The 72089-nt window shown below is 40.6% G+C and overlaps 1 protein-coding gene across 1 annotated transcript; it reads right to left on the reverse strand.

Moving 5' to 3' along the window:
* Nucleotides 1-4617: 4617 nt before the first annotated feature.
* On the reverse strand, nucleotides 4618-25040 carry UCH3 (ubiquitin C-terminal hydrolase 3). The gene is made up of 9 exons (XM_087393443.1): nucleotides 24703-25040; nucleotides 15824-15952; nucleotides 15623-15676; nucleotides 14563-14665; nucleotides 13957-14015; nucleotides 13734-13808; nucleotides 13412-13469; nucleotides 13155-13231; nucleotides 4618-4988 (listed from the first exon to the last, which is right to left on the reverse strand). Exons 1-9 carry the CDS (start codon nucleotides 24778-24780, stop codon nucleotides 4902-4904), a joined length of 720 nt encoding a protein of 239 aa, XP_087249569.1. The 5' UTR covers nucleotides 24781-25040; the 3' UTR covers nucleotides 4618-4901.
* Nucleotides 25041-72089: the final 47049 nt, after the last annotated feature.

A 72089-nucleotide genomic window follows, 5' to 3' on the forward strand; every position in this document is an offset into this window, starting at 1 on the left:
ATTCCAAAAATATCCACCTAAAACAACAGAAAAACAAGCCTCCACACTCTTCTGCTCCCCCTCACTATCCACAGCCCACACTTTCCCAAGATGTAGAGAAGTCTTAAGTGTTACCTAACCCTAAAATTCCAAAAATCTCCACTATAAAATACAAAAACATAGGCCTCCACACTCTTCTATAAACTTTTGAATCGTTAAATATACATCCTCTCCTTCATTCCCCAAGGTCCACCCTCTCCTCCTCTCTTTCTCCCACTCTGTCCTTCCCCTCTTACATCCATTCAAAACATGTATTGATAGCCCATTTGACATCCTCAAGCTATCGATTTCCCTATGACGTGTTCTCTGATAAGGCAATTTCGGCATCAAATTCAACCTTTTTCCCCATATTTATCAAGAGTGCAACTGACAATAGATTGCATTTTAGCCTTGGTAGATATGATTATTTATTTATTTTTTATCTTGCTATCATCAATAATATAAACTCTCTTGCTTATTCTATTTTTTGTTGCCATTCGTCTTCCTTGCAACCATTTCTTGTACTAGCCAAATGAGTGAATATCATCTTCATTGTGTGGATCTTCTTTCTCATGTCATCCGCATTAGTGGATTTTACTTGATCAAGTGATGATGTAATGTAATGTAGAGTCTAGATTTTTGACCTCTTTTCATCTTGTTGTTCTAGCCAATTCTAAAAGGTTGTGCTCAATGTTCATTCGACATCTTATGCTTCTTTGTTTTGAAATTTATTCCAAATAACCCTTCACCCTTCAAGATTATAGTCATCTGCTTACTCCAAAAGCAAATCTTGTCTCTTCAAAGATATTCATCACAACTAATGGTCTCTTATTAGTACTCATGGTAACCACCTTCTTGTAATTTGTAGACCTCCAAAGTGAGAAAATATGTTACTCTATGCTCTAATGTAACCAACACTTAGAGAATTTACAAAAAATAGTCATATGGTGAGGCTCAACCAATGAGCACACACCTATACAACTTCATACCATCACAAACCTATGGTAGCAATAGCCTTACAAAAAATGAAAACCGTATAATAGATTTATCCTACTCTCCTTGTTCTCTATATTCATGTGTCATCTTCCAAGGTGGAAGGATGCACATATTACAATATCCATATCTAGCACAAGCTTGATTCTCAATATTTTTCACCTCAAGTGGATCTTTATGTGTCCTTGTGTAGCTACAATGACCATGGTATTGGCACTTTGAAAGCATCTTCTAGGAGGACTTACCCTTCCACATTATCCTCTTCTTGCCCACCTTTGCCAGCGGGAACAAGTCGTAGAGATATGGACATTGCCAATTTCTATTATTGCCATAACTGTATCTAGCAAGATGTGGGACTTCCAGTCTTCACCACAAGAATTAGTTGCTTGGGCTTATCTCTAACAAAGCTTTAGAAATGGCACAAGCAACGCCTTGTGTTGGATGGCTATGCTAATGGCTCACTTGCACTATCATATGTACTTGTAAGCCTTTGAGGTGCCCCTACAGATGTGTAGATATTGAGAATGCACTTAGAGCACCAAGCATAGAGCTACACTCTCCATGGCCTTTCAAATGATACATTTCCCCTTCTTGGCCAAAAATCTCATCCTACAAGAGCAACTCCACTGATATATTTTCTCTCATCACAACATGCAATTGTGCTTCCAAGAATGGCATCAATGAATGATCAATTTTGGTCCACTTGTATTACTAACTTCATCATGTGATTGGTTGTGCTACATGTGTTTGTGTGTGTATAATCATATGGTAATCCAATTGTTGTTGGGTTGGAGAGACATGATAGCTAGAATAAACTACAAGATGCCATTAAAAAGATAGTAAGATCTTGAAGAAAAGAGTGGAAGTGTAGGCCTCTAGTACCAATGCTCTTCAATTAGAAGTGCAGGAGCCAAGAAGTCACTGGGTCTATTTAATGCCTTGGCATCTCTGAAGAATAAAAATTCACCACTTAAGAAAAACCTAGAGGAGATGAAAATTACCCAAGGTAAAGCACTTTCAATTGATCTAGCAATTAGATGGGAAAGAATCACCAAAAAGCTTGTTTAAACAAATTTTATGTCTCTAAATCTCTATTCAATTGCAATTACTAGATGGTAACTAAAACAATCAGCTCTTTCATAGTCTTAAACCATATCCCTACTTTACTTCTATTGGAGAGAAGATCCCCTCCTTTATGGTGCTTTCTTTCTACATTGGTTGGCTCGATCTACATTTTTTAAAGGGGCATTGTTTAACCCGATGGTCCCCACTTCCACAAAGAGAACATGAGTTGGGTAGGTTTTTACAATTAATGACGTGAAACCTTGGATACTTACTAGACTTGAAATTTTATCACAATTATTTTAGACACTACCCCTTGCATGAGCTACATAGATGTCCTCTCCTTTCTCTTAAGCTCCATAGTCCTCAAAAATCCCATAAAGGAGGTCACCATCTATCAGGTTCCAATCAAATAGAAACAAGGGGTTCACAACCTATGAACCCCCCTCACTTTCATGAGTCTCAATCAATTAGTCACCAGTAGATTTGGAAGCATCACCTATACTATTATCAATTCTTATCTCAAAACGCACTCCAATATAAACAACCTACAATTCTACTCTTCCATAAGCCTTTTCTCTTTTAGTGGATTTGTGCTTGATTCTCAATGGTTGAATCTTGCATAATAAGTAGAACTTACGTTGGCTTTTGAGGAATTTTGCATGATTTTCTATGGATAAACCTTGCATGATAGGTAGAGCTTCTATTGAGGAAATTCCTTTCTCTTTGTGAATACCTTCTCCCTCTCCACCAAAACTCAAGCCTCCTTTTTTAATTACCATTTCTTCTTGATTATTAGGACCCTCTTTTGTACCTCTTCCTCAAGGTTATCTTCAATAGCAATTTTCTTCCCTGTTCCTCAAGCTTATATTCATTAGGAGGAGTTTTTCTCTATTATAACTTTTCTTCTTTTTTAAAGAAAATAATATTTTTTCTCTAACCTTTTCCTTTTAGTAGTTTGAAAGTCCAAAAATATTTGTTTCTTAAAGATTTTTCAAGATAGTTTCTTGAAGTCTTAAGCGACAAGGAACATCACTCTTTCTTGGCATCTCAAAGCTCTTAACAAGAGCCATGAGAGCGGCAACATAGAGCCAATTGATGAAGAGCCGCCAAAAAATAGCATTTCCAAAGAGGTTCATCGAAGATAAAGAAGGATCAAGCAAAATCCATGAGGAGCCTGCTCATCAAATCAACAAAATTGGGCTCCTCATCAAATCAACAAAATGGGCAAATCACAGAGGGGCAAGCCATCTAAGAATTCAATGTCAATTCAAAAGAGCCAAAGTGGATACAAGTTGATGAGCTCATTGAGTAAGCCTACGAACTCTTCTTGCATTAGAAATATTTTTTTGCATTGGAGTACATAGATCTAAAGACCTTGATTCAACACTGAATCCATTGGATCCAAATTCAAAGCCGATTAGATAGCAAAGGTGCCAAATGAACCCCAACTATGCAAAGTTCGTTAAGGCTGATATCAATTAACTACTAAGGGTAAGCTTCATCTATGCGGTGGACCAAAGCGAATGTTTGTTCCCTACTCTTTGACCTTAGCCACATCATCCTTAGAAAACCTATTTCAAAGAACAAAGGGATTAATGTTCTTCTTGGTTGAGGGGTTAAAAAAAACAAGAATGGAAAAAAATCACACTATTCATAATACATTGTGGAAAACATCATGTGAACGACAACTACATCCATCTTCATTGTAATGATAATATTACAAGCTTGGATTTATAAGATATTTCTATACTAACACAATTGCACTCGTCTTCCATATCCTAAAGTTTGGCTTGTGCTTTCTTGTAAGCAATTCAACCAAGCATTGCTCATTGGAAGCTTTGTCCAACTCCTCACAAAGACAAATGGAAGGTGGGCATTTCTATTTTACTCACGTCTCCAATCACATATCATTGTCATATGCAAGGATGAGCATACTCAATATGTGTCGGTAGAAGGCCCTCAACCATGTATACATTGCAGCATGCTACTTTCCTTTGTAGACACTTCCACGAGGAGGGGAAAAGACCACTCATAGGACAACAGAGAATCAATAGTGCCACAATATGGAGGCACCACGCATAAGATGATTATCTATAATGCTCTACAAATGATGGCTAGGATCACAGAGGGGTGTGTGCTACCAACATGGAGGTGGCCACAATGAAGCAAAGTATACCATGGGATCCCTTGTCTTCATCTTGTAGATCAAGAGAACCATTCATTCCTATCCTTTGACTTGACATTATCCCAACATAACTCGACTACCCCCATAATCCCTTCTTCCACATGCTACGGGAGGAGCGATTTGCCAAAAAAAGAAAAAGGCATTAAAAAATGAAGATGAACTCAAGAGGCTACCAAAAGAAAGGCTCTAAAGCAAAGAAATGGTGGTATAAAGAGGGGATGGATATGAAGGAAAGGAACCAGTGCAATGGATAAAGAGGGTCCCAACAAAAAACAAGGAATTTCACCCAACAACAAAACTTACTCCAACATGGATTCTTGATGCATAAAAGAAAGATTACATGCAAAGTAATAATTCAGCTGGTAGAGGCATTCAATTTGCTCAAAATTAACCAAAAAAGGCATTTCTGCAGAGGTTGCCAGGACCTTATACATTGATTGTGATGACTAAAAGCTCTGCACGGGTTGTGTTGTTTTCTGTCACATCCGCAATGAATGGTTCAAAGCATTGAACTGCCTGACCAATTATAGCTACCGACTGTGATTCAAGTATATCCATGAAAAAAATTATAGTTAGCAACTGTGTGATAACAATCCCTTCTCCTTCATTTCAAGTATATTGATGAAGAAAACTATCGAGATCATGATAGTTTTGAGAGAGCAATGACATTGAAGTTCATTGAATTTGGATTCTTTTCAACAAATGATTTTATAACCTTGACTGTGTCCTGTACACGAAAAAACCCAAAACATCCAAATTAGTATGGATATCTAGAATATCATCAAAATTATAGAATTGGGCTGCAAGAGAAATAAAAATCCAAAAATCAACTCATTCTTGCCCTGTTTCAATAACACAATGCAAATATGTTGAGGGTGGGATGTGAATTAAAAGCCCTTTGCTCAAGAACATGTAAAGGCCTCAGGCCCTTTATCTGAACACCTTGAGTAGTTATCTGACAATTGTAGAGTTGTAGGTGTTGGACTCGCCTCCCAACCAAAGGTCATGGTACCTTGGACCAACCTTCAGCTGAAGGTCAGGACCATCACTTGAGCCTGGTCCTTAATCCAGTAAGCCCTGGCCTCCCATACCACCTGAACACACCCCGTAGGATGTCCTCCACTTAGACTAGGTCTCCAAACCTTACAAGGAAATCTTGATCCGTGCGCAAACAATGAGTGTAGGCCTGCTTATACAGCCCCAACCCCTCTGACTAACCCCTTAATCCCTTAACCAATACCATTAACCAGGTACTAGGGGAGTCATAACATTCAAAACATATTTGGTGTTGAATGTCATCATTCTATGGTACACAAACTCTGCCAAATCTAAATAATAATCCACTGCTTATGAATACCATTGGGTTATTTTTTTCTTGCTCCACTTGTTCATGTTACCACTACTACAAAACCTTCTGGTGAGCTAACCTGTCCGTCTGGCAAAGCCCTCTAAAGGGGGAGAGACATTTGATGAGATTTCCCTAAAGGAAATTTCATTTATTCCAAAATTCTACTTAGGGCATCAATGACCCTATTATACGTTCCTTTTCAGTAACAAATCTTAAAGTCAAACTCCTAAATGAGCTCAACTCAGCTGGCCTGTTAGTTGCAGATATCAAGGAGTGATATCAGTCCAAGCAAGAAATTTTGAGCCATAAAGAAAACATCTCTAAACTTTAAAAGCGAGAACTACTGCCAGGATTTTTTTCCCCTGTTGGAAAATGTGCCATATCATTGATTGAAATAAGAGACGGGTAAAAAGGCTGTATGACATGTGGACTAAAGGGGATATTAATCCCATAATCAAATGTGCAATGTGACTATCCTTGCATATATGGGCAGATTTGATGACCTCCAAAGTACCCTCACTGGATTTTTTGGGAGGCTCTACAGGTCCACAGTGTGGCTATGGGGCGGGATCGGGACCCTGCACCCGGCACTTGGTTCTGCCATGGTATCAGAGCCGACTACAATTCCGCCGGACTGTATGACGCAACTGTTTGGGGCCAGCTGCTGGCTGGTGGCTGTCTGCAGATTGGCGATTGGCTGTCTGTTTGTGGTGCGGCATGGACTTTGTTGACTGCTCGGTGCTCACTGGCAGTAATTTGTGGCTGCCACTGACGGCTGCACTTTGGGATGACTTAGATATGCCGTACCCTGTGCAATTTGTCGGCCTGGCCTTCCCACTGTCTCGTGTGACCCCATTTGTGTTGCGCTGGCCCTTTATGTGTGTCAGTTCTTGTACTTGGTGTGTAATTAAGGAGGCAGGGCAGATTGGAGGAAGGGGATAGAATTGGCAGGAGGGAGAGAGAGGAAGGGGGAGAAGGAGTGAGAAGTGAGGACAGGGGGGGTAGAGGGAGAGGAAGAGAGGGGATTGATGCTATCCCATTCTATGCTAAAGCCAAAAAGGGGGGGGGGGGGGGGAGAGGCAACAATGAACAAACGGAGAAGGGTGAGAGAGAGAGAGAGAGAGGGGCAGATTTGAAGACCTCCAAAGTATCCTTCCCGGGATTTTTTGGGAGGCTCTAGAGGTCGATAGTGTGGCTATGGAGCGTTATTGGGACCCTGCACCCGATGCTTGCGACACATGGCAGAAGCTGGCTTCCATTTCCTATATATGATATCCCATTTGATGCTCAGTAAACTTTTTCCTCTCAAAAGCCATAGGTCTTCCATCCTGATACAATGCTGCTCCAATAGCATGCCACTTGCAACTGTTTCAACCACAAAAGTTTTACTAGGTATTAGGATCAACAGATAACATGGGTGCACCAGTGAACAATTTTTTAAGGGTTTTGAATCATTGTTCCATTGAATGGTTTGCTTTTTTATTTTTGCATGCATATTATCTTCAACTTCATATTTTCCCATCTTCCTTCTTGCTCCCTTAAGAAGTTGCATCAACGGGAAAGCAACCTTGGCATAACCTTTAATTAACTTATTAAAGAATCCCATCAAGCCTAAATATCTCTTCACTTGTCGTCAAACAATGAGAGGAATTGGCTGTTCATGAACAAGACGAATCTTCTCTTCGTCAATTTGCATGCCCTCAACAGAAAGATGTGACCCAAGTAGAGAGCTTTATGCTTAAGGAAATTACACATTTGAATCCTTAGAATGAAGACAAAGGTGTTGCTCATGTTCTTCCAATGATTTACTCTAAATTAGTATATCGTCCAAGAACAAAACTACACACTTTCCCAGACATGGATCGTGCCACTGCAATAGCATTCTGACTGTCAATGAAAATGTTAGTAGATGGCTGAAATCCACCACAAAGATCTTCCAACTATCTCCTAAGCCATACAATTCTACTGCAGTAGTGAAGGCTGGCTTGTACTTAGCTTCACACAATGATGTTACCACAGTGGATTGTTTCCTCCTCAACCAAAAAATGCATGAATTGCAAATAAAGAGCAATTACTATGGGTGGAATGTCTGGTATCTTTAACAAACCTTGAAAATATTTGGACTATTTTGAGCAAAATGGTTTCATCTGATTGCATAAACTAAGAGTCCAAATAATAGTGTAACAACCCCAAGTCAAACATTTCAAATTAAGCTTTAAGATCATTCTTTAAATCTGCAGTTTTCTTGACTTGTGCCCATGATCAGTATATCATCCGCATACGAGATGACAATCAACAAATCCTTCTTGTTCTTATTCTCAATTGGACTTTTTGAAGACACTAACTGGTCAAATATGTATGAAAATTCTCATACCAACCCTGTGGAGCTTGTTTCAGCCCATAAAGTGCCTTATGCAGCTTGCATACTTTGTCTTCCTGACCAAATATCTGAAAACCAACAGGCTGACTCACATACACGTCATACCAACAGGCTGACTCACATACACGTCATCATGCAAGTCCCCATTCAGGAAGGCAATTTTGATATCCAAAACAAGTTTCTCTTGGGGCTTTTATTTGTGCAATTTATTCATGGTGCTCGAAATGTGAGTGCTCTATGCATGACTAGTGAGGCAGGAATTCCTCCTAAAATGCTTATTTTGCTAGGGAGTTCATAGGGCTGCCAAGACCCAGTCATCACCTCTAGGACCCCAGGTACGATTGAAGCTACCTATGGTGTCTACATGCATATGCAAATGAGAGCTCGTGATACAATCTAATGCTAGCTAGGGAAGATTTGGGGCTCCCAAATCTTCATTAGTGTCGAGGAGGGCTTGCATGTTGAAATAGTAGCTCTTTAATTGGATCCCATAGATTGTCGAGGTGAAGCAGAGTCCGTCGAGTGTTTCTAGCAGCACATCTCCAATCAAATTCATCTTTTCAACTCTGTATGACCCTCGACCTAGATATTTGAGCTTGTCCTTGTGGGCCTTGGCATTATATAGTAGAACTAGGTCACCTTCCTTAATCTCTTTATCCTTAAGGTACTTTCTACCCAAAATGAGTAGCCAATGACACCATGCGTTTTGATAATGGTCATTGTTATGTTCATAACAGGACTAACAAGGGCCGAGGCTTAACTAAAGACGGGTTGGTCTAACTCAGGGTTATGAAAAACCTAAGGTTGTGACTAGAGCTAGCTAGCATGGATGAGGTTTAGACTCCATAGATTGAGCTAGCCCGCTTGAGTCTTGGCTAAATAGAGCTGGCCTATGAATGCCATGGCTAACCTAGGCATGGTTGAGCTAAGCATGGCAAAGCCTTGCCCCCAAGTAAAATCAAGTCACTTTAGGGTATGCATGCTAAAGTTAAGGCTCATTGCTAAGAACATCAAGAGCCTAGCCTCTAAGTATTGGCCAGGGGTTCAGTATCACAGGTCTCGAGGAGTGCACTCATTAGGACGTAGACTTGCTGGCCTAAGAGGAACAACTAAAGCATGTGGTACGGGGGACATGCATGGACTTCGAGGATGGTTGGCTCCTACGGTGGTCTAGACCTGGTGGCTCAAAGTACTCAGCCTACGGCTCATAGGTGAGCTGCTAGCTTCAACCCTTATAGGTTGTTTGTGGGTGCATCACGCGGTTCTGTTGGACTCTGGTTCAAAGTTGTACCGTAAAAGGGTCAGTTGCTTACTAGACTTGGTTGTTGGAAATGGTTAGGTCACCTCCCCATTTGTAAGCCCCCATAAGAGGAGAGCTTTTTTTTTTTTTTTTGGGGGGGGGGGGGGGGGCAAAAGCATCATGGCTGCCATGGGGGCGAGGATCAGATAGGCGATGAGGCTGCAACAGATGGCCCCTATGTACAAGCAGATGGTGGGGCATACGAGACGTAAATCTGGCCTGGAAGAGGCAGATCTGAAGCAGTACACATGGCGCAGCATGGCGGGGGTCTATTGGCAGGTGTACGGCCTGCAACAGGGCCTAGAAGATGGTGCAACAGGACTGGGCACACCAGCAGTAGGAGTCGGCCATATGAAGGGGCTGGTTGGGCTGGATGGAGCCAGTCAACCAGGCCATATATAGGGCAGACCTACGTGCCGGGCCCCTGCCTTGGAGTGAGGGCTATTGCCCTAGTTTTGAGGGCCCAATGGGCCGGTTTTATGAAGCCCTTTGGGGCAGTTTTGCAGCAGGCTAGTCAGCCTGTTTGGGTCGGCCAGAATGAGGTTGCTGGTCGGTTTTTCAGCTGGGCCTTGAACCCTATATAAGAGGCCATTTGGGGACCCTTCACTCATCCACTTGGCACAGCAAGTAGCCAGCAGATAGGAGCAGCACAAGAGCATCCCCTTGGGCCTATTCTCAGAAGGTGAAGGGAGGACAAGGACCTGCAGACTAAGAGCTAGGAAAGCTGCCCACCTAGGCTGGTATCCAGACAGTAAGATGGAAGGGGACAAGAGAACCTTTTGGTATTGTACCTTGTCCAGTTTATGGATGGACAGAAATATAAAGTGTTGCTTCTGTATTTGTCTCTGAGCATTGTCTATTTGTTAGTCTGCACATACACTTGAATGTTGTAAAGTACCCACACTTGATGAAGCATTGATTCCATAGTGTAACACTTCCGCGTGTAATTCCGGGGCTAACTATTAGTCTTCCGCTGCGGGATACCCTCTGTGTGAGAGGTCACTTTTCTAACATTGGTAAGGGGCTGTTTCAGTCATCCTGGAAGTGTGGGCAAAGGTCTCATCATAAATATATCCCCTTTTTCTGAGAATAGCCTTTGGCAATTAACCTTGTCTTGTACCTGTCAATGGCACCATCAGATTTTCTCTTGATCTTGTACACCCACTTTGTCCCAACAGCTTTCTTCCCTATGGCCAAATCCACCAGTTCCCATGTCTTGTTTTTTCGTATAGAACCCAATTCTGACATCATGGCTCATTGTCTTGCAGCATCCTCAAAACTGTTAGGTTCATTTGTATCATATAGAATCTGTATCAGCCTAGTTTATTTCTCTTGAACCAGCCCTGGTCCTATTGGAGAGAGGCGCTGAAAGTCTGCTGCCCTGCAAATTTGTAATAGCCACCTGGGGACTATCCCCATCATGCACATCAATAGACATGTTCATTCTTGTCCATTCTTCCTACAATAACAGTCCCACTAGTTCATGGAAAGTAAGTGGAACTGTACTACCCCTCATGGACATATTTAGAAAAGTATGAAAAGACTATTAAGACACTAGCAATGAGTTCAGAGCATAGGATACAAGCTGACTGTCAGATATCACCTCATCAATATTCAGCAACTGTTCTCTACAATCCTTTATCTTAGTCAAGTGTCCTGACATCAAATCACTTTTCTGCTTCCTGACCATGTCAAGCTGTCTTTTAAAGTAAATTATAAGACTTGGCCTCATTCCTTTTTTGATACAAATTCTCTCAAGTATCCCAAAGCTTGCTTCAAAGTCCTAGAGGAACCGATATGAGGTATTATAAACCTTTTGATAGACAAGGTAATGAGACAACCCAAGCATCTCTAGCATCCCATCTCGATTAAGTAGGAGCAACAGATGCAACTGGCTGTTTCAGAGCTTGCTACCTACCACCACGTGGATTACCTCCTTGCTGAGGTGTAGCAGGAGCAATAACTGCATATGTTGGGCAGACCTTGTCACTTCTGAAAAAGCTCTTTGCAACTAACAGATTCTTCACCATAAAACTCCACACGGAATAATTGATGCCATTCATTTTATCCTCCTGGGCCAAAATCCCAAACACATCTCCTGGATTTCAATTCTGATTCTCATCCACCTCAGATGTCCTTCTCTCTCTCTCGAATAACGTCTAGGGCTGAAAAGGACGATAAATCGAAAATGTATTGGAATGAAGCTGGGTTTGAAACGTTTGGATCATCTCGTTCTGAACCTGAAGCTGCATATACATCCATTGCATCGAGGCACAGTACTCAGTAGAAAGCACCATCTTGGGAGTTTGATGATTCTTTAGTAAGATTGTCCCCATATTGAGAACGTTAATCTAGGTGATATTTGTAGAGAAAATGCAAGCAAGAAAGGGCTGCAAAGAAGAAGCACTGGACCGAGGAGAGCTGCACTGAGGTAATCTCAGTTAGCTAAGAGAAAAGCGGGCTGAGAGGAAGGACCACAAGGCTTCTTGAGGGCTATAATTCACTTAAATCAAGCTCCATCAGGCTTATTTGGGAGCCCCTAAACTTGGGCCACTTACCAAGCTACATTTGACAGATTGAGCTTTTCTTGGCTAACCCAAGCTTTTCCTCGTAAACTAAGCCTTCAATAGCAAAAAATTTCAGTGCTTTTTATATCAAAAGCTACCTACTGTAGGCCCAAGCCTACAATAGCACTCTATTGTTAGCCTAAGCCTACAATAGCATGCCCACTCCAAAATCAGCCATCGCTAGCCTAGAGTAATGATAGTTAATCCCTAATCAGCCCACCAAGCCAGCAATAGCCAGTGCCCAGCCAGCCCATATGGGCTCACTGCGCCCCAAAATTCCTCTCACCTTGCCTCAGCGAATCTTTCTCTAGCCCCCTAGAATATGTACTTCAGCCCAAACACCTTCCAAGTACCTCAATGCATTGGTCTCAGCCTAGAACGTGCTGCTGCAACCAATATGCAGCAAGCAGATTCCCATAATTCGCATGCACAAAAAGCATCAGGGTCACACAACTGTCAGCAATCAGCTTGGCAATTCCCTCTGCCCCAAACTACGATGTTCCAACACCCTGTGTACTGCCACAACTGCTTCCTAGCAAACTCGCTTGCCCAGGATGATCCCTTGCCAAGGTCGTACATCATCTCAGGCCCTTACCTTAGCCTTGCACAGGTATTCATAATCTCTAGCCAATGCCTACGACCCTACATTGCTGTATTTTCAGAGAACTACTTGAGATGTTCAGTTAAATGGACCACGGCATTTACATTGGTAGTAGAGCTAGCCTTGAGCTAGATTGTCTAACAGACTATTCAACTCCAGGTTGTTGGTTGGAAGATAATGTGAAGTGGTTCCCTGTGTGGAATATTAGTCCAATGAAGAAAGCTCAGGTGATGGTCCTGACCTTCGGCTCTGGGGTTGTTCCAGCTATCGTTACCCATGGTGGGGAGGAGAGTCCGCATCCCATACCCAGGACACACCCCAGAGGATGTCCTCAACCTAGATTAGCTCTCTAGGCCTCACAACTAATGGTGATCAATGCCCAAACAATGAGCCTGGACCTGCTTAAATAGCCACAGACCCTCTGGCTAGAATTCCCTAGCCCCAGATAAAATCCTAGCTTTCATACAACACCCACTAAACCCGTCCTTGGTACACTAGGTTTAATCCCATACCCAATACCCTAGCTTGTAGAGGAACAAAGGAGGGCATAGGATAAATTCCAGTGACTCTTGAAGTACAGCCTTCTGTTTCTGTAAAAGTCTTGAAAAGATGACAAGACAGAAACCTTTACAACCGCCCTACCCCAGCTCTAAAACGACAGATTTACAACCAAAATATATGCCAAGAACTTACTCACCCCAAGGAATGTTTCAGATGCTGAGGGTCCATGGTAGATAGGTTGGGTTCTTCTTCCATCGAGTTCATAAAGACCACCTACATCATCAACCAATTCATGTCCACATGCAATACCCAGAGGTACTGTTTTGTCCATAATCCATGTACATCTACATAAATCCAGGAACATGACTACCACCATCCTCTAAAAAGTGCAATTTTAACTCCTGCAAGAGAAGCATCCTCTCAAAAATCTAATCTTATGTGTAAGCTCCTTACCATCCACGCAAACGAAACATATGAAGTGTAGATCCACCGCCACAGAAAGATCAGGGGGCTGTAAAAAACTACATTTGTAAGTCAAACAAAATGTAGATCCACTGCCCTAGAAATATCACAGGACTGTAAATAACTACATTTACTAGTGAAGGATGACAAGAAACTCAGCAGAACAGTAATGATTGAGTGGTGCAAAATAAATACGAGAGCTAAAACACATGAATCAGGAAACGCCACCTATCCCACCTGGTAGACTAAACACAAGCACGCCTATAAAAAATGAAAGCAGTGCTATGTAGCTTCTAAATTGAATGTGCCTTACAGTGGTATCACCTGCAGTTGCAGCAATTGAATGCGCTCCCTCTATTTCATCATCCTTTTCAAGAAATTCAGCTCTCTGTACATGGAAGTCTTCAAATATGATGAGCATAATTAACTAAACATAAGAAATTCAGGCCTTGAACAAAGAGAACTCCATATATGACGAACATACTTATCAAAACCTGAGAGCATGACAAGCACAAAAACAGGGTTACATGTCTTGCCTCATTGGGTGTCAGGTGTGCAGTGGCTTGGAAAAACCTTTCAAAATAAGATCCCTGGCCTGCCAAAGCAAATGTTGAAACCAGAGGTTAAAGCAAAAGAGGTACCAATAAGAAGCATAAGAAATATAGCACAAATAAAAGCCCCAAGAGATACTTGTTTTGATCCACGCACACGGCACCATGACAAGTAAAAAGCCCTGGGAAAGACTTTGACACACCAAACAAACCACAATGCATCAGCTCTTCGGGCGAGGCAGAACCAGCAGGCTATCAAACAAATTGTGCATCTTATTCTGAGGATACATTTCTAGCTTGACAACAAATTTGGGTGAACTGCTTAGCAATATAATTGTAAACTCCAAGTTAAATGATATACCGCTGTGAAACCAAAAAAAGAGAGAGTATACAGCTGTGTTGTGCAGCAGGTACAAAGTACATGAGCAACACTCACATGGTCACCCACAGGTCAGAGAACAAACATGTATATGAATAAAAGCCCTGGGTATATGCATGCAGAAAGTAGGTGGACCAAAGCCACAGGGAAATTTGCAAAAACCATAATTAGTAGCATACCTAACGATTGGCAAGAGTTGAAGCTTTGCTTACCCACTCGGACTTGGGATAGATTATTTCCTACAGCATGGAGGAGGGCAACAGTGCCGCACGCATTCCCCACCGTCTGTTTCATAAAATAAACTTTGTCACTAACCTGCAGACACCATAAGAAGGTCAGATACGGAATGGTATACCCATGAATTCGCAAGCCTCCTCATCAGCAGAAATAGTTTATATACATTCAAAACTGCAATCATGTGCCATGGATTAATAAAGGAAAAAGATCTACGTATACTAGCAACAAGCTCAGCTGTATCCCCGAATATAGCATCATAAAATTGAACAAAATATAGCATTCTTATCCTTGTAGGGTTCAAAGCCCTGAAGTTCATCATGCACAGCACAGACCTGCAACTACAAGTCCATAACATCCCTACATATAGCAAAGTGGGTGCAGCTCATGTGTAAAATTATATGTCCACTTTATCAGAGCGGCCTAATCTTTGTAAGCTTCGAGTCATGAAGTTCATTATGCACAGCATGCACCTGCTACTGCGAGTCTATAGCATCCCTACATATATCAGAGCAGGTGCAGGTCAAGTCTAGAAGAATGTGTTCACTTTCTTAACCATTTATCCACATCCTAACATTTCACTTTCTAACACCTCTTGAGCAAAGCTTTACAATGCAGTCCATATAATCTCTAGTTCAACCAGGACAGTTTTGGGGAGAAATTTTATCTCAGCATGCCAAATTCAAAATCCAAAAAAACCACATAGGATGAGTAGCTTTTGTTTCACATTAACTGCTAAGGTAGAAAGAACTAGTATAAACCAACAGCCACAATGCCAAAAATCTCAAGGAAGATGGGTGCACCTGCTAGAAAACAGAAAGGTATATCATAGGAACTTCAGGTTCAGTACCACGCTTAGCACCACAGACTTAATACATGCTGTATTGGTACATAAAAAGTGCTGTCTTGGCTTCAAAGCCCAGTCTGGTAACAAAACTTCAAACCACACAACCTTTTCTCATATCAAGCAGGGCCATGAACGCCTCCATGCTACAAAAGCTCTAACTGAGTTTCAAGGTGAAGAAATATCTTACTCACCTTCTGCTCCTCCTTATTGAGCTTCTGCTGCTCTGCTTGAGATGCTACTTCAACCTGTTTGCTCAAGAAGATCAGGTCATAAGTTTGAATGACTAGGACAGAAGCAGTCCAAGAACAGACAGCAAGCCCTGATAAAAGGACTCCATAAAAGTGCTCCTCAATACAGCAGTCCTATTCTATGAATGCTATCATACAGCATACCTCATCATTGACTGGAAAAAGGAACAATACGGCCAATACAGGTGTTGGAACCATAGCAAGTAGTTCATTCTCAAAACCATATACGTCCACAAATTCTGCATCGGGAGGAAAACCTAGCCCCTGCACAAACTATAGTAGACAACACAACCCCTTTAATTAAAGAACATTCTAGAAACAATTGTTCAATTGAGCAGTCCTACCAAGACCATGTAATTCATAAATCAAGCAGAACTACTGCTTGAAGTGCACAAGATCATTCAATATATCAGCAAGACACAGTATTAACACAACATCAAAGCACAATGCACACACACATATATAAATGTAAACATAAATATATAAATAGACCACACACGCGCACTTTTCACACTCACTTTTTTAATTAAAAAAAAGTGAGATCCATGTAACTTTATATTACAAAAAGACTGTCCCCAAAGTGGAGATCACACACACACACACACACTTGGATATCAAGACATGGGGCAGCTCCCTGCTCACAAACTCCCCCCCTCTGCTCCTGCTGATCCTCACCCACCCTCTCCCCCTCCTTGATGCTCACCTGGTCTCTTTCCTCATTACTGCTCGTCGCTTTCTGCCCTCTCAACTTCCCCCTTTCAAAGTCTTCCTTCTGGGTGCTGGCCTGCCATTTTGAGCTCCTTCTGCCCCAGCCAGCTGCCTCTCCTTCCTTGCGCTCTGCTAATGCCCACCCATTAGGTCCACTGGCTTCAACCAGCCCATTTTTGCTGGGCTTACGACCTGCTTGGCCCAAGCCCTTCGAGAGATGAGTGCGTCTTTTCTTGAAGCCCACTCTTTAGTGAGACTGCCAGGCAGGAGCGGTAAGCCATTGCTTGCCCACCTGACTCACCCTCTTCCCCCTCCTCCCCTATGCTAATTTGCCAGCCCCTCCTCTGTTCTCACCTCTGCTTTACTTCCCCTTCCCCCCTTTCTTGCATTCCCTCACAATCAGCCCTCAAAGTCAAGTTCATCACTTGTGCAAAGACTATCTTTCATGCATGCTGTAAGAATGTCCAATGCGTTGAATTCTACTGATCATAAGCTGCGCTCTCTACATTTGTTATACATGATATGAGGTTCCACAACTTTGCCAACCAAAAATTTCACTCAGGAGTCAGCACATATGTATTATTGTTGCCATCAAAGATCATGGCCTCTGAAACTCTTAAATCCATTATTAATGCTCTTGTTCACTCTCGGTCAAGATTTGAAATCAACCAAGTTTGATTGCTCACAAAACTTGAAAACTTGAATGTAAGCTCAATGAACAAAACAACACTTCAAAATATGTCTGAAAATTGGCAATTTGGAAACTTGAGTGTCGAAATCGACCTACGTTCCATTTGAATTCCAAAAACTCTTGACCTCTTGGACAATGCTTGGCAAATCGAGCCAAAATTGATTTCAAAACTTGAGCTCTTCTTGTTTGATGGCAAGGCCAGGGTTTTGATGTCTTGTCGAAGGAGTCCTTTTGAAGTCGATCCGAATTTGATTGCAGCTCACCGAACTTTGGATTGCCTTGAAAATGCATTTCGATCTTTTGAGCCTTGATGTCTTTACGGGTGAGGCTTGGCTTTGGAAATGGACCTGAGTTTGTTTAAATGTTGATGAGCTATGGGCTAGATGAGTACCACACATGCTAAGCGCTGTTTGTTTGGAAAAGTCGGCCAGTTCTAGGGGCTGACTGCCCTCCTATATAAACCCCCTCCCTTCTCACACTTTTCCCATCACCTACACTTACAGCCTTGCACACAGGCAAATGCGCAGAGGGAGAGAAGTGGCTCAGCACTTGACAGCATCCTTTGCCTTGTTGTACATGCTCACCCGTTGAGCTTTTGTCTGCCCACGATTGTGGAAGAATATATCTGAGTTTTGGCTATCTCTTTCTCTGTCTCTGTGAGTGTTGTATGAGCTAGATCGGGAGTGGGGTGTGAGTGATTCTATCCTCTATTTCCAACAAAGGTACTTTCTACCTGTCATACTTTACCTTCTGACAAGTGATGCATGTTCGCACAAATGCCTCAACATCTTTCCTCAAAGCTGGCCAATAAAAGAAATGCTCCACTGCCTTTTTTGTGGCATCAATGCCTCTATGTCCTGCATATGGTGGGGCATGACTCTTTGTCAAAACTTTCGGCCTAAGCTGCTTTGTGACACAAAGTCTGCCATGCATGATAAAAAAAAGCATATAGTGCTTATGTCTTTGGCCTTCAACACGGTGATAAAAAATCCTTGCGAAGTCATCGTCATTTGCACATTGACCCTTCAAGGCATCAAGCTCACTGTGCAGCTGAAACTTGCGGTTTATTTGCTTCCTTGAGAGTGCATCTGCAACAACATTTTTCTTGCCAGGCACATGCACAATCTGAAAATGAAACATGGAAAGCAAGTTTGCCACCGCATGTGTTTTTCTGACAGCTTTCTCTGAGTGAGAAAGTACCTCAAGGATTGGTGATCTGTTTGGACATAAAAATCAGCACCTAAAAGGTAGTGTTTCCATGTACAAAGAGCATGTATGACAGCCGACATCTCTTTCTCATAAATCTACAAATACATTTCAGCATCACTGTGTACCCTGCTTTGATATGCAACCACTCTTCCATCCTGCATAAGCACTCCTCCTATGCTGTTCCCACATGCATCGCATTGGGCAGCAAAGGGCTTGCGTAGATCTCGCAAGATAATGAAAGATCGGAGCATAGCTTTTCCTGAAGCTCCTCAAAGGCTGCAATTTCTTTGGTACCCCATCTCAAAGGCACTCCTTTCTTCTATAGAGCATGTAGGGGTGATGCTATCTTTGCAAAATAGCGGAAGAACCGCCTGTAGTACGAGCATAAACCAAGAAAGCTATGTACTCAATGGATATTCTTCAACAGTGGCCAACCCCTATGGCTTCCACTTTGGTGGGGTCCATCCTGACTCCAGCTTTGGATATTATGTGCCCCAGTGAGTGGATCTCGTGCATGAAGAACTCACTCTTCTTGGCATTGATAAGCAACTTGTGCTTCTTAAGCTCTGCAAAGACAACTGCCAAGTGCTCTTTATGCTCAACTTCGCTCTACGAGAACACTTGATGTCGTCGAAGAATGTACCTACAAAGGCTCAGTGCTCTTTGGAAATTCTGTCCATCACTCTATTGAAGGTGGTAGGTGCATTTGTCAACCCAAATGGCATCACAACGAATTCATACAAGCCAAATGTGGTTCTTTTGAAAGCTGTCTTACGCACATCTTCAGGCCGACTCTTCAAATCTATCCGGCCGAACATACAAAGAGCATGTATGACAGCCGACATCTCTTTCTCATAAATCTACAAATACATTTCAGCATCACTGTGTACCCTGCTTTGATATGCAACCACTCTTCCATCCTGCATAAGCACTCCTCCTATGCTGTTCCCACATGCATCGCATTGGGCAGCAAAGGGCTTGCGTAGATCTCGCAAGATAATGAAAGATCGGAGCATAGCTTTTCCTGAAGCTCCTCAAAGGCTGCAATTTCTTTGGTACCCCATCTCAAAGGCACTCCTTTCTTCTATAGAGCATGTAGGGGTGATGCTATCTTTGCAAAATAGCGGAAGAACCGCCTGTAGTACGAGCATAAACCAAGAAAGCTATGTACTCAATGGATATTCTTCAACAGTGGCCAACCCCTATGGCTTCCACTTTGGTGGGGTCCATCCTGACTCCAGCTTTGGATATTATGTGCCCCAGTGAGTGGATCTCGTGCATGAAGAACTCACTCTTCTTGGCATTGATAAGCAACTTGTGCTTCTTAAGCTCTGCAAAGACAACTGCCAAGTGCTCTTTATGCTCAACTTCGCTCTACGAGAACACTTGATGTCGTCGAAGAATGTACCTACAAAGGCTCAGTGCTCTTTGGAAATTCTGTCCATCACTCTATTGAAGGTGGTAGGTGCATTTGTCAACCCAAATGGCATCACAACGAATTCATACAAGCCAAATGTGGTTCTTTTGAAAGCTGTCTTACGCACATCTTCAGGCCGACTCTTCAAATCTATCCGGCCGAACATACAGACCCCTCTAGCCTATCCGAGATATCATCAATCCTGGGTATGGAATCTATTCTTAATTGTGATCTTATTCAGAGCTCTGTAATCTATGCACACCCTCCAAGATCCATCTTTCTTTTGCACAAGCAATACGGGTGAGCAGTAGGGGGAAGAGCTTGGCTGAATCAGCCCCTTCTCTAAGAGATCTTTTACTTGGTTCATGATCTCTTTCTGTTGGGCTGAACTAACTCTGTAGGGAGGCTTGTCTGGCGGGCTGCTTCCTAGGATTACATCTATGGCATAATCCTTAGGTTGTTCTGGAGGTAATTCTTGGGGTGGAGAGCCAAAAAAGCAATCTTTAAACTGAAAAAGAAAATCTGCCCGCCCTTTTTTCAGCTTAGAAAAATTAGAGCTTTCTTCAGGTGGCTGTTTTTCCTGTGCAAAAACTAAATACGCTAAAAGAAGTTTTTTCATTACATTAGAAATGGCCAAGGCCGATACACCGGAATAGACTCCCCTTTTGCATCCAATAAATGGGTTTTTCCTCAATGAGTCAAGGTCAGCGTTTTGTTTCTGGCATTCGAAAGAGCCCCCACCCTGTAGTGCCAAGGTATACCGAACAAAACATCGCTTCCATTCAGAGGCATAAAATAAAACTCTTCAGTGTCCACATAACTCTGAACGTCCATGCGTAGCTTGCCAAGTATATGAGTGATTGCCTCACTATGCCCAGGACAAGCCATATCTGCATCACAAAGTGGCCCCATCTCTTCTGCTTTCATGCCCAATTTTCCAGCCAGCTCTGGAGAAATGGAATTGGCACAGGTCCTTGGGTCAGAGAAAAACAAGGCTGTCTAATCACGGATCTTTCCCCCGTGGCATCCAAATTCTGCTTGTCTCCAATCACATCCGGCATAAGGCCAACCGTGGGCTTTGGCCTCTTATCCTTCTGGTCATTCTTTCTGTCCTCCCTTTGTTCACCCTGCTCCCCTAAAGGGTACTTCCTCTTTCTTTTTGGGCATTCAAATGCTTTGTGGCCCTCGTCCTTGCATATGTAACACTTGTTTGCATCATAAAATGCTTTCTTTTCCTCTCGTGTCATTGTACTCGCCTCTGTCCTGCAACAAACCGTGCCTTGGAGGGTTGTCCAAACGTCCTAAACTTCTTAGGAGCCTTCTGGTTGCTGCCCTTCAAGCCCAGAGTTCTCATTTGCAAGAGGGCATATGCTGTAGTGGCATTTTCAATAAGCTGAGACTTGGTGCACTAGTCCCCGATTCCCTTTTGGCAGCCCGCAACAATCTGTTTTGACAGCTCCACACGCCTGTAAGCAATGCTTCCCATAACTTCTTATTGTACTCTTCTAGGTTCTTGCAATTTGCTGCATGTAGCTTATGCCAGGCTGTTATAATATCCACCTCAAAGGTGGTGGTGAGCCAAGCAGCTTGCTTGAACTCCACCCATGTGGTAGGAGCTCTACCCTGTAGAAGCAAATTGGTCCACCACTGAAGCACATTGTCTTTGAGAAAGGTGCCTGCCTTCCTGATTTTTGATGACTCTGTGAAGTTGCCACCAGCATAAGCTGCATCAAACTGCTGTACAAAGGTCAACCCCTTTAGCATGTCCTGCATTCCATTGAAAGTTTCAAACTTGACTGCAGCCCCACCTTCTTTAAAGTCCTTCAACTTGCCCTTGGGTGCAACATTGTCATAGACAGGTGGCTGCAAAAATGGAGGTGCCATCTTCTGTCCCATGCTCTGTGCATTACAACCACTTCCAATGGATGGGTTGGCCATTCCAAGGTCCCATTCTATACATCTGAGGCATGTTCATTGAGCCACTCATCATTTCAAGCATTCCCATTTGCATTCCGGCCTGCATCCCAATGTTGGCATACATCATGTTTGCATTACCTACTTTCATAACTCCCATCATAGGTCGCTGAAAAATCTGCATGCCGGGCTGCATGCTTGCCAAGTAAGTTCCAAGCATACCCATCCCCTTTATAGGCTGTCCAACCATGGCTTGAAAGACAGAACCTCCTCCAAATACCCTGGATGCATCACTGAGGGGAGAAAAGTTTATACCTAGATGAATCCAGGAACATTCCTAAACTCATCCTCTAAAAACACAACATAGTGCAGTTTCAATCTCACGAGAGTCACTCATAAAATTGAGAACCATGAACTCCATCATGCATAGCAGGGACTAGCTACTATGACATCCCCACTGACGTCATTAGCGCCCAACAGTGGGTGTAGACCATAGTATAAAAGTATGCTCTCACACATACAAATCCACACACCCACACATACTTGAGCATCCATTTATACAAAGTCTTCGTACTAAGTTTCTATCGGCACTCTGGAGGTGAAGGGCAAACTCAGCCATGACGAAGGCTAGCACTAAAGGAGAAGGCTAATCAAAAAATAGTCCAAATCTCTTCATTCAAGCTACAACTGCTTGTGAAGCCTAAACGATTTCATTTTTGTCTCTCCCAAACGAGCATCTAAATCTAAATCTAGCTGGTAGGGCAACGCACCATTTAAGATAGAAAGAAATATCGCAATACCAACACGCCGCAACTTGGAGAAAAGTTTGATGTCCTTGATTAACGGACTGAAAATTGTTAGCATGGTGGGGTTTCCCATCTCAAGAAGAGAAGTTGCAATCAGCCGTACAAGCCTCGAAATGAGTGTAGGGAGGAACGAGAGAAGGAGGTGCATGGGCTTCTGCCACGTGGCACATTTGCCCCCCTTCATTAAAGTCCCTCACCCACTACACCAATGACACACTTTTAAATGCTCTAACCCACTCACCAATGACACACTTTAGCCTTCCATTTAGATCCCTCTTTTCCTTGCCTTGGCCTGCACTTGGGCCTAGTGGGTGCACCTAGGGATTGAACCCATTACTGACCTTTGATCTTTGGGAGTTTTCAACTTCTCCTAGGCCAGTCCCCCAAAGCCAAAGTAGTCAGAGTTTTCACTTCCCCTGGACTAGTCACCCAAAAGCCAAAGTAGTCACGAAAGTAGTCACGGTTACAAAATCCACGTCCCCGTGACAAGCAGACATCCCCTCTCATCTATGAAAGGGGCAGTTGGTGACACACTTCCATCCTTCCCCTCAAATCTTTGCCATTCATGACACATAGGAGGCGAAGAACAGCCGTTTTGCAGCCTTTGGCTGGTAGTTTGTGGGCAGCACTTGACTATACACTTCACTATATGGAGGTCTACTTTGCTACTGTATCTGCTGTATTTTCTAGATCTGAGATTAACCTCTTGTGCACTTGCTTGGGGAGTGATTCGAGAGAATTCTGAGATCCTTTACTCCCCACAATCCGCTCCGGAAATTATGTGAAGAGAACCAATGAACATGTCAGGACAGAATCATCCAGAATGCTATTAGGCAATGAATCTGATGGACAAAAGTCCAAATGGAACATGGCTACGTCAGCAATGTTGGGCTGGACATCTGATTCACTTCCAGTCAGCCAGACGTTGGCCATTTTAGGATCAGGCACCCAAGGTACTATTTTGGCAGGCTGGCCATGTGGAAGGGGGGCCCACCCAAGTCAGCCGATGAGCAGCTCGCCCCCAATTTTAAGGGGTTGCACCTCTCTCCTCCTTTACTCTTTTACCTCTTGTGAGTGATTTACTTCTTGGTCACACTTCTATTTGCTGTGCATTACCTCTTGTTCATCTATCGTTGAATTGAAGTTTGTAAGCTAGTCTTGCTGCCACCTCATGCATGTATCATGCTGACTCTCTTGGCATGCAAGTTACTGCAGACAAGTTTACATTTGGTGTGCCCACCTGTAACCCCCTGATTGTGGGACACTGGTCTTGATTAGATCCATCTGTAGCCAGGTTGGGCCACCGAGAATGTGGCCAGCCTGGCCAGCCAGGCTTGACAAGCTGGCCAATCAATAACTATGCTTGGGTTACCATCAGGGCTGGCTGGGGATCACCTCTATAAAGAAGAGCAGAGGCAGCAGATCAGCAGCCAGCCACCACGCAGCCCTCAAGCAGCTCCAGCATTCCCCCTTTTCTCCAACGCAGCAGCAACACGTTGTAGAGAAGCTCATCAGCAGCCCAACATAAAAGGGGCTCATGTATGTAGATGTAGAAGGCGCTACTGTATGTAGCAGCAACACCTATATGTAGACATAGATAGGTGGGAAGGTCTCCTTCAGCCCAATATAGAAGAGTCTCGTTCTCTATCATTGTATCTCAGATATATATCCAGTAAATACTCCCTATAGCTCAACCCAATAAGATTCTTTCTTCCCTTCACGGTTGATTTCTCTTCCCCTTACTCTCTGCTTACACTTTTGATTTTAATTTAAAGTTCAGCAATAAGTTTCTTTACCGGTGGCGTCATCACTGTAATGTGTCAAGTTCTTTCTTCCCTTCACGGTTGATTTCTCTTCCCCTTACTATCTGCTTTCACTTAGATTTACGTTCACCAATAAGTTTATTCGCAGGTGGCGTCATCACAGGTATCCTTTAACACCGACCTTTCTTTGAACTGTCCACAAAATCTGGCTGAAATGGCAGTTTTTCGATGCTAAACGGAACTGCCCATGATATCTGCCCGTACTTTAATCGAATCCCTTCCAATCCTTAAAATAACATCTCCAATCGGGATAGAGTCTCATGCTTATTTCTAATGTCTACGTGACAAAATGCGTTGACCCAAGAATTAAAAAGGCGACGTATGGTGATCCAAACAAACTATGGCGTCTCAACAAACGAAGCTGCATCAGGTCGGAAAGTGCGTTAACCCTAAAGACTTTAGAAAATCGTATGCTGCTGCCGAAAATGCGAGATGCAGAACAGCAAGCGACTTACTTGGTTCATGACATCGGGATTGGCTTCGAGGGGCAACCAGCGTTTGGAGGCAGGGCGTTCATCAGCCGAGGAGGCCATGGATGCAACTCTGCTGGCACGAAGCCTCCAGTTCCTTCCTTGCAATTAAAGGAATACGATTTTGATTGCGTTCCAAGTTAAATTTCAACAAGAGTGTGTGCAAGTTAAATTTTAACAACAAGGTGGAGGATCCACTCAGGCCCTGCTTTGAGAAGGGTGGAGGTTAAATTTTTACACCCTTTTTTGCATTGTGCGCCCCCTACTATTTTGGTTCTCTCTCTCTCACGGAGTTTGCAAATCATTCGAACTTTCCTATACACGGGCTTCCATCAGAGGTGTTGCAAATTAATCATTCATTCATCTTGACAATTGTTTTTCTTTGACAGAACCAATTGAAGGCAGTGCTCACGAGTACTTGTACTCACTTGTTATATGAGTAAATTCATATGCTATTATCGGCCTAGTTTGGTGGTTGTTTTTGGCCTGCCCTGCGAGGTAGGCTTATTTAAAGTGTCAGCCTCCTAGACAAACTAAAAACGTGTGGTTCTGATTGGTTATTTTTGTTGTGCCCTCATTAGTGGCCTCGATTTTCTATTTTTGCTCATCCCCCTCTCTCTCTTGTTGCTATTTTGGTCCCATCATTTTCTCCCCCTCGCTCTCTCTCTCTCTCAGCTTGAATTCCCTTTCTCTCTCTCTCTCTCTCTCTCTCTCTCTCTCTCTCTCTCTCTCTCTCTCTCTCCCCTTCTTTTGCTACTTCTGTTTTTGGAAGGTTGTTCTAGGGAGTCAATTATCGACATATATGTAGATTATAGAATGATCCGACCAATATGCATATGCAGATCTGCAGTCGTTTTTTTTGTTAGGTATGTTAGTCCAAATGTGATCTAGTTGTGATCCATATATTGTTGTGATGTGGTGGCATTGAAGTGTGAAGCCGAAAGTGTTCATAATCTGTTGTAGCTTTTGTGTTTTTTTTTGTTTTTTAAAGCATGTCAATATTGAAGTCTCCTATGATCATTTTTTTTAGAGAGTCTACAGTTGACAATAATTTTGTGTGTAGTAATTGAAAGAATAATTTCGGGTGTTCAGATGGTGGCCTATATATGTTCATAATTTCATATGTTTCGTGTTTTGTTTTGATTTTAGAAGTCATGACTTCAATTCCATGTAATGAAATTTTGTATGTATTTTCAATGATGATGTTGTTTCGTATTAAGGTACAAGTGTTGTAATTGTTTATGTATTGGAAGTCCGATGTTATGTATGGTTGGTAGTGTTCGGATCTTGTTTCTTGTAAACATATAATATCGGAGTTCATTAATGACTCTGTGGCTTGTATGTCATCTTTGTATTTATGCAATGACCTTGTGTTCAAAGATTGTATTAGTGTAGCTGTTTCCATGTGTTGGTGGATTTTGTTATTTAATGTTTCCCATTTTGATTGAGTTGTTAGTCTTTCCATTTCTTCGTGAACATCTTTGTCTACAAGGAGATGTTGTTGGAGTAGTTGAAGTAAGTAAAGATTTTCTATGTTTTTTACACGTGAAAGTGTTGTGTATGCAAGGCTGTGCGTGCAAATTCCTGCTGGTGAGAAAGCTAGTTCATCCATCGTTAGACCTTATGCTTTGTGTATTGTTCTAGCAGCAGCTGCTTGGATGGGAAATTGCTGTCGAGGAAAGACCGATTTGTATTTCCCTTGTAATTCGGAATATGGGTATCCATTTGCGATTGATGTTTGTAGTATATGCTTGAGAGTTGTTTTTCTGAGTTTCACTACCAATTTTTTGGTTCTGAAATTAAATCCACACAATGTCGTTATTGTTGTACGTGGACATCGTCATAAAAACTCCATCTGCGCCGTTAACTAATCCATCTTGTTGATTAATGTTCCCTGCACATAATTCAACTAACATTCCTTCTTTGATTTGTATAGTTGTGCATAGTCCATCTGTTGCTTTAGGGTTTTCTAGAATTTTAGACGAGATACGAGTATCATTATTAAATATATCGATTGCTCTGATATTGTATTCTTTACCTATTACTTGGTGGAACACTTTGTCATTATGTTTGTTTGTTTCAAAATTGGTATAGTAAAGGTGGGGGAATGTATGGTCCTTAGGTGGCTCGCGAAGGCAATATTGGTTTATGTATTGTACTTGCTCAGGTGTGTGTGTGCAGTTTTTGAAAGAGTTCAATGTGTGTATGAATTCAGTATCATTTTGTTGCATTGTTTTTTTGAGTTCATAACATCGTGGTTTTGTGAGCCAGTATGTGTTTGCTATTGTTTGTAATGATTCTGGCTCTGGTTTGAATACCCAGCTGTCTCTTACATGTTTTGCTTGTTGATATAAATCTCCACAACATATGACATTAACATCTCCAAAGTATTCTAAATGGTTTCTTTTGAATGTTCTCATACGGAGATCTGCAAAGTCCAACGTACGTCTTCCTACTAATGAGATTTCATCAAAGACAATAAGTTGTAATTGTTCATAAAGACGGATCAATATGTCAAGCTTTTCCCTTGAGAGGGAGGTTAAGTTTTTTGTTTGTAATGGTAAATGTAATGCATAGTGTATAGTGAGTCTGTTTACGTTATAAGTTGCTTTACCTGTGTAAGCTAGCATTAATACATGTAGTAGCTCATAATCTATATTTGAAATGGTTCAGTTATAAAATCGGAGTAGGCCTTGGACTATAAATAATAGAAGGTATGTTTTGCCCGTACCAGCTCCACCAGCGAGGAATAAATGTATTTTGTCTATTGGATAAATTCTCTTTCGTATCAGAACATCGTCAAATAGTTGCCTTTGTTCACTGTTTAAAGTTCGAATCATTTTGAAGTAATCATCATTATGCATAAGAATTTATTTCTTGACTGGAATAATGAAATTGTCGGTTTGTTTTTTTGGCCCTTTCCCTGTGCTTTGCATGTCAAATACAATATCATATGTGGGAAAATTATTTTGTTCAGTATCATTGTTGTTAACTGATACGACACCTCCAACCTCGAGGGCTTCAGCAGCATTTTTCCACCCAGCCACGGTCTAGACCTTCAGCTGTATGCTAGCTCAAAAAAATAGTACGTGGGTTTTCTCTCTCAAACCCCCTTCTAGCCAACTTCCCATGTAGATCCTCCCACATAGCCCAATACCTCCCAAGTGGCCAACCCTCATGGTGCCATGTGTCCAAGTGGACCTTACCTTTAAACCCCTCTTTAGGTTCAACTAATGCACCCTTCCATTAATTGCCTAGGCCTAGGATTTCCCCCTAGACCCTAGCCCTCATTAGCCACACGGGCAAGTATTGTCAAGCCCTCATGGTTTCCCCGTTATACCGATGTCACAGTATTACAGTTGACATAACATTCCCTCTCCCTTAAGAATTGTTTACGTCCTCGAAAACAAAATTGGGAAACCTCCTCTGGAGACTGCTTACCTTTTCCCATGTTGAACTCTCTTTAGTTCTATCTTTCCACTTAACCAAACATTCTTTCCATATGCCGCGTTTTTTTTTCTTGTGTATCTAAAATTTTTTTTTGGTTCATGTGGTAAAGATGCGGGTTCAATAAGTTCAACTAGGACTCCATTTCCAATGAGATTATCATCATCTCCTGATTTTCTTTTTAGTCTACTTACATGAAAAATTGGATGTACTCTACAACCCTCAGGTAAGGCTTATTTGTAAGCAAGTTCTCCAATCCTCTTAAGTATTGTGAATGGTCCACAATACCTAGGGGACAACTTCGGACATTTACATGTCTTTAGAGATTCTAAAGATTCAGGTACCTTAAGGTAGACTTTCTCATTTACTTCAAACTCCAACTTTCTACGGTGGGGGTTTGCATAACTTCGTGCTCTATCTTGAGCTCTTCTTATGCTATCTTTAGCTAACTTAAGCATTTGATTCATATCCTCAAGAAAGTCTTTGGCCGCTTGAACCTTCTCTTTTTCGAGTCCCACTGTCATTGGGGCTCCAGGTTGAAATCCATACATCATCATGAATGGACTGAAACCTATAGCTGAATGTTTGGCACTGTTATATGCAAATTCTAATATGGGCAAATTTCCCAATTAGTTTGCCATTTACTTACATATGCTCAAAGCATATCCTCAATGATCTGATTGACCCTTTTAGTTTGACCATCACTCTGTGGATGATCCGCAGTGCTCATATTCAATGAAGTTTCCAGTCTCTTAAACACAACCCTCCAAGAATGACTGTTAAATTTGTTATCCCGGTCACTAACAATACCAGCTGGTAGCCCATACAATCTATAGGTATGCTCCACAAATAGCCTAGCTAATTCTGGAGTTTTAACATCTTCACTGACAGGAATAAAATGAGCCATCTTGGTCAACCGATCCATAATTACCCACGTAGAGTTGTGCCCCCTCTGTGTCCTAGGTAATCCCACAATGAAATCCATGGAGATGCTTTCCCACTTGCCAGATGGAATCTCCAATAGGTGTAGGAGACCTCCTACCTTAAGGCGTTCAGCCTTGTTGACCTAGCATTTTTGGCAATACATAATCTTGGGCATCCTTACCTCTTCCAGGCCAAAAGAATTGTCTTTTCAGAAGCACATATGTCTTCTGAATTCCCGAGTGTCCAGCACTCGGACTATCATGACATTCAAAAAGGATTTGGCGCCTAATGTCATTATCCTCCAGGACACATACTCTACCCTTGTAGAGTAGGTAGCCATCTTCAATAGTATATTTTTTCCACTTGAGTCCTTTATCACCAACCTGTGTTGTGTCGCCATTTCCATGCGACTCCTCAGTGAAAGCCTCTTGATTTGTTGGATCCCTATTTTTAATTGCTTTCCATATTTCAGAGAAGTGAGGATCAAACTCACATTTCCCCTTTAAGGACTCTAGGAAATCATTTTGAAATTGAGTAAAACTCAATTCATAAACAATTGGCATTTGGCTAAGAGAGTCTACTACCACATCGAATTTCCCTTTCCTATATGTCAATTGTATATCAAACTCTTGCATTAACTCAGCCCATCTAGCTTTTCTACCTTTAAGCTCTGGCTGATTACAAATCCATTTAACTCTCCTGATCAAAGATGATCTCAAATTTTGCACCATATAAATAGTGCCTCCACTTCTTTAAAGCATAGACTATAGCATATAGCTCCTTCTCATATGCCGAGTAATTCCGTTGGGCACGATCTAACTTTTTGCTTTCAAAAGCCACTGGTCGACCTTTTTGTATAAGAACTACCCCAACAGCAAAATCACTAGCATCTATCTCAACCATGAATGTTTCATTGGGATCCACTACTTTTAAGACAGGAGCTGCCGCTATAGCTACCTTTAATTTTTCAAAACTTCTCTTTTGAGGTTCATCCCATATGAAGGTGCTTCCCTTCCCCTTAAGCTGATCCATCATTGAAACAGCAATCCTAGCGTAATCTTGGATGAATCTCCTATAGAATCCTGACAAACCTAAGAATATTTGTAATTCTTCTAGCTTTGTAGGATGTGGCCATTCTAATATGGCCCTTACTTTGTCAGGGTCCATACGCACCCCTTCTTGGGATATTATATGTCCCAAGTATTTCACTTCTTTTGCAAAGAATTCACATTTGGATTCTTTAGCAAAGAGTGAATTATCTCTAAGCAATTGGAACACTTTTCGCAAATGTTCCAAATGCTTTTTCCTTGTTTTACTATAAATAAGGATATCATCTAAAAATACTACGGCAAATTTTCCTAAATATGGCCTTAAGGCACTATTCATAAGTGTCATGAAAGTTGCTGGAGCATTTTTTTATCCAAATGGCATTACTTTAAATTGATAATGCCCATACCTAGTACGAAATGATGTCTTAGGGACATCCTCTTCCCTAATTCGTACTTGGTGATATCCTGATCTTAAATCAATTTTAGTAAAGTATTTTGCCCCTTGCAACTGATCAAAGAGCTCATCAATGCGAGGCATAGGATACTTATTTTTTATGGTGATTTTATTTAATGCTCGGTAATCTATGCATAAACGCATAGTACCATTCTTTTTCTTTACCAGTAAAATTGGTGCAGACCAAGGTGAGCTACTTGTTTGGATTTGGCCCTTCCTAAGGTATTATGTTAACTGTCTTTCAACCTCACATTCCTCCGTTTGACTAAGCCTATATGGGGGTTTACAAACAAGGGTAGATCCAGGAATTAAATCTATTTTATGATCTACTTCTCTCTAAGGAGGTAAACCACTAGGTTAATCAAACGGAAAAACATCTTTAAATTCAAACATTAAATCATTGAAAGAAGATTTATACTTTTTAACATTATCAAAAACAACATTACTTCTTTCCAATGCAGAAGAAATAAAATCACCAATAAAATTAAGTTCACAAAGATATACCTCGCATTCTTCTTGGTGTAGTAGTCATTCCAATTCCATCGAACAAATAAGAGGAGAGTTAGGCACATCATGTTCTCCTTGAATCTGGAAGACTCTACCCTCTTTTTCAAACATAATGGAGTTATTAAGATAACTCCTCTGTAAGCTATGCCCAAGACTATACAGCCATTCTCGACCAAGCACTACATCTGTTTAGTCGAGATGCATGATTTGGAAATCCAAGGCATGCTGATAGCCTTGAATATCCACCTCTACACCATATATCATGGTCTACCAAACTTTTTTATCACTGCCCTTTGCCAAAGAGACCACATATTTATGGGCACTGGGCCTCTTAGGCAATTTTAATTTCTTAATTAACGAGTAGTTTAAGAAATTATGTGTTGCACTATCATCGACCATCACTCTTACTCTTTGCCCCTTAATTTTTCCATGCATCCTCATTAAATCATGAGGACCAAAGGTGGGCTGCCACATTGCCGATGATAGACAGCACATGTGGGTGCTATCCTCATGATAGACCTCTACCCCAATGTACTTTTCAGTACCATTAAGCGATAACACTTGCACCGCATGCACTTGTTTTTGTGGAGGTCTATTTGGGGCTTTAGCTCCCGCTGGTTTATTTTTAGGGCAGTTCCAAGCAGCATGGTCTTTGCCCAAACATTTGAAGCAAAGATTTTCTTGCCTGGCCCTTTCATAATCCTCTTTCTTCAAGAGAAGATAATTTTGTGTTTGAGGTTTCTTAGGTGGTGCCTGAGGAATCTCCTTCTTAAAGTGCCCCTTCCTTTACAAACTGGAAAATTTATTGAACTTTGGAACAAAACCTGTTTGCTCCGAAGTTCCAACTCTGAATTTCCCTGTCGTATCATTGTATATTTGGGCATACTTAATGGCTTCCTCAAAGGTTTTTGGAGAATTTCTTTTCACCTCAACCTTATAAGTGTCTTTAAGACCTCTCACAAAACCCCTTATCTTTTGGAATTCATCAATTCCCTTCAGCTTAAGGACTGCCTCCCTATAGTTCGCTATGTACTGGATTAGAGTTTTTTTACCCATAATGCAATTATCCCAAGCCTCCCACGCTCTTTCTAATTAATTTTCCGGTAAAAACTCTTTCAGGAAGGCTTGTTCAAACTCAGTCCAATATCTAGGAATTTTATCATTCTCTCTAAGGCTCATCCACCATTTATAGGCTTTATTTCCAAGGGAAAGACTTGCTTCCATGACTTGATTTTTAGGAGGTGTATTCCTGAGTCGGTGGAAGTCTTGCCATTTTTGTAAGCGTATTAATCGCATCTTTATTATGCTCCTTTTCTTCCCCATTGAAAATTGGTGATTTTAAGTCCTTAAGGATGTTCGAGGTTTCTCTAAGTCGAGAGGTGGACCTCTCAACTTGATTAGGAGGAATCGGTGATTTTTTAGTAACAGATACCGATTGAGAATCGACTATCTTAGTTATAGCTTCAACTAGGGTTTTTAGTGTCTCACTGATAACTCCTAGCTATGTTTCTATATTTTGCGTTCGAGTTTCAAGTTTAGTGAATTCTGTATATGGAATTCCATAGTCACTATAATAAATATCCTCCATTTCCACATTATCCTCTTGAGTTTCACTTTGTACCTCCTCATGTATTTCCTCTCCAACTATTGCTTTTCGCTTTCTAGCCCTTTCCTCGGCCTCTCTACTCATATTATCCCTTTCTGGAGTGGTCATTATAAAGACATATATTTTCCAAAAATTATAAAGTAAAGCGCTTTATATCAGAGAGAAAAATGTGATGTCCACTTTCCTAGTATTTGTTCGAGGCACTGGATTTGTCTTTGAAGTCATCTCGCTTTCTTTGATTCGCACTTTCTCACTTTCTTTCAATTCACAATTCTTCGATCGCACTTCTTCCGTTTCCCTCGATCTCGAACTTTGAAATCCCACATTCTTCTTTTGATTATGACAAGGTTCAAGAGATTGGAGAAAGGGATGAAGAGGATCTTAGAAGCTTGGGAGAAAGAGGGGGTGAGAAAACAAAATTTTTGGACCTTGGGGAAGAGGGGTATAAAGGCTTTGATGAGATGGCTTTTTTCAAAAGGTTTCTCAACCTTTGGATGACGTGGCTCTGAATGAATTTCTCTGTCACTGCCTCGACAACACCGATGAAGGAAAGTCTATTCCACTATGGAATAATGGAATGCCAGCTAATGCTGAAGAAGAATGAGTCTGAACAATTATCCCATTATGGAGATGCTGACACCGTGCTACCCTTTGCAAGGTAGAGTTCTCACAGTCCCACTGTCTATCTCGAATTTTTGGCCTTCATAACTCACCGCAACGACCGTTCCTTAAATTTTTGAATTCCTGACCTCTGCGCCCTCGCTCAAGCCTGCTGCACTTGCTATCGCGTCGATTCGCGGCCATCATGCTCGTCTTTTATTGATGCATTTTTTTGTCTTTTTCGAATGTCTAGAATTTTACGTTTGACAGTGTCTAGATGAAAAATTGCTTGTGGGAATTTTTGATTTAAGATGTGGATTGCTTCAGTGGGAGAAGTGATTGTATTTTCATTGATGATGTTTTTTAAAGTATGACCCATGTCTTTGGTCCAATGAGTATATTTTGTTTTTTTCATGTTAATTGCACATGGGAAGATTAACATAGCTGGGTTGCTTATAAGAAGTCATAATTTTGTAATTGTGGGAGTGAACAAGAGAGTGGGAGACTTTAATAAAAGTTAGAGATTGAGCAAGACTTAGTGAGAGTAATAGAGTGACTCTTGGTAGATAGCAAAGAGGTACAAGGAGATACAAAGAGATCCTTTACTGAAAGTTGGAAAGTGAGAGATGGCACGAGTGCTGTAACCATAAGGACAAGGAGATAGTGAGATGTGGAATATGGAGATATCGATATGGTGCCTAGTATATGTAATTAACTCCATCACACAAATGGATCTGTTTTGTATAGGTTGCATTATTTTAGAAGCGAAAACGTTAATTTTCTTGTGTAAATAATGTATTTCAAATTCAAAACCGAATGTATAGAAGAGAACATATTGTAGAAATAAGTCTTCGATGCAGTAGTGACAATTTCTATGTAGTAATTGTTCGATGTACTGGGTAATGCTTTTGATTTGCATACAATTACTGAAACAACTTAGACTTGAAATTGTTGACCCCATTTTGCTGTCTAGAATTCAGATTGTTTCGAAATTCCTGTGCATTGGATGCACATTGTTTTTCACAATGCTTTTGGTGTGATATGGAATTTTAGCATGTAAGATATACACAGGAAGATACACTTATTTTATGGATATAGTTTAAGGAATTCTGAGTCGATATTCATTTGGTCAGAGTAGTGTTCACTTGTCATATTGATTGCTTTGGCAGTGTGTGGAAGATTTTTTAAAGAGTGCTAGGAAAATGTGTTTGTAACAGGGAAATAGTAAGTTGTCGAAAAAGATCGACGTTTTTTCATTATTATTGTTTCATAGTTGCAATTAATGATGACTATACATTATTAGTTTAATGCTTATTAATTTTAGAAAGAGTGAATGTGGTAATAAATATAAGTTTTTCTCATTTGGAACATATAGAATTGGATTTGGGAGCAGATAATAACATAGAAGTTATCATATGAAAAAATGAAATGTTTGATTGGATCATGATTTGTTAATATTTAAAAGAACCAAATTAACTACGTAGTATGTTCGTTAAGACATAAGTAATGAAGATTTCAGTATATGTGCATGATGATTATTAGAGTAATGATGAACATATAGATACTCTTTAATAGTTCTAGTGATAATGGAAAAAGAATACTTAATTCAGTTTTATAAGTGGATGAGGTAGTTTTGGTTTAAAATTTCAAGTACAAAGACTTACATATCCAATAAAGCTTTATTACTATTGTATGTTTTCTTTCATCTTCCAAGGAAATTAAATTGAGGGCTTGTTTGCCATTATTTATTGGATGTAGGAAATTAAGTTGGTTAATGAACATATAGATACTCTTTAATAGTTCCAGTGATAATGGAAAAAGAATACTTAATTCAGTTTTATAAGTGGATGAGGTAGTTTTGGTTTAAAATTTCAAGTACTGTTATGGATAAATTTGTCTAAGGAAAAAGGCATAAATATGAGTGTGTGTTTGTATGTGTGGCAATAATATAATAAAATATGGTGTGCATAGGGCCCAGGGTTGAGGTGGCAAGGCATGACCATGTGCCACCCTTCCACGTAAGAGGACCCATAAGGTATGTTGTACATAATCCATGGTAGTAATATTATAAAATGTAAGGTGGCATGGCTCCTCCATGTGCCACCCCTCCACCTAGGCTGCATTTAGTGAGATATGGCTCAAAGTCTATGGGAGAAGTAATATAAAATAGGTGGAGATGGATATTATATTGGGTTATTCCCTCCATATAGGATAGGCCCATGTGGGGGAGGTATAGATAGTCCAAGGATGCAAGTTAAATAATGGGGAAAGTAGGATGAGGTGGCAAGATTCCTTGTGCCAACCCTCCACTTGTCCTCCTAGAGATTTGAACATATTATAAAATTGGGAGAGACCAAGGGAGTATCATAGACTTGGGATATGGGGCTTGATTTATGTGGAAAAATGAGGCAAAGGGTTGTCGCACACAATTGAGAGTGCGTAACCACCTAGCCCACATGGGAGACTTTTCCACACACACCATACATGTGGGAGGATGCATTTATTGGGAGAGATCCCCTCTCTTGGCTATAAAAGGAGGGGGCTATTCCTTGATGAGACATGCTCATTTTTGTAAAGCCATCTAGCTAGTACTTTGATTTCTCCCTTCCCTTCCTTTCAAAATAAAGCATGGTCCTCTTTCCTTGATGTCTCCATCTTTACATTCCTCCTCCCATCATGTACATGCTTCTCTTTCCCCTCTCCCTTTCCCCTTGTGTCATAGTCTCCCTCTTCATTCCCTTCCCTTCTAATTCCTTTTCCCCTCCCATGATAACGTTTCGCCCTCACATTCTCCTTTCCTCTATGGCCCTCGAGCGTTGCCATGCTTAGCCTCTAGTCTCTGGTCCTGATTTCTTTTCCGGTTAATAGAAATGGTGTGGCTGCTAAGATTGAAATCTCCATGGCTAGTGGTGTAAAACCTGTTACTCCTACGATTGGGTGCGACTCTGCAGCCTCTTCCGTGCACAGTTCTCTACTTTTGCACCTCCAAACTATGTACCTTCCCTATCCCTACGACTACAAAACCTCCCTGCTTCTGCACTTTCAGTCTGCCTGCTTTCTGCTCACTGTTCCTACGTGTATTTTGGCCAGCAAATCTTTTGCTCGTACTAGTCGCATCTGCAGAACTGTAACATATGTGCTCCTTCTGAGTTCCTACGCACACATTCGATTCATGTGTCTACTGTGTTCACCCACGCGATAGTTTTCTGGGCTCCTGCATCTGCTGGTCATGGACAGTTTTCTTGCTTCACGCATCTATTGTGTTCACCCGTGCGACAGTTTTCTGGGCTCCTACGTCTTCTGGTCACGGACAGTTTTTCTGAGTTTCTGCAAAACTGTAACAGCAGATCCCGCGCCCCCCCTCTGTCTCCTCTTCTTCTCTTTCTCTTTCTCTTTTCTCTTCTCCTCTCCCGTCCTCTCCTCTCTTTTTATTAAAGAGTAGGATTTGAACCCAAGACCTCCCACTTCACAAAAGGAAGACTTATCATTGGGCCAACAAGTTGGAAGTGATGAAAATGTAATGATTTTTGTTTATATATTAAAATCTCGGGAACTGTAACTCTCTAACCATGGGGAGTTTACTCTTGCTGTAAAAAGAAAAAGTACTTCATTTCATGTGCTCTGTTCACATCTCCTGCTAGATCACCGATTCAGAACTTTTCTAAGTCCACTTTACGGACGCACGCCACATGAGGAGGGTGGATATTTATGTCACTTCTTGACAAGTTTAAGGATTTGGTGCTCATTACGGCTACCAATTGGTGAGATCTCTTTCTTGATCTTCACGTCGACCTTCAATGGCTGATTGTCCAATGCATTGTTTATGGAGACGACGGTGATCGAGCTACTTGCTGCTTCGGAGGTAATTAAAAGGGTGTCCTTCATCGAAGGGTGGGATGCTCCCCAAGCTTGAGGGGAGATTTGGCGCATCTGCTTGTTAATTCCTGTGGATAAGCTCGTCTTGAATGGTTTATTCTCAATCTCACTACAAAGGTTTCTAGGCCTCGGCTATGGTTGGTAATGTTTCGACCAAGGAATCCATTTGTACCTAATCAACCTTTTATGCCTCATTTCGAGCTTCAAGTTGTAATTCTTTTTGGTCTAAAGATAAACTATCAACAAAGGATTGCAAGTTCATTTGGTGCTAAACATTTGGCTCAAGTGTTGAATTCTCCCCACCCTCTCCTTCTACCTATCTTGGACTATCGAGAAACTTGGGATGTCCGGATTTTAGTCTTGGTGTGATGACATCTTGGATCCTTCAATTTGATGGAGCTTACAAACCTTCGACCAAAGCTGCTGGTGTGGGTATGAAGCTCACTTCACCGGGTGGTGAGGAGTATTGTTATAGCAAGTCTGCACCTACAAGTACTTGCAATCAAGCTGAGTACTCGGCACTCATTTTTGGGCTACAAAAGGCACAAGAACATCACATCAAGCAACTTGAAGTGCAAGGAGATTCTCAACTAGTGTGTGAACAAGTTAGTGGAAGGTGGAAGGTGTAGAGCAAAGGCTTGGTTCCACGACATCAACAAGCATTGGAACTTTGCAACCAATTTGAAGAGGTGAAAATTCAGCATATCCCTCGAGCTCGAAATCTAGTTGCTGATTTCTTGGCACATGAAGCTTGCACTTCAATCACGCATGACGCGAGTGGAAGCACTACACCAACAAAGCCACAAGCCACGAAGGAGGGTGATCATTTGTAAGGAATGCAAAGGTTGTGGTCATCATGAAGCTAAGTGTTGGGCATACTTGATACGAGGTTACCGACTTCAAAAGATCATCAGAAAGGTCCTCAAGGAGATTGCTCAAAACAAGGATGCCAGACCACACACCCCTTGAAGAAATAGCATGGCGACTACAAGAACTGGAAGAAGCTGAAGGTGATGTGCAAGCTCTCCAACTGTTGACATTTGTCATGGCATTCTAGTTTGCCTTGATGAACAACCTCATGCAGCGCCATGTCTCTAAACCTCGCTTGTAAAGATGGATGCGATATCATGAGGGTTGGTCCTTTTAAGATTGTCTATGTGCTATTCTATGCTGAAGATTCTTCCCGTGTAGTATTTCACAATACACCAGTCACACCCTACCCTGCCTATGTGTGCTTTGTGGATGTATCTTCACCCGATTTTCAGTTCAAGCTTCCTATTTCTATTGTGTGTCCATAGATAAGCCTCGTCTTGCCTCTCTCTTTTCCATCTTCCAAGCATGGCTGACATTCTCATGTTTTGTGGACGGGTGGAAGAAAATCCAAATGAGTATCTTGTGGCCTTCAAGCGCCGTTGTGCTTCTCTCAACTTTCTTACTGAGGGCAGACGGCTGTTGGTTCTTCCCACATTTCTAGAGGGTTTGGCTCAAGTGTGGTATGAGAAGCAGGCCGAAGACGTTCACCAAAGCTAGCCAAGGTTGACAGCAGCAATGATTGAGTATTTTGGCAAAGAAGAGGAGCTGGAGAATGTGTACCTACAGGTGGCAAACTTGAAGTAGTTAGAAGGTGAGATGGCACGTCGATATGTGGATCGAGCGGCCGTGCTCCTCGACCGTTTAATTGCTACACAGGAGGACCATTCCAGATTTCGAGCTAGAATGACTCAGCATGTGTTGGGCTACCTTGTGAGAGTGCTCTCAACGGAAGCAAGAATGGAAGAAGGAGAGAGAGAGACAGAGAGCCACACAAGTTTTGGTGGGTGCAGAACCACCCTAATCTTCTTTTTCATTCATTTATATATGTGTTTGAGTATTGTACATAACTGGGGTTAAGGCACAGTGACCTTTAACCCCACAACCTCCCACTTAAAGGACAATGTGCCTTTAAGGGAGAACAACCAGTGAGCATACTATCCAATGCCCATCAATACACGACAATACTCAAACCGCTGACTAGGTAGACTCTTCGTCAGCATATCTGCAAGGTTATCATCTGTATGAACCTTGACAAGCTCTATGCGCTTGTCCTCAAGTACCTCCCTGATGAAATGGTACCTGACCTCAATGTGTTTGGTCTTTGCATGAAAGACCGGATTCCGTGCTAGCTGAATAGCACTCATGGAATCACTATGCAATGTCGGTACACCTGTATGAATCCCCAGATCTCCCACTAGCCGATCAAGCCATATAGCCTCCTTGCAACCCTCTGTGGCTGCAACATACTTAGCCTCTGTGGTAGACAAAGCAACGCACTTCTGTGTGCGAGACATCCACGACACTGCACCACCTGCAAAGGTGAACACATAACCAGAAGTGGATCTCCTACTATCCACATGCCCTGCATAGTCTGAATTTGTGTACCCAAGTACATGCATGTCTCCTTTACCAAAGCAAATGCACATCTCCTTGGTACCCTTCATGTACCTCATGATGCACTTAACTGCCTCCCAATGCCTCTTTCCTGGATTAGCCATATACCGGCTAACAACTCCCACTGCAAATGCAATGTCTGGTCTAGTAGCTATCATAGCATACATAAGACTCCCAACTGCTGATGCATAAGGAACCTTGGCCATCATGGCCCTCTCCTCATCTGATTTGGGACTATCTGTATGACTCAGTTTCACATATGGAGGCAATGGAGTACTCACTGCCTTCCCCCCCTCCATATTGAAATGCTGCAATACTTTTGTAACATACTCTTTTTGTGAAAGCCAAAGGAGTTTCCTACTCCGATCACGCGTGATGCGCATACCAAGAATATGACCTGCAAGTCCCAAATCCTTCATATCAAAGGCCTCATGCAACTTGGCCTTTAATGCATCTAGCTCATAAGTATTCTTGCTAGCCAATAGCATATCATCCACATATAGTGCCAGGATTATCAGGCTACTATCCTTAGCCCTTTTAGTGTAGAGGCAATGATCAATTTCACTCCTTCTAAAACCCTGGGACCGAATGAAAGCATCAAACTTCTGATACCATTCTCTAGGTGCTTGCTTAAGACCATAGAGACTCTTCTTCAGCTTGCAAACTAAATGCTCTTTGCCCTTTTCTTCAAAGCCTTCCGGTTGAACCATGTAAATTTCCTCATGCAAATCCCCATGCAAGAAAGCTGTCTTGACATCCATCTGCATAAGCTCCATATCCTCTGATGCCACTAATCCAAGCATGCATCTAAGTGTGGTCATCTTCACAACCGGAGAGAATATCTCATCAAAATCCACACCTTTCTCTTGCTTGAACCCTTTAGCAACCAAACGGGCCTTGTACCTAGGCACATCATCACCTGTGACCTTCATTTTGTAGACCCATTTACATGGCAATGCTTTCTTTCCATGTGGCAAAGAAACCAAGTCCCAAGTCTTATTCTTCATAAGTGAACTCATCTCTGATTGCATAGCATACTCCCACTTGCGTTGATCCTCACGCATCATAGCCTCTTTGTAGCAAGAAGGCTCCCCGCAATCAGTAAGCATCACATAGTCTACCCCTGGAACAAACCTATCAGGCAGTCTAGACACTCTAGATGATCTTCTCAAGGGCATTTCAGCTTGCTGTCCCACTTGCATATCAGCCACATTTGGCTCATCATTTCCACCAATAGATGATCCATCATCTACCCTTGATTGTATACCTGTGGGAGTACTTGGTTGTACCATTTCTTGCACATTTGGTGCATGGACAGCTTGCTGTCTATCAACATATGCAGGTGGATTCACATCCTGGAAAGTGATTCTCCTCATTTCCACATCCCTCATGGGTGCCTTATGCATCTTCTTCTCATTGAAGACCACATCATGGCTGCGTATGATCTTCTTTGCTTCTGGATCCCAGAGACGATAGCCCATCTCTCCACTTTCACCATAACCCATAAAGATGCATTTCCTAGACTTAGGATCTAGCTTCTTTCGAAGCTCTTTTGGCACATGTGCATATGCCTCACACCCAAATATACGCAAATGAGAGTAAGAGGGCTTCTTGCCACTCCATGCCTCTTCAGGAATACCACCATCCAAACTCTTACTAGGTGATCTATTGATCACATGCACTGCAGTCTTCATTGCCTCAACCCAAAAACCACCAGAAAGACTTGCATTGGAAAGCATGCATTGCAACCTTTCTTGAATGGTACGGTTCATCTTTTCTGCAACTGGATTTTGCTCTGGAGTACGAGGGGATGTGAGCTCCCTCTTAATCCCACGAGTATCACAGAAATGCTGAAAGTCATGAGAGAGATACTCTCCACCATTGTCAGTCCGTAGGCATTTAAGCGTTCTACCTGACTGATTCTCAACCAAGGCTAGCCATTTCTGAAATACCTGGAACACATCACTCTTCCGAGCTATAGCATAAGCCCACACTTTCCTAGTTGCATCATCAATGAATGTCACATAGTATTCAGCCCCGCCTAATGACCGTGTAGGCATGGGACCACATACGTCTGAATGCACCAAATCAAGCATTTCAAACTCTTTCTTTCCCCTTCTTTTATGGGCTGATTTAGTCTGCTTCCCATAGAGACAGTGCTCACAAAATTCAAAATCAGAGAAACTCAAATGCGGTACATAACCCAAATGGCATAAGAGTTTCATTCCATTCTGGCTCATGTGCCCCAACCTGCAATGCCACAAAGAAGTGCTTGGCTGCTCGGTTATTGCAACAACATGATCAAATACCCCTGATACATGTAAGGGATACAAAGTCCCACACTTGGCACCCCTGGCCAAAAGCATAGAGCCCTTTTGAATTTTCCAACTTTGAAAGCCCAAAGTGGTGTGAAAACCAGCATCATCTAGCTGACCCACTGAAATAAGACTCTTGGTCAGCTTAGGCACATGTCTCACATGTTTCAAAACAAATGCAGACCCATTTGCAAAAGAAAACTTTATGTCACCTGCTCCCACTATGTCACATGCATAGTCATTTCCAAGATGCACACAACGTGTCTTTCCACTATCATAAGTGGAGAACCATTCCCTATGGGGAGTAACATGGAATGAAGCACCAGAATCCAAAATTCAATCCTGGGAATATGCATCATCTGAAGTGGTAAGCAACTCTGCAGATAAACTAGACATGAAGAGAACATCATTGTCACTATCACGTGTGACTACATTGATCTCCTTGATCTTCACTTTTCCTTTGTCCTCCCTTGGACTCTCTTCCTTTTGATTTGCACCCCAATTTGCATTCTTTTTCTTATCCTTTTGCTCTCTTTTCAGCTTGTAGCAATCCTTTTTCATATGGCCCTTCTTGCCACAGTGGTAACACTCAATGTTCCGTGCCTTGGATTTGCTACGAGACTTCCCTCTTTCTTGGGACTTCCCCCTGAACTGTGATCTGCCCCTTTGCACATTTAAGGCTGCATCCTGCTTGTTGCCATCCATAGACTTCCGTCTAATCTCCTCGGCCAACAAGCTACCCACAACATCATCAAATTTCAGTACTCCACCAGGTGCAGAGTTACTGACAGCTGTACGGAAGGTATCCCATGAGGATGGCAATGAACATAAGAGAAATATTGCCTTAGTCTCCGCATCAAAATTCATTTTCTGAGCCTGAAGTTGGCTGAAAATAATATTGAATTCATTCAAATGAGAAGCAATGGAGACCCCTTCCTTCATCTGCAGCTCAAACAACCTCTTCATGAGGTAAACTTTATTAGAGGCAGTTTCCTTCTCATAAGTGGCACACAGTTTCTTCCACAAATCTTCCGTAGTCTGCTCATTTACTACTGTGAAATAAACTGACTCTGCAAGATGAAGTCTAATAGTAGACTTTGCTAATGCATCCAACTCATTCCAATCATCCTCAGACATATTTGCAGGCTTAGCTTCAATCCCTGCCAAGGGTTTAATCTGCTTCTTTTGAATAAGCACATCCCTTATTTGTTCTTTCCACAAAGAAAAGTTTGTCCCATCAAACTTTTTAATGCTGAAAAACTCCTTTTCAGACGTGGAAGAGGATGCCATGATGCAAATGAAACAAAATCCCAAATGCTAGTGCCTGCAAGAGAGAATCACACCAAATACTAGGTGCACCCAAATGTGTATGCCACAATAGAGTGAAATATCACCAAAATTCAAAACTCAAAGCATCTGACTCATGTGCATATACTATGCATCCATATGAGCAAATCTGGCCCAAAAGAAAATGCCAATAAGTGCCAAATGACTCAAGCATAAACACTGTCCACTGGCATATGCATCAATAATGTCTCATCCAAGAGAGCATAGCACTATCAGTGCATCACCTGCAATGTGTCAAAGCTGTCCCTCAGCTTAAAATAGCATCCATGTGCAAAGCGTCCATAAAAAATAGCATCCCACAAGGCAATTTGGGCCTATCAACGCATCCAACAAGGACCGCAATGCATCCAAATGGCCTATAAATCATCCACTGCAACCCAATGCATACCACGAATGAGCGCACACTGCTCAAACTACAACCAGAGTGATCTGCATAAGGTATGCTCAAGAAATCATAGTCCCACGGTAATGAGCGCTATTGAAAATAGAACCTGAGATGCTTCAAAACATGGGCGCCATTGCATAATCGGACTCAGCAAGAAAATCTGCAAATATCTCTCTTCTGCCAGAACTCCAAAATCACAACCGATGAATGAGAAATGGGAGTCAACACTTATCCACTGCCATGTGGCATAAATCTAAGGTTTCAAAACCTTAGCATGAAAAAATGCATAACAGAGAGACGAAATCGAATACACAGAGATTTATAACTCTGAAAATCCTTCACCGAATCGTGCAAGAACTGATAGGTAGGGGTTTTTGGGCGTCCGGAACGCAATGGGACAGACGGTTTTGGAAACCGTGGTCTCAATCACTGGGTCCAACACACGGACTGAAAAAACGTTTTTGGAAACAGAGCTATCTGTAAACTCCACCGGAGTGCGAATGATGAGCAACATAGAAGTTTTAGGACCTCCTGAGTCCACCGGAACTGACAGATCTGCAAATGGTTGCTCCAAACTTGAGTTCCAACACCCAGGCAAAAAACGCAGGAACTGACACAATGAGTCAGAAATCCACTGAAATGATCCCAGATTCAAGAATGAAGGTGTTTCCAAGCTCCTGAAGTAATGTGGACACCAAAAGCAAGCAATAGTTGCCTCTACAAGTCAATACGGAGTCTCTGTCATCGAACGGAACAGTGAAAAGCTCAAAAAACGACTTTTTCTTTGAAAGCTCTTAACAGGCTCTCAAAACCACTTCGTAAAGCCAAAGTGACTTTTCCAAAGGTTCCTCCAAGGTCTCTGCACACTCGGATGCAAGTAAAGTCACCCACAAAGCTTCCCACAGAGCTTCTCCTTCCTCCCACAGAGCTGCTGAGCTTCCAAGCATTCACGCACGCTCAGCTAGATCACCCGGGCTCTGATACCAGTTGAGAGTGCTCTCAACGGAAGCAAGAATGGAAGAAGGAGAGAGAGAGACAGAGAGCCACACAAGTTTTGGTGGGTGCAGAACCACCCTAATCTTCTTTTTCATTCATTTATATATGTGTTTGAGTATTGTACATAACTGGGGTTAAGGCACAGTGACCTTTAACCCCACACCTTGTAGCAGGAGCAAGTGATGAATTCCGCCTCAAGCTTAAATGGGAGAATCTGGAAACTATGGTGCTAGCAAATGAGATTGCTCAAAAGTCTAATAAAGTTTAGTCTGCTGATCCCGCTTCAAAGAAGATGATTGTCCCTCCGCAACCCCCTCAATTCTTGCAACAACAACCTGGGGGGTCTAACTTAGGGGCATACCCCCACCCCTCATTAGGGATGTATCCACCACCTCCACCTCAAATGTATGGTCCTCCCTTAGATGCTTACCCTCAACAAGATGTATATTCTCGCCCTTCCTGCAAAAGAACCCGAAGTCAATGACCTAGCCAAGGCCTTGAATGATCTTCGGCTTGAGATGGTAGGCATCAAAAATCAAGCCAACCACCCTCCAAGAGACTGAGCTAATGTTGTATGCTACGAGTGCCACCAAAAAGGTCATTATCGCACGAAATGTCCCAATATTACAAGGGTGAATCTTCTAAGTGAATCTGGCACTGAGGATTCTGATGTAGAGATCCTTGACCTCGCGAAAAGAAGTCGTACCACCTCGGACCCCTCTCCAAACCGTGGACCAAGCCACCCCAGGAAGAAGGTGTCCTTCTCAGAGCCCTCAGATGCTGAGATGGCAGACCCACCAATAGAGAAGACTAAAAGATCTCGCAGGAGTAAGTGATTGCCCTCGGATTTTCCCATCGGCTCGGGGCAAGAAGACTATTCGATCGTTCAGGACCTTGCTCATCGTTCTTTGAGCATCACACTCCCTCAACTAATAGAATTAAGCCCTAAGGTGAGATGTGAGCTATAGCAAGGGTTCTCAATAAGGAGGAGCAAGAAAAAGGGAAAGGTATGAGAGGTATCTTCTATCTCTGAAGAAATTGATCGGCACCCACATACAGTAGATGTCATCATAGATAATTGCCGTGTCAAAAATGTGTGTGTTGATGGGGGAGCTGCATGTAATATCATGGTGCCCCGAATCATGAAGAAATTGAATTTGAAATGTACAAGGCGTTCCTCCACTCAAATCAAGGTTGCAGATGGTCGACGGCTCACCACCCTGGGAGTCATTGAGGATTTGCCCATCACTGTCAATGGGTTGACCACCACCATCAATTTCTATGTAGTGGACATTGAAGATACATGTAGGAGTTACCCAGCCATACTCGGGAGACCATGGTTGAGAAAGAGTGATGCAGTCAGCTATTGGAAGACAAGACACATGTCTTTTGGTGCTTCTAAGGAGAAGATCCCGGTGCAACCAGGTGCCACGGAACCAGAAGAAGAAGAGGAGCAAGACAGTGATACTCTCTCATCCTCGGTGTCTGAATCAATGGAAGAATCAAATGGGGGGGAGGAGTTCTCAGAGGAGGAAGTTTACATGATGGGGGTGTCTCCGACCCCACCACCTGCAGAAAAGGTAACAGCTAGCCCTCAACAGCTTGAATCTATGATTTCCCCAGACCTCACTCCAAGTGAGAAAGACGAGTTCCTAGAAATGTTCAAAGATTTCCCTGACCTTTTCGCAACTAGCTACCACCACCTTCGCCATGTGATTGCCATAGAACACAAGATAGAGCTGAAGCCTGATGCAAAGCCTGTGGCTCAGAAGTATCGGAGATTAGGGCCCCTATAGACCGATGCTTTGTTCTCGGAGTTGCAAAAGCTTGTAGAAGCTGGGTTTATTATTTCGGTTCACAATACTAAATGGGTTTCACCAGTGGTAGTCACCCCAAAGAAAAACAACAAGTGGCGAGTCTGCATCGACTATAAGAAACTCAATGCAGCCACCAAGAGGGACCATCATCCTCTTCCCTTTCAAGACCTCATTCTTGAGAAGGTAAGTGGTCATGAGATGTATACTTTCTGTGATGGTTACTCTGGGTTTTATCAAATCAGAATTGCCAAAGAAGATGTGCTTAAAACCACATTTGCCACACCGTGGGGGACATTTGCATTCAAAGTAATGCCATTTGGCCTCACTAATGCTCCTGCTACCTTTCAAAGATTTATGCAGATGGTGTTTGCTCCTTACTTGGGGGATTTCTTGGAGGTGTTTTTAGATGATTTTTGTATATCCTTGTCACGTAAGAAGCACATCATGAAGGTTAGGTTGGCCTTCCAAAGGGTCAATGATGTGAATGGCAGTCTCAACCCAGAGAAATGCACCATTGGAGCCACTCAAGGGAGGTTACTAGGACATATTGTCTCATCCGAGGGTGTCAAGCCTGACCCCGAGAAGGTAGAAGCCATCCTCAAGCTCTCCTCGCCAACAACCAAACGTCAGGTACGCTCATTTGTCAATCTAGCAGGATAGTATCGCCGCTTCATTGATCAATATGCTGCTTTGACACGTCCCATGACTAAGCTATTAAAAGATGGGGTTGATTTCTCTTGGGATGAGGATTGTGACCATGGGTTTGCACAAATCAAGAATGCTCTGGCTTCAGAACCCATCCTACGAAATCCAGATTGGTCAAAGACTTTCTACATCAACTGGGTTTGGTGAGCACACTCTAGCCGATATTCTTCTCCAACAAGGGGAGGATCGCGGTTCGTGTATCCCGTTCGATTTGCTTCTCGACAATTGCTCAACACCGAACGATGCTACTCAGAGGCTGACAAGCATGCCTTGTCTTTGGTGTTCTGCATTGAGAAATTTAAGCATTATGTGGCTGGAAAGTCCTTCATTATACTCATTAGCACTGGTCTTGCAAAGCAGGTCCTTCAATCACCAAATCCCATGGGTCGGTTGGCCAAATGGTTGGCAGTTCTACAAGAATATGATTTTTCTTTCAAAATTGTAAAAGGGGGTTGTTCCAACTTGAAGAATGCTTTGATTGATTTAGAGGAGTGCCTCGATGTAACCCTTGTAGCAGCCATAGAAGTGGGGGATCCATGGTATGGCGGTATCTACAGGTTTTTGACTACTTTCTCCTTTCCTCCAGAAAGTACTAGCTATGAGAGAAAGAAGATCCACAAAGATAGTAGGCGCTACACCCTCCTTGATGGGGTGTTGTACTATCAAGGCATGGATGGGGTACTAAGACGGGTCATTGATGCAGATGAAGTACCTAAGGTATTGAGGCATTATTATGATGGATTTTGTGGAGGCCACTATGCCAGTGACTATACAGCTAAGAAGATTTTACATGCTGGATACTATTGGCCGACCTTGTTCAAGGATGTCACTTTGTATTGCAAAACCTGTGAACCATGCCAATTCTTTGGTAGGAAGGATTTGCGTCCTGGGCAACATCACCCAATGATGTCCATCCATCCGTTTCAGAAGTGGGGAATAGATTTTGTCGGGCCCTTGCCCATGACTACCCACAAAAAGAAGTATCTTTTGGTAGCCACTCAGTATGTCACTAAGTGGGCTGAAGCTATCGCCCTCCCCATTGCAAATGGTAAGGCAGTTTCAAATTTCATATTTGAACATATCTGCACAAGGTTTGGGACACCCATGGAAATAGTCTGTGACCATGGGAGTCCATTCTTAAATGAAGCAATGGAGTTACTCATGGATCGCATGGGTATTGATCATCGTACTTCTAGCATCTATTATCCAGCATCCATGGGTCAAACGGGGCGGACCAATGGCCTCCTTTGTAAAACCATGGGAAAAATGGCCATAGGGAATAGGAGCCAGTGGGATTAGAAGGTCACAGAAGCCGTATGGGCTTACAACATCACTCATAAAACATCTACAGGTCACACTCCTTTTGAGTTGGTATATGGTACTGAGGCCGTTTTACCACCAGAGATAGAGATTCCAGCTTTGAGATTGGCATAAGAACAGAGGATGATAGAAGATGAACATGTAGAGGCCCAGTTGGTGCAACTTGAGAAGCTAGATGAAACCCGACGCCTTGCCCTACATCAAACAGAGATAAAAAAGAATCGACAAAAGGCCCGCATGGATGCTAAGATTCACAAGGGATGGGAAAGACATTTTGCTGAGGGGGATGTTGTGCTATGCTTTGATAACAGATTAGACCACCAAATAAATAAGAAGTTTCTGCCACTGTGGACCGGTCCATACAAAGTCATCAAGGAACGTAGCAATGGGTCTATACAAGTTCAGGAGCTACATGAACCATATGGCAAGAAGGTGATCAACAAGCGTTACCTCAAGCCCTTCTTTGTGCATGATGGACCCAGGCATGGAAATGCTGTGCATTCCCTGCCTGGGGGGGGGAGATGTTATGGATAAATTTGTCTAAGGAAAAAGGCATAAATATGAGTGTGTGTTTGTATGTGATGGCAATAATATAATAAAATAAGGTGTGCATGGGGCCCAGGGTTGAGGTGGCAGGGCATGACCATGTGCCACCCTTCCACGTAAGAGGACCCATAAGGTGTGTTATACATAATCCATGGTAGTAATATTATAAAATGTAAGGTGGCATGGCTCCTCCATATGCCACCCCTCCACCTAGGCTGCATTTAGTGAGATATGGCTCAAAGTCCATGGGAGAAGTAATATAAAATAGGTGGAGATGGATATTATATTGGGTTATTCCCTCCATATAGGATAGGCCCATGTGGGGGAGGTATAGATAGTCCAAGGATGCAAGTTAAATAATGGGGAAAGTAGGATGAGGTGGCAAGATTCCTTGTGCCAACTCTCCACTTGTCCTCCTAGAGGTTTAAACATATTATAAAATTGGAAGAGACCAAGGGAGTATCATAGACTTGAGATATGGGGCTTGATTTATGTGGAAAAATGAGCCAAAGGGTTGTTGCACACAATTGAGATGCGTAACCACCTAGCCCACATGGGAGACTTTTCCACACACACCATACATGTGGGAGGATGCATTTATTGGGAGAGAGCCCCTCTCTTGGCTATAAAAGGAGGGGGCTATTGAGACACGCTCATTCTTGTAAAGCCACCTAGCTAGTACTTTGATTTCTCCCTTCCCTTCCTTTCAAAATAAAGCATGGTCCTCTTCCCTTGATGTCTCCATCTTTACATTCCTCCTCCCATCATGTACATGCTTCTCTTCCCCCTCTCCCTTTCCCCTTGTGTTGTAGTCTCCCTCTTCATTCCCTCCCCTTCTAATTCCTTTTTCCCTCCCATGATAATGTTTCGCCCTCACGTTCTCCTTTCCTCTATGGCCCTCGAGCGTTGCCATGCTTAGCCTCTAGCCTCTGGTCCTGATTTCTTTTCTGGCTAATAGTACAAAGACTTACATATCCAATAAAGCTTTATTACTGTTGTATGTTTTCTTTCATCTTCCAAGGAAATTAAACTGAGGGCTTGTTTGCTATTATTTATTGGATGTAGGAAACGAAGTTGGTTAGATCGTATGGAAAACTTGTGCTAATCAAGGGACACTTTATTATCATTATATTCGAAATAACATTTGTAGTATGCATGCGCTTAATTATTTGTGTTATGAAACTATACTTATATTGTTTAATTATAAGTAATAGTGTTGGGCCGACTTGTTCATTGAAGGAAATAATATACCTATTGATTCAATGAGAAATACTAAATGATAAGTAGAATTACTTAAGGTAGGAAAAAAATAAAAAAATATTAAGAACATTATTTTGAAAAGATACCAGAGAGATTAAGTTTGGCATTCCAAGTACAACTTTGCTAGTTTAATAGAATTCTATTGACGTAGCAATAATTCCCCCATCGTTCTGAGTGTTTCCATTACAAACAGAGAAGTTTGTAATCTTGATGCAATCTCCTACATTCAACGTCTTGACAAAGTCGGCATAGTAAACCTCACCTATTGCGAGTGTTATACACCCACCTCCTTCTCTATCGGTTAAGTCTAGTTTTAAAGTCTTGGGATACTTGATGTTTTGCAATTCCTAGACTCCGTACTTATTTAGTACTCTGCCTTCGAATATTCCATTCTTAACAGATAGGTCCACTTCATGAATAAATAAAGGCCTCTCACTAGGTGAGTATTCACTTTCAATGCTCACTTCCTCTGGGCACCCTATAGTGAAAGTATGGTAAGTCCTATCTTCTTGTGGAGATTCTAATTTTACTCGTTTGTCTTCTCCAGATTCTACCTCATCACACATTCTTTTTACAGAACTCTTGTTGACAGTCACAACAGCAAAGTTTGATGATTCTGCATCAGATTCAATAGGAACTACTGCATCGTCATTATTGTAATACCTATTTGAATCCGAAATACATGTTTGTTGTGTAATTTTAGTATCTCACGCTAATTTTGAAAGCTTCACCTACCAATACTAATGTAGTTACTATAGTAAATACTTTCTAGATTATGATTTCACAATTCATGTTAAAAACTTTTACATTCTAAAAGCCTATTTAGTACCCTTACGTGCAGCAAAATATTAATTTATTAGGGTACATAACTTTTAAACTATATATTAATTTGATAAAGGATAGATATTACACATAATTTGATAAGAAATAAAAGCATTTGTTTGTTCAAATTATAAAAGATGCATTTATATTACAAACTTTTAGACAACTATGTAGATGCAAGACTTGTTCATGTGCATAAACTTCTCTTGACTATATAGATGCATGTGTGTGCTTATAAATTCGAAAAAGCCTAAAGCTCTAGCGTTTTCATAGTACCAAGGCTTCTTTATGATCTTTTTCCCTTTTGTTTTATGCTTAACCAGCTTCTTTCTAACTATGACAAACTTCGATTTTGAAAGCTGATTACTACCAATCATTTTTTGCGGAATTCCTGCATGTCATTTCAAAAACCTATTAAAGACCTAAATAATAATTGACTTTTTCTCTATGAATTTTTTCACAGTAATGTCATACTAAACAAGTAATTAATTAATAGTTGTTTATATACAAAAAAAAGGAAAGTATAAATCTCTTATTAGCTAATACCAACTCTGCTTAAATAGAGATAAACTAAGTGTAACATCTCCTCTATCATCATTTCTTTTAATTACAAAATATATACAGTTTTGTAATGATTTTCCGTTTCTAAATTTAACAAATTTATACTTACATACCAAGATTTATTTTTCATTCAAAATTACATATCTTGTTTGAAATTAGTATTAACTAATTCATAATTGTCTGTATACAAAAAATGTAGAGTATAAATTTCCTATTAGCTAATGCTAGTTCTACTTAAATAAAAAATAAACTGTAGTGAAATATCTGCTAAGTCTTTTAAACTAGAGAATATATAGATTTCTTAAAAGATTAGCAAACCTAAATTTATTGTGGTTTTCCATTTGTGAATTTGAAACATGTACACTAACAATGCTAAGAGATTAGCAAACTTAATTTTGTTATGATTTTCCATTTCTGAATTTGAAACAATTACACTAACATACTAAGATTTGCTTTTCGATTAAGATTCCAAATCTTGTTTTAGATTAGAAACTGTAGTGAAATATCTCCTCCGTATCATTGTTTCTTTTAAAGTACAAAAAACATAGATTTGTTAAGAGATTAAGAAACTTAAATTTGTTATGATTTTCCACTTGTGAATTTGAAATATTTTGACTAACATACTAACTTTTGCTTTTCAATCCAAAATTGAATTCCTGTTTAAAATTACTATAAAAAATGAGCTTTTAAAAAATTACATTCACCATGCTAAGCAATAGCTACAGGCAAAAACACAGGGTACAAGCATGTACAATAATGGTTACTTGCTACCAACACGAAGTAAAACAAAAATAGTAGTGCTTACTTGGTTGATGCTGCAAATATGGAATAAAATTAAATTAAATTAAGAGACATTGGAAGAATTGAAACACTCGTAATGACAAAATTTAATAAGTACATGAAAATGCTAACTTCACTTGATAAAATCTAATTATTAATGGAAACATGTTCATATACCTTATAAACCCAGAAAGAAAATTACTTTAATATTAATGCAGCATGGGTTCCATTATCATTACAACATTTAAGTAAATATACTAAAATTCAAGAAATCAAAATAGATATATTTAAATGGTGCTTATGAAATTACAAATCTTTTTGCACAATGGCAACTGCTAGAAAGTCTTTAAGTCTTTAAATGCCTTCATTGTTTACAAATAAATATACCTCTAACAACTTGAAAAACAAAGTAAACTACAATTTCTATATGTCTCTTAATTGGAAGAGAAGCATTGAGATGAACCAGAATTGTCGGGCCTTCCATTAATGATGCCTCCCAAATATTCTGGAAGACATAGTTGTACTCTCATATACAAACATACAATACCAAATCACACTCTCTATTCTATATGCCAATGTAATACAAGCAAGCATTCATGAAATAAGTGCAATGCATTGAGAAACAGAAAGGTTTTCCCGCTTGTAATGGACAAACACAAAAAGCCACACTTTTCCCAACCCAAGTCACAAATAACCCCTAAAATCCTTGCAGAGTGAACATGCTTTTAGATGTAATAAGGTAATGCAAGTTGGGAATAGCTCAGAACTCAGATACAATAGCACTAAGATAGCTTTTGAATGTAAAGCCAAGCTCCAAGCCCAAGAAAAGAGTGTTGAACTACCCCAACCAGTCTAAACAGCAAAGAGAGCCAAAATACACTTCAAAACTAAGACAAAACCTCAAAAAACAGATGTAACGAGTTGCAAACAGCCCAAGGTAACTGCTGATAGCTTTACTTGTCTCAAAAAAAGCATAACAACTGTGTGCTAATTACAAGCGTAAAACAAAGAAGTCGCTAAAAAAAAATAAAAGACAATGTCATGCTTTATTTGGCACCGATAATCAGACGGAAGTGATACATTTGAGTGTAAATGCAACACAAACCAGAATAACGAACCAAATATGAATAGCCAAATGGGAATTGATCGTAAACAACAAAGTGAATACAATTTTAAAAGTTTGAAAGATCACAGACAACAAGACGAAATACCTTGGACGCAGTCACATGTCAACTTCGGAAAACACTGGCCATCACAAGCAAAGAACTTGCTTTCAACCTTCAGATGTTTCAAATCCTAACATGCGAATGCGGAACACTGCAAACTTCGAGCACACAAGCGTAGTGATATGAATAATAGTTATATGGTTAGACTACGACCGTGCATCATTTTATAGGCAACATCTCATGACCAAATTCCCAAAACTACATCTACTAAAATAGTCGACCTTCAACAATCTTTTGCAACTGACTCTGCACTCATGCAACCGACTCCATACCCATGCAATCGACACCAACACTGGAATGCCCTTTCAATCTACCCTTCGTAACCGACATGCAACAAAAATGTGTTGCATGATCGGTTCCACATGGTTTGATTGTGTGCTTTGGCCCTTTCAACCCGCATCTGCAGGCGAACGAACTGCACAACTACTATAGCAACAAAATCCCTCTCCCAAAAATTCAATCGGTGGGCATGAGCTTGATCGATAGCTCTTCCATAACGTGACAAAACAGAAGAGACAACGCCAGAGCAAGTGCACTACAAAGAGAGCTGTGCTCCACAAATAGCGTGACAAAACAGAAGGGACAATGTCGGAGCAAGTGCACTGCAAAGAAGAGCAAGAGCGCGAGGAGGAGATGAAGCAAAAGCACTATACAGAAGAGCAGAAGCACGAGGAGAAGATGGAAGGAGTTGTGCAAAGAAGAGTGGGAGCGAGGCAGTGAAAGAGCTCTTCAGAAAAGGGCGGGAGCGAGCGAACTGTGTGTAGAGAGAAGAGGAGCTGTGTGCATGAGTGACGAAGTTGTGCAGAGAAGCTGTGCGGGAGCGATGGAAAAGCTGGAGCTCTGTGCAAAGAAGAGAAAATGCTACCACCAAACAAGAAGGTCATTTGCCAAAAGAAGGCCTAACCTAGCCCTAATTATGGAAATTACTTATGCCTAACCTAACCCTAACTACCAACTAGGTCACTAACCACAACCTCACCCACATTTTAACTCACCTAGTCCCACTAACCTGGTCAAATTGACCAACAACACATAAACCCACCCTTTTCGCAACCCAACCCAAAAACCCACCCTTCCCTAAGACCCTTGCAGGGCCAACAAGAGTGTGTGCGCATTGCCAACAGAGTTTAGAATAAGCGGCTAAAACGAGTGGGTGTGGGTGTGTGTGTGTCGGTCCTTAGCTGAAGCCATAGGGGCAGCTCAGGATTTTATCTTGGTCGCCCGCGCTACTAGCACTTTCCATTTTAGTACACCGCAAAAAAAATAGTAGTGTGTAAGGCCTTGCCTTTTGCAGTGTCATTATAAGTCTAAGTGTAAAGTACCTCCATAATATTTCCAATAACTTGTAAAAGGGAAACAATAGGTGTAAATTGGAAGGAAGGAAAAGGTGAAGGAGAATGAATATGGAAAAAGGCAGATGAGTGAAAGAGAGGAGAGAAAAGAAATGAAAGAAGTGTGTGTGTGTGTGTGTGGTGGATGGACCATTAAATAAAAGTGGGGACGTGCCTATTTTGGCAAGAGTAATATAAAGGTGGTGTCATACAAGAGATAGTGAGATCCTCCATCTTTAGAGAGAAATACCTATCAAAAGACAAAAGCATTTAGGATCTCCACAAGAGAACAAACAAAAGACGAACATTTAGGACCTTCACAAGCAAACAAAATCCTTAAACCATAATAAACACATTAGAAGCCTTAAACTACTACTGACCCATATTAAACCTCATACTAACCACAATTTGCATGGTCAAATTGACCAAGTGAACTACCCTTAGACCCTTGCAAGGCCCAAAGAAAAAATAAAACAAGTTGAATGGCCTGCCTTGGAAGTAGTCTGAGAACACACGACACGACACAGGTACGTATACAACGAGATATGCCTTGAAATAGAAATAGTTGAGAGGAATACAAAGAAGCAACAAAGAGGGAGAAAATGGTGGAGAAGAGAGAGAACAACCACTCGCACTGTGGCATGTGTAAAAAATGCCTATGAATATTCTTTGAAATCCCGAGAGGAGGCCTTCACCAACTCTTTCGTGCATAAGTCAGGCCAAAAATTAAGTGGCTTAAGCGTTTTCTATTTTCATTAGTCCAACTTGTCTTTTGGGAGGAGTTTGGCAGTTTGTTATGATTCTTTGCATCTAGTATCACAACAACAAACTGGTCTTCCAGAGCTATCTCGTGAGACTATCATTGATGACATCAAAAGATCTCAGAAGTATTTTTGTTGGAGATACTTTCCATTCTGATAAATTTCTCTGGTTTGTAATTAGATTCAAGCAATCTTACCTACTTGAAATAGTAGGCCAAAAAATTCCTTTTGTTGTACTATTCTTTGCTTGATACAATTTTGTCCTTTTGCCCACAAAAAAAGAAAAGAAAAAGAGTGTGTGAGCATTGCCTTTTGGAAAAACTTTTTATGTTCTTTTGTTAACCTACCCCAAGAGCAAGCACTAAGAGCTGGGTATCCTTCACTTTCTATGAGAAATGTGCCATTGGATTTTGTTGGGATTTATTAGAGTTTAAAATTAATAATGCAGGTGTGTTGAAGGGAAGGTGCATTGGATTTTATTGGGATGTATTAAAGTTCAATGTCTAACAAGGTGGGTGTGCTAGAGGGGACATTAGACTATGATGGGGTGAGGTTTAATGGACTGGTGAGGTGTGAGGATAAGGATTGTTGATGTATAGATCATGTACATGGACGTAGAGAGTGGTATATGTGAGATCATGTGGCATCTTGAACGTATAGGTGTGAATAGGCTCAAGGATCGTATATGTGGCTGTTAAAGGCCACTGTGCCTTAACCCTAGTTATGTACAATACTCAAACACATATATATATGGATGACATAGAAGATTAGGGTGTTCTAAACCCACCAAAACTTAAGTGGCTCTCTTCTGGCTCTCCCTCTTTTCACCCGCTTTTGTTGAGAGCATTCTCAACTGGTATCAAAGTCTAGGTGGTCTATCTGATGCTTGTGGGCAATCTAGCTAAGCCCGTGTGTGTGCTTGGAGTCTAGAGTCTGCTGCTACATCTCTGTGGGAGGATAGAGCAAGCTTGTGGGTGCTTGTTTGAGTTGCCCATGTCGTATTGGAAGTCTTGGAGTGGTTTTGGCAAGTCTCTAAGTGGTTTTTTGGAAGCTAGTAGTGGTTTTCCGAGCAAAAGAAGAATTTTGAAGCAGAGTGAAGATTTTGATTTGTCAGAGATGATTTCTCTCTATGAACGACTTCGTGGGTGCTATGGGTATTACCATTCTGTGTCCTAGACATTCTCGCTCACTTTTGTGAGCACTAGTAATTCTTTCATCAAGTTTCTCCTCTTGTGCTAGCTTCTAATACATGAGCCATTTTGTGAGCTCACTGCTTAATTCTAGGCCAAAGCACTTCCATACCTTTGTCCAGTGATCTAGAAGCCTAAGTGAGGGACCAAGAGCAGATACAATCCATCAAAAGAACTCATTTTGGTTTTCTTAATCTCTTCCTATGTCCGGATGCCCTTCTGCTAGACCCGCTTGCACAAGCCACCATTTCTAGATTTGTCTGTCGTAGTGGATCAAGGACGGGTCAAAACTATTGTCTGCAAATTCTTGTGCGATTTGGTGAAGGATTCTTAGAGCTATGATTCTTTGAGTCGACATTTCTTTCTCTGTTTTGCAGGTTTCTTCACATTTCCACATAGGTACGATGTGGCATTATTTGCTAAGGTTAAGTTTCCTAAGGTTGTATTTGCAAGTAAAGTGCAAGGGTTGACTCCCCATTTCTCACTCATTGGTTGGTATTTTGGAGTTCCAGCAGAAGCCATATATTTGCAAGTTGTCTTGCTAAGTCTGATTATGCAGTGATGCCCATGTTTTGATGCATCTTAGGTCCTTTTTTTAGTAGCAGTCATTGCCATGAGGCTGTTATTTCTTTGACATACCTTATGTAGATCAGTCTGGATGTAGTTTGAGCCATCTCTGCTCATTCATGGTGTGCATTGGGTTGCAGTGGATGCTTTATAGGGCATTTGGATGCATTGTGATCCTTGTTGGACGCGTTGATACGCTTTTATTGCCTGGTAATTTTGATGGATGCTATTTTATGCTGAAGGACAGCTTTGACACATTGTAGTTGATGCACTAATAGTGCTATGCTCTCTTGGATGATACTAATAGTGCTATGGTATTTATGCTTGAGGCATTTGGCTCTTATTGGCATTGGGTTTGCCATTGTCTTGTCATTGCAGGTTGACATTTTCTTTTGGGCCAAATTTGCTTACATGGATGCATAGTATATGCACATGAGTCAATTCTATTTTGATGCTTTGAGCCTTTGAGGTTTGGTGATATTACCTTCCATTGTGGTAGACACATTTGCATGCACCTGGTATTTGGTGTGATTCTTTCTTGCAGCAGGCACTAGCATTTGGGATTTTGCTTTATTTGCATCATGGCATCCTCTTCCATGTCTGAAAAATGAGTTTCTCAGCATGAAAATTTTTTATGGGACAAACTTTTCTCTATGGAAAGAATAGATAAGGGATGTGCTTTTTCAAAAGAGGCAGATTAAACCCTTGGAAGGGATTGTAGCTAAGCCTGTAGCTATGTCTAAGGATGATTGGAATGAGTTGGATGCATTAGCAAAGTCTACTGTTAGACTTCATCTTGCAGAGTTAGTTTATTTCACAGTAGTAAATTAGCAGACTACGGAAGAGTTGTGGAAGAAATTATGTGCCACTTATGAGAAGGAAACTGCCTCTAATAAAGTTTACCTCATGAAGAGGTTGTTTGAGTTGTAGATTAAGGAAGGGGTCTCCATTGCTTGTCACTTGAATGAATTCAATGTTGTTTTAAGCTAGCTTAAAGCTCAAAAGATGAATTTTGATGCAGAGACTAAGGCAATATTCCTCTTGTGTTCATTGTGATCCTCATGGGATACCTTTCGTACAACTATCAATAACTTTGCACTAGTGGAGTAGTAAATTTTGATGATGTTTTGGGTAGCTTGTTGGCCGAGGAGATTAGAAGAAATTCTATGGATGGCAACAAGTAGGATGCAGTGTTAAACATGCAAAGGGACAGATCACAGTTCAGGGCGAAGTCCCAAGAAAGAGGAAAGTCTCATAGCAAATTCAGGGCATGGAACATTGAGTGTTACCATTGTGGCAAGAAGGGCCGCATGAAAAAGTATTGCTATAAGTTGAAAAGAGAGCAAAAGAATAAGAAAAGGAGTGCAAATTGGGGTGCAAATAAGAAGGAAGAGAGTCCAAGGGAGAACAAAGGAAATTGAAGATCAAGGAGACCAATGTAGTCACTAATGATAGTGACAATGACATTCTCTTCATGTCTAGTCTATCTGTAAAGTTGCTTACCACTTCAGATGCATATTTCTAGGATTGGATTTTTGATTTTGGTGCTTCATTCCTTGTTACTCCCCATAGGGAATGGTTCTTCACTTATGACATTGGAAAGATAGGTTGTGAAGTTTTCTTCTACAAATGGGTTTGTATTTGTTTTAAAAAATCAGAGACATGTGCCTAAGCTGACCAAGAGTCTCATCTTAGCGGGTTAGCTAGATGATGTTGGTTTTCATACCACCTTTGGCTTTCAAAATTGGAAAATTTAGAAGGGCTCTATGATTTTGCCAAGAGGTGCCAACTGTGGGACATTGTATCCCTTACATGTATCAGGGGTGTCTGATCATGTTGTTGCTATAACTGAGCAGCCAAGTACTTCTTTGTGGCATTGCCCTGATTGGGGCACATGAGCTAGAATAATGGAATGAAACTCTTATGCCATTTGGGTAGTTTCCTAACACCTCGACAACAAGATGAAAGGAAAGAAATTGATGTGAACACTCCAACTTGTTCTCTTAAATTCTCTATACAAGTGGACTTGGATACACTTCTTAGTGTTGCTTAGTGCTCCTAAGTGCTGACCTAGAGTGATTGACGGGTATTGTTTGATTCCTACAATTTAAAAAAAAACATGGCACAATTGTCATTGAGAAGCTAATAAAGAAAATTCAAAAGATGTGAATGTCTTGAGGAGATACCCCAAGAATACAACGGAGATTGCATCTTTGAGTTGACTCCAACCTTAGGCAAGCTTGCAACCATGGAAGGCATGGAACAAAAGTATGATGGACAACACACAGACAAAACTTATGTACATAAAAAAGCATTTGAAAGAGTTCTTTGAATTGCATATTGTATAGGATTTTGAATAAGCCAATAAATCTTGTCCTTAGCTCTGCTAAATCATGGCTCTAAGAATAATGTTTTCTTCAAAGATCCATTGTGAAAGAGGTGTGACCTTGGCTGTTTGGCCATTGCAAGAGGCTTTATATTCACATGTTGCTATTGCAAGTAGTTTATTATGTGCATTGAGCATGTTCATGTGTTGCATACTATGTATTACCAAAGGATTGACATTGTCAAGGCTTACAATTCATGTGGGAACATACTTTCATGACGTGCAAGTTGGCATATCAACAAATAGTTTTGAAAAGGTGAGAGAGCTAGTGGAGAATGCTATAGGACTAGATAAAAATCCAAGTGTGTGAAAGGTCAAGATGATTGTTACAAAGGACGTTTTTTATCAAATGATTATTCAAGATGGTCAAAAAAAGGACGATATCATTAGAGAGGCTGAGTTTCCCAACTTCTTAGATGAATTGTGTCCTCATTAGTGCAAAAAGAAGGTAGCAAAGTAGAACTCATTGTTCATCTTTGCTTTTTATTTTGAAATTTGGAGGAGACATGTTTGAATCTAAGATAAAATTAAAATGTAAGATAGCTTGAAAAGAATGATAAGGGTTTTAAGGAAGAAGGATTACCTAGAGGTGTGGTGGGCCTTGATAGCTCTTTGGAGATAAAACGTACAAATTCCTCCATTGCAGTCATTTCTCCATGCAAAGATTTCAGCAAGAACATTGCTTCATATTCAAGATGCTTACAAAAGGAGCTCTTTCAAGTGTAGACCTTGTAAGGTGAATGAATCACAAAGATCTTAAAAATTCTTCGGTCATGTTTAATCTACAAAGAGGGTACTTGGATGGACAACCCAACATGCATTGTAAATGATCTTGGGTACTATGCTTTTAAATATGGTAAACAATTATCTATTAGAGAGTGGCATGTTTATGTGTCAAAGTCTCTAGAAATAATCTTATTTAAGGTAACCATGTAAGATATTGATACTAATGAATCCAAAATGAATTAGTGGTTTCCCTCTATGTCTGGTGCTCAATCGTTGGAATTAGAAAAGGTGCATTGCTTTGGGAATCATCAATCAAGGCACTCTAATTAACAAGGGCATGATTATTTAACAACTTTACCTCTATGAAATCCCTTCTTACAATACGCTTGCCATTGGCAAGGGAAACATGAAGAACTTCATGTACATCTTCTATGAACTTGATATGTGTTTGCAATATGGCAAATAATTAGGTTGAAAACAACTATACCTCTAAGGGCTCTCCCAAACAACCGTATACTCATGAGGTTTCCCAAATTCTTCCATCTCTTCCACAAATTAGGGATGATGTTGAAAGCCTTTCTAAAATCACCAGGCTATAGTATAGGCCTTCTTGGCTAAATGAGGACACAAAACGCCACTAAAAGGTCAATGATACTATTTTTTTTCTAGAAACTAACTTGGACATTCATTCCATTTTGTTGGTCTTCAGTCCATTCGCTGAACTTGGCATGCTTGATACTCCTAAACAACTTTGCCATTATCGAGCTAACTGTGATGGTTTTTGTATTTGTCATTATTGAGCTAATTGTGATGGTTCTTACTGCCTCCTTTATGGAGTGGCTTGATCATTTTTTTGCACGCTTGGGTAAGAATCCCTGATTATTGACGCTGCTCTTATGCAAAAGCTAAGAATCCCAACTATTTCCAGCAGTCATGTTGCATGGTTGATCTCATGAACAGAGCTAAAGAAACTTGGAAAGAGATAGTTATAAATATTTGGATGGAGATTTAGGACTAGTAAGAGGATCTATCTTTTCATTTTATGAGATTGGATCGAGTAGATCTTTTCATTAGGATGGCGTGGTTCTTTGCCAAGGACCCTTTTGTAAATATTGACTACAGAAGCCATGTAACACAATTTAAAGTTAATGAAAAGTTATTCACTCTTCAAGGGGTCCCTCATGGACCACTGGTGAAGATGGTCTCTCAACTTGATTTATCCTCCTTTTCTTGAATTTGCTTACAATAGTGCTAAGCATTTAACAACCCAAAACAATCCATTCATGATGATGTGTATACGAACCTAGAGCCCATTCGGTAGTAGTAGCTGGCTTATAGAATATCAAGGTGGGCTCTGCTGCTGCTACTGATTGGTTGCAATAGCAACAAGCTTGCAAGTGGCCAGGGAAAGTATAAAAAGTGCTCAAGATAGAACATTGTTTTATGCTAATCAAAGGCGATCACCTCCAGTTTTCTTGAAGGGTCAGCTTGTTTACTTGAGGATCCTAAAAGATTCTCACATAATATGCACTGTCCTTGTGTACAAATTATCTCATTGCTACTATGGTCCATTTTTTATCCTTAAGAAGTCAATGATGTGGCTTATAGCTACAATTACTTGAAGGAGTTTGGGTACATGCAGCCTTTCATGTCAATAGACTAAAAGAGGCTTGGGTGCCTAGTCTCTAAGGATGAATGGCTAAGTTTGGAGGATCTATCCACTTATGCACTCCATGAACTAGAATATCTTCTGGATTATAGGGGATAACCACTTAGGAATAGGATTTCTTTAAAGCTGAAGGTAAGGTGGAAAGATTGCTCGAATGAGGATAGCAATTGGAAAAGTGTTGATTCTCTTTGTCGCCAATACCTATAATCTATGTCTCAAAGCTTCTCTGACTAAGGGGGGGAGAATGTATTTCTGTGAATGGACATAATGTGGCTAGACTTGTGGAGGTCAAGTTAGCCGATGGTCATGTGTCCTAACCATGGTGGTACAATTGTGACACATGGTACTTTTGTTGCACTAAGGGGAGTCAGGTTTGAGACACCTTAGAACTATTAATGCTTGAAAAACACCATAGAAATCAGCTTCCTAAAGGGGCTAAAGATGGTAAGTACAATGCAAAAAATGGCTATCAGAAAGAGACTAGCTTGTTTTTAGAGAACCCAACTCACTACTTAGGGAATCTCTAGAAACAAGGGCTAACAACTAGGTTGGTGGTCTATACATCTAGTTAATATCTCTCATGGAAAGGGTGTAAAAGACTACTATAGTACAAGCCTTTTAGAAACACTCCCGTTGTTCGGCAATCACTCTCAAACTTAAAGTACCATGCTCCTGGGTGATGCATAGAGTCAATATGATTTTCTACCAGATGGCAACTAGTTTAGTCAAAATGACCTATTGATCTCCCATCACCTGACACTACCGAGCAACCCAGATGTTCCAAGCAAGGATATTGGACAATATCTCCCAAGCACTATCCTTTGGCAAAAATGTTGGGCATGCACAGGGAGGTGGCCATTCATCATATATCTCTATCTAAAGAGACCTACTAGGCATGAACCCTGGAAGCTAGTGAAACTGGATCAATCAACAAGGCATGCCCTAGCCATGCTACTATCCCCCATGTGAAGTCTTATTGCATCCATTGTGTGTAAGGTTTGAGACACCTAAGACACCCTACACTTATAAATGAGAGCCATTGCTAACTTGAGTCATTCTAAGGAGTGTGTCCTCTCAAGAATACCTAGCTGGGTTGAGAGCCTGTCTCGGCCTATGTCTCCCTAGCAACATCTAAGAATATATGGGGCTAAATGGTATGGGACATGTAGCCTTACATAATATGGAATATGGATGAAGATTGCCCCTAGCCTCTAGCTCAGGGGTGATTCTGGAGGGATCTACAGTTGGGTGGTGACGCACTAGGTAGCAGCTTGTGTGTCCTTATGTTTGTATGCTAATGTTAGGCTATGTTTGTAGGTTAGCACAAGATAGAGGGGATCTTAGAACCCCCATCTAATGGGTTTGTTTCATAATACTTTTCCATGTCTAGATTGCCCAAGTTCATTCTTTGTTAATTATTGTGCTTGGCCATTTTCATGTGTTTTCACCATAATTTATTGAATGGCTCATCTTGTCTTTCTAAGTAGATATTGTAAATGATTAAATTAAGAATTGTCTCCTTTGAATGAACACTAATGATATTTTTATTTTTTTTCTTTATTGGACATGTCCACATCAAGCAAGTACCCTTTGAGATTGCAATCTAGACTCCTCTCACATGAGAGTGGTTAAGTTTCCTCTACTATCATCTCTAGCTTGGACAATACTCATAATGTTTCAGTTAAAGAACCAAGGCCTCCTCCCATTCTAAAGGAAAGAGTACACAATGGAGAAGGAGAGGAAGGGGAAGAAATTGTGTGAGTAAGGACATACCATTCCTCTGATATGGCACAACAATAAAGGCTGATATACTACAAGAGGTCATACAATCCTTCACTGTGAAGGCAAGTAGGCAACCCTTTGTGTGGCTAGTCATCAAGGAGGCAATAAGGACTATGAGCACAACAATTTATAGATCTTGCCTCCAAATTTGATACTATGGGATATTGTGCCCAACATGAGTTGCATTTTAGTATCTATGAGCAGCCTAGGAAAGGTAGAGATGCACATATAACAAGAAGACTTGGTGCTATTTGGTATTTAATTGATGTGATAAGTTTGAGGCAAGATTCAAGGTTATTCTAAATGGAGGCATTTAAGAAAAAAGAAGTTTCTTATTTGCGGTGGGATTCATAGACTGAAAGCATGGATGTGCAACATATAGATAGTCATAAGAAAGTATGTTTTCTTACATTTGCTTGATTTGAAAAGTATAGTAGATTTTTTTGTGATGCTCACTTAATATAGATTCATAGTATAGTAGATTTGTTTGTAATGCTCACTTAATATAGATTCACAAGTGGAACACAATTAGCATCTCGCTCCCAACATGTTTGAGTTCAATGTCAATTTCTCAAATTCAAAATGCTCAAGCGAGAAGTCCTAATACTTGCAAAACTTAATAGGTTTTTGTGATTTCTTGTGGAACAATATTTTAAGTGGAAATCACATGTCCAGTTCCTAATTTACAATCTTCCTATCATAAGGCTTATTTCTTTTAGGTTGGCTAGAGTACATGTGACACATATTCTAGCACATGATATTTTCCTAACACAAAAACTTGGATTGTTAGACAAGGGCACATTGATGAGATATTTTAATAGGATGAAAAAAAAAAGGATAAAGAGGGTATAGATGACCCAATAAGCCATGGTACAATATTCCATGCCTAATTTAGCATAGTTTGTATCTAAGGTAACCTCACATTTTATTCTTAATGACTTTGGATTTTGAAATGTAAGCCATGGTTTTGTAAACTAAAATCCTCCCATTCTTGGTTTTAGGAGGAATTCACAAAAAATTTATGATGAGGAGATTGCAAAGATGGATTGCTAATAAAATCAAGTCTTCTATAGCAGATAGAGGAGGCCCACACTATTACCCAGAGCAAAGCATAGGAGAAAGTGAAGACAAAGGGCTATAAGTTGGTTACAATAGACAATCCATCAAATGGTGAAGGGTTACTTAGGTCTTTTTATCTGAATTGGCCAAGATTATTATGGACAACAATCTAGGCATGCTTTGCTCAAGCAAAGGTGGTCCATGACATCTTTAAATCTACTACCTCTTTGCCTTTGCCTATGTAGTTCTTCGATTTAAAGACAATTTTCCTTTTAATGAAAGAAAAATTTATTGGAGATACTTGCAGTGTCTCAAGACACAAGAAGTCTAGGGATGCCAAGACAACAAAGAGTGGTGAATATATATGTGCAAGGAGACTTAGTAGATGCAAATGATAGATATTACAAAATTAGTACAAGTGAATCTCTCATTAGGTGATGTTTTGATACATTTTAAATATTATCTACAATTGCACTTCATGCAAACATTTCATGAGATTGAACATGTGATGAAGAGCTTGTCATCTCCTAAGAAGCAACCACAATTGCCAACATCGATGCATCAATAGTTTTTGGATAAGATTCTTGCATGCAATAGCCATCCAATGACAATCTACCATAACCTACTTTCTCTTAAATGATGCAAACTTTTTTGCTACCTATGTAGCTGGATTATGAAGCTAATGCAAGCAAGAAAACTAGAAAATCTTGTAATTGAGTCACATGTTTACCCATGGTGGCTTGATTACCTGATGATGGAGATGAGACATCCATCTGAGGAGCCATTATATGGAGGTAATAATCATTCTTAGCTTTATCCTAAGAACCATTCTTCACACTTGTGTATAGAATAATACTAAAGAAAAATTATAGTTTCAAAGTTTCAAACTTAAAGAAGACAAGCAGCTACTCCTTCACAAGTTCCTGCTTCAAAGAAGAGTGAGTTAAGAACAAAGCATAATGAGGATAGAGGCAATAATTTCTGAAGGGTCCTACTAGATCTTGTAGAACTTCTAGACATGTAGATGACCATATAGAAAAAGGACAAGAGAATGATAATATTGAAGGTATGACCCACACTATGCCTGCACATGTATAGAGATTTCTAGGCAAACAGTATAAATTGATCATTGATTTTGACAATGCTACCATGGTTATAGGTCCCTCCTACCATCGAGTCATGAAAAGAGATTTCTTGAAATTGGCTAATGTAATTGAAAAGGTTAAAGGCCACAAATAAATCTATCCTTACTTTACATAGTGATGAAAGAGAGTAGGAGGGATCCCTTCTTGTGATGGCTATCTATATTGGATACTCTTGGTGTAGGGTTCTCATAAAAATTTACAATTTTTTGAAGCAAAGTAGCATTGGAGATCTTGCACACTAAGGGCAAGTGATAAAGTGACCATCATGGTGTGGGAAAGCTTTCCCACATCATTTCCTATTGCAAAATGTGGGAGAAGGCTAGATACACCTTCCTAGAATGTCTCTCTATAGACCTATGCATGGAAACTTATAAGGCTACCAATGAATTTATCATAGATGAGGGTTGTCTCATCACCATGTTATGCAAGTAGTAGCCACATCACATGGTTTTAAGTTATTCCACACAACAATGTGTACATGGAAGTTGGGCTTTTTACAATAAATTCTTACTAAGAGGTATTTGTGCAATTAAACTTGTTTGCTGTAATTGGTATGCAAATGAGGTAACATAACTAATTAGTAAACTTGTTTGTGGTGATGGTATGCAAATGAGGTAACATAACCAATCCATCTCATGTATCCTCAATAATTTAGTCCCTTTTAAGTTTGTTGGTTAAGTGGTTGGTTTTATGTTCATTCAATTGAGAAGGCTTCTAGACCATGGTGTACAATAAAAGGAAGTAGAGGAGTAGTTGGGTGATGACCTATGTCCACCAAGAGTAAACTGTTTAAGAGAATGCCCCTCGAGAAAGATGATGTTCTCAAAATTAGAGAGACAAGTCATTCATGGTGGTGCAAAGTGCCAATTTGGACTTAAGCAAGTTGGTTTGTAAAGATTAGTGTAGATATAGATGCCTTGCAAATCTAATACATATTGTACTTTATCTATATCTATTACACCTTACAAGTGTCAATGTTTTTGTAGATTCTTACTCCATACATATACAGAATAGGGGACAGTGAAAAAAAGGCATGCATAGAGCTATGTACGAATTGCATCTCACTTTGATTGACATGTTTCCTAGGCCATGTGCTTAAGGTAGAGATGCAAAGGGGAGGGTTGAATACATATGCATCTATTCTTCTATTTTATGAAAAATCATTTCTACCTTTTGACATAGCTAAAATTTAAACCCAAATCACACCACAATTTCACACATTGAAATCTATTCATGTCATTTTGATGCATTTATAGCCAATTTTTTGCATCATTACTCTTGGCTATTAGTGCATTTTTTAATACTTCCTTTCAAGCAAAGATGATGATATCTTAATCGTTTTGTATTAGACTTCAATGCAATCTTGATTGGCACCTTCAAAATATCATATTCCACACTCCTAAAGCCATTTTGGTTATTTTTAGCATTTTAGAGAAAGGGTATCTAGCGATGCATGAGAGATAATGCTAACAAATCATGCTAAAAAACCTATGATAACTAATAAGGTAAACTGATGCTAACTAGGTATACTAAATGATGATAATAGTGCAATAAATTAATGCTAACTACACATGATAGCTAGTGCTAAATGTACATGCTAATAAAATGCTTACTAAGCATGATGATTGATCAACAAATGGCTACAGATGCAGGTCTATAGAGCTTTAACAAAGTATGATAACTAAGACTAATGCAAAAGCTTAGCATGCAAGCTATTGCTAAGTGAGCAAGTAAGCTAATTCTAATGTCTAATAAGCACGTTAGTTGATCCATTGAGGATGAAAACTAGCTAGTTTCTAAGCTTGTGCCTAGAAAAATTTGAATGTACAACCAACCTTTAACCACAATTACAATTTATGCTCCTTATAGGCTATAGTGGATGCAAACCTAAGCTCATGGGTTGGTTTCTGGCAAGTTGAGAATAGGGGATGGCAAATAGATTATCATTGTAGGTTGTAGCATAATGTCTAATTGAGCATGAAGATTACCAAAAATTATTGCCAATTTTGTATGTGGGTGTAGGCTATAGCAACCTGGTGTAATCAACCAAAGGGGTCGCCCAATTAACTATTTTTTGTAGGCTATAAGCTAGCTATTATCATTGCTCCAAAGAGAGTAGAAGCTGATAGAGAGTACATATACATTCCCATGGGAAGCAAGGGCAAGGCACAAGTTTGAGAGGGTCCAATACTAGAAAGGGAGCTAGCCCTGATGGGAAAATTCTTCCCTAAATTCTAGCCCCCGCACAAGGAAATAACACTTTTACATATTACTATAGAATTGTGTTTAGAGGGCAATGCAAATAACTTATCCTAGCTTTGGAGGTGTTTCTAATTGCTTTTAGAGTGAATAAGGAGTCATCAAGGTACACAGATATGAATTATCCAAGCATGGTATAAGACTTCATTTATGGATCCTCACAAAGGTCGTAGGAGCAAACTTCTCTTGTCTTGAAGGCTGGCTTCCAAGTATCGATCCTTACATGATGATACATTGATTTGAGATCCACCATGGAGAACTATGGAAGTGCCTTTCAATTTATTCTAGATGTATGGAATTATGGGAAAATGGCATTATTCTCAATGATTATCTTGTTGACTACTCTATAGTCAATGCAAGATCTTTAGGATTTAAAGCCTTATGGGAAAAGGGATCATTGAAACACACATGGCAATAAGAAGGTCTTGATGTAGCTTAGATCTTTTGGAATTTTCATTCTCCAAGTGCCTATACTTGTAGAGATTTCTATGAGAAATAGAAGATCTAAGAATGAATTAAAACACCTACTCATGGGTTCTATGAGGAGGAGGATATGTAGGAGCTTAACTTATGAAATGACATTGGGAGAGGGTTTTTTTAAAGGGGAGGCAAGATGAGGATCCTTGAATAAGTCCCCTTGGGGAATATATGGAGAAACTATGATCTCTCATAATAAGCTTATGAAATTGGTGGGTTGAAACAACAAAGTTGTGGACAATAGTCCTCATCATAGGCTTATGGCACTGATGCACTGAAACAAGAAATCTATGGACAATACATCATGCAAGCTACACTGAGTATGTATGCATATGCAAACTAGCTTACATATTTCTCTTGGTTGTATGGAAGTATGACTTTTCAATGTAGTCAAGCTGCATTAGGACAAGTCCCATGAGTCCATATATACCATACAAGAGTAAGCTATCTTGAAAAGTTAAAACTTACCCAACATGTTTATCTCCATGGTTTTACCCTTTGCCATATATACAAATTTGTTTGGATGAGGATGAACTTAAGTTGTAAACCGCAAATTCTTTTGCAAGTTGGTTGAGGATTTCTTAAACTCCCATTGTCATCTCCACAAGTAAGACAATTTTCCATTAAACATTGAATTTCAAACAAGGAAATTTGAAACAGGGCATGGGGAGGGACTCCTTTTTTATAACAATTTCAGCTATTTTCCATCCTTTGACAAGAAGGGTTGTGTGTGTGTTGCAAGCCTAATTTGACACACTTTCTTTCACTTGCATAGATAGGACACAAAATGTAAAGTATACAAGTTATGATCTTTCAAATCTCAAAATGCATTTCACACACAAGAAGCTAAGGATCATCATATTTGAAAGTATTGTACTATAATGTATGAGATATTGAAGGAGCTCCACTCATCTGCATCTATCCATAAAAAAGATTTGTTAGAACAAAAACCTTTTGGACTGTAGGCTTCAATGCAGAGCTCCACTTGTTATCGATGTCACGATATCAAATGCAACTACCAATCAAGTCAAAACAATATCCTTAGCATGAGGTACACATAAGGCAATTTAAATGTAGGATTCATCAGCCTTCAAAATTTCCAAGAAGAAGTTACCATGTTTAGAAGTCATATTTCGAAGAACCATTTGTGACTATTGATATGTAAGTGGTTGTGTGACCACTCTAAAAGTAGCAAGCACAACCATTTTTTACTTTTACACAATCCTACATGTGCTTGTAAGTGAAAGCTATTTATTGATGCATTTGTCACACCCCATGTATTTGGTGGCTAGCCATATCCTTGTCCCCATGTGTTTGGGAACTAGTATTCTATGTAGAGTATTTGCCATATCCCATGTATTTGGGGGCTACATATACCCATATCCAATGTGTGACACTTTGGCAAACCCTTATTATCCATCATACAATATGCATTTGGAGAGTAATTTGTATGTTTTCCATAGGCCTCAAGTCTCAGATTTAGTCATATATAAAGGCCCACTCATTGTCCACATTATGCTAGCCCATATATTAATCATGTTGTTGTTGAGTAAAGACACAATCAACACACAAACTTACAATGTGAGTCTATAGTCACAAACACTTATAAAAATAGCAGTCTTATTACCTCCATGGCATATAATCAATTAGCTTTAATAGCTTGTGTTAGTTGGATTTTGATCATGTAGTTCGACTATACTATAGCATATCCTCTCAACGTGCTTTATTCCACGTGCATGAGCCCTTCAGCCTTGTGTACCTCCACTATGTTCTGGTTGGCGATGGTCCTTCACTCCTTGCTATTGCGGCTCACAATTTCAAGCATTTTAAGAGCTCCATACTGACCATACAGGCAGCACTATCATGAACCAAAATTTTAAGAGCATTTTAAGAGCTGCATACTAGCCATCCAGGCCGCACTATCATAAACCAAAATGTCATGATGCATTTTTCATTCCATATAAACATTCATCCCTGCTAGTCTTTGAGTAAAGGGAGCTACAAAGCTAGAAACTAAATGATACATTTATGTGGTCATCGTATAGTTTCATGGAATATTATCTATAAGGATGTTACCTCTAAGAAGCGTCAACTTGCTCATGAGCAATTATGAGCTCCAAGTGTCTAGCTCATGAGTAGCTATAGCCGAGTAGTACCCAATCAAGGTGTTTGAAGCCAAAAGTTCTTCAAATGACTAAGCAGTAAGCTGAAAGCACAACTAGTCATTGAGAGAGACTTTCATTGTATCAGCATATGATTGGCCTTCATGGCGCATTATTTGGTCACAATTCAAAACTATGTTGCAACGCACATCTAGAAGGTATGTCTACTCATTGAGATGCCAATTTAGCATGTACAAGCATGTATATATAGTGCAATAGGGTAAAGAGCCGACTTGGTTGGTAAGACCAACATGTTTTCATTTTAGCCCACCTAGTCAGATAAAAAACCATGTATCAATTCATGTATGTGCTTGTACCTTGACATATTCTTGCATTTGACATAAATTGTAGGCCCTCTAAATTAGAGCTTGTTAAATCCATGCATGCCAAGATTGGCCTACTCAGCCTCCATAATTATTTATGGTATCAAGCTAATATTAGAAGGTGTCAAGCCTAATAGATGGTACCAGGTGAGCTACATGGTACTGAGTTGAGCTTTTTGTTCATCTCCTTGCCCCAAACAGTCCATTACATCAAGGGTACTAAGTTACATTACCATCATATCATTTGTGTGTGTGTGTATGTGTGTGTGTGAGAGAGAGAGAGAGATTTCTAGTTGTATGCCATGTGCATCCCCACTTATTTTGTTAACCAACCCTTTTTTTCCACTTTGTAAAATCTATGTAGAGTTTTACAAAGCTTTATATTACAAATTCTAGTTCTTCATTTTATAATAAATGTGATACTATATCACTCTCTTTTCACAAATGTTAAAGAATGTGCTATTTTTTAAAGCAAAAAAGAATATTAAGTCCAAAATTATCTAATGCAATTTAGTGAAGTATGGATTTGATTAATTTTGTCCATAAGAATGCTTTGAGTGTCATT

This window comes from Dipteris shenzhenensis, chromosome 22 (genome assembly GCF_047967505.1).
Source record: "Dipteris shenzhenensis isolate YYH24624 ecotype China chromosome 22, Dip_SZ_1.0, whole genome shotgun sequence".
NCBI classification, from domain to species: domain Eukaryota; kingdom Viridiplantae; phylum Streptophyta; class Polypodiopsida; order Gleicheniales; family Dipteridaceae; genus Dipteris; species Dipteris shenzhenensis.

Coding starts and splice junctions, on each gene's coding strand:
- UCH3 (XM_087393443.1), bottom strand. CDS start 24,780: ATGGCCTCCTCGGCTGATGAACGCCCTGCCTCCAAACGCTGGTTGCCC. Junction 13,809..13,956: donor CACACCTGACACCCAATGAG/GCAAGACATGTA, acceptor TTCCATGTACAG/AGAGCTGAATTTCTTGAAAA. Junction 4,989..13,154: donor CATCTGAAACATTCCTTGGG/GTGAGTAAGTTC, acceptor TTTCGTGTACAG/GACACAGTCAAGGTTATAAA.